Below are 68590 nucleotides of genomic sequence, written 5' to 3'. Positions count from 1 at the left end.
TTCGAGAAGATCAGAATGTCATCCAGGTAAACAAACACAAAGAGACCGATCATATCTCTCAGGACGTCGTTCACCATACTCTGGAATACCGCTGGAGCATTGGTCAGTCCAAACGGCATCACCTGATACTCGAAGTGACCCATCGGGTGTATTGAAACCCGTCAACCACTGCGTCCCCCTCTCTGATCCGGACCAGGTGATACGCATTGCGTGGGTCTAGCTTGGTGAACACCGTAGCACCCTGTAAGGAGTCGAAGGCAGAACTCATCAAGGGCAGGGGATACTTGTTCTTGACCGTGATGTCATTCAACCCCCGATAATCAATACACGGTCGAAGAGAGCCATCCTTCTTACCCACAAAGAAGAATCCTGCCCCCAGGGGTGATGACGAGGGACGAACGAGACCAGCAGCTAGGGACTCCTTGATGTAGGTCTCCAACGCCTCACGTTCAGGTCGGGAGATACTGTATAACCTTCCCTTGGGGTAGACAGCTCCAGGGACCAGGTTGATGGCACAATCATATGGTCGGTGGGGGAGGGAGTGACAGAGCCTTCTGCTTACTGAAAACTTCCCCCAAATCGTGATATGTCTCGGGAACAAGGGACAAATCTGGGGGTTTAGCCTCAATCACCTGACTGGGAACCGAATGGGGGCAGGCAGTCTTGAGACAGTTAGCATGACAATCAAGGCTCCAACTCGTTACCTTGCCCGTCACCCAATCGAACGTGGGATTGTGTTCCTTCAGCCAGGGGTATCCAAGGACCAGAGGAACATGGGAAGACGGCAGAATGAAGAATGAAATCATCTCAGAATGATTCCCGACAACCGCATCTTAACCGGTTCAGTCCTCATCGTGATACGTGCCAGACTACTGCCGTTCAGAGTGGTCGCTTCAATGGCTTCCGGCAATTGCTCCTTGGAAAGCCCCAGCTGTTCCACCAACTTCGGCATCAAGAAAGCTTCCATCGGCACCTGAATCGATAAAGCGTTAAGCGCTAAGCTCTGATTCCTGTTCACAAGGGTAGCCGAAACGGGGTCTGACAGAGGTACTGAGAGGTTGAAACTGGCTCGCTAAAAGTCCTCCCAACTTTAGCGAGCCGGGCAGTTTGACGACCGCCGGGAACAAGTGGAGATGTAATGTCCCGAGCTACCACAGTAGAGGCAGCAGTTGGTCTTACGTCTATGTTGACGCTCCTCCTTGGTTAACCCTGCCGCCCCACTTGCATGGGTTCAGAATCGGGAGAGAGGACCTCTCACTAATCCATTGTGGTGGAGAATGATCGACGTGTTCTGGTCCACCACCCGACCCGACTGGGAACTGAGAAGCTGATCGATTGGACGGACCCCATTGCTTCTCCCCTCCTTCGGCTCTCGGACACGATTATCCACCCGAATAGACAAGGCTACCAAGCTGTCCAGGTCACTAGGCTCGGATAGGAGATCAACTCATCCTTGAGCTGCTCCGACAGACCCTGGTAAAAGGCCGCTTGCAGAGACTCCTCGTTCCACCCACTCTCCACAGCCAACGTCTTGAACTCGATCACGAAGTCGGCCACGCTGCGAGTTCCTTGGCGAAGCGAAAACAGGCGCCTAGCTGCGTCCCTCCCTCGGACGGAATGGTCGAGAGCTTCCTCATCTCGGCCGTGAACCCCTGGTATGAAGCCATGCAGGGATCCTGTCGTTCCCAAACGGCTGAAGCCCACTCCAGCGCTCGACCACGCAGCAACTCAATCACAAAGGCTATCCTAGCCTTGTCTGTGGCATAAGAGTAGGGCTGTAGATCGAACACTAATCCACACTGCATAAGGAAGGAACGGCATCTTCCCAGCTCCCCTCATATTTATCCGGCGTCGGAACCTTGGGCTCACGGATGGACACCGCTTCAGAAGCGGCAGGCGAGATGGGTGAAACCGGTAGTGGATCCTCCACCGGACACTTACGTTGGTTCTGGACCTCCGTCAGACCGGTAGAAAGGTTCCGAACTGACAACGCGATCTCCTGTAGTACCGTGCTATGATGGCCCAACATCTTCTCCTGATGGGTAATAGCATGGCGAACAGAGTCCAGGTCCGCTGGGTTCATACTGGCCGGATCGTTCTGTCACGGTTTACTATGCCAGAACCCAGAAGCAGACCAGGACAAGGTACGTAGAGAGAAAGGTGAGTGTTTATTTAATAGATTCCGAGTGAGGCTGAATAATCCAGGGAACAGAGCGGGTGGCGTGGATGGGTTGTTGAGGGTGCAGTGGTTGGTCGTACTGGCTCGGCAGCCGCGACCATCAGGCAGAGGTTGGGTGAAGGTTCCGGGTGAAAGACTGCAGACAGAACAAAAACGGAGGTCAGTACACAGCAAGTCACAAGGTGCAAAACAACAAAACTAACACTAATGGTTCAGAGGCTGATACGCTGACAAACATACTGTTCATAGCTAACGATCCGGCAGGAACTGGATGTTAGGCCAGAGCCTAAGAAGGGTGATGATCAGGACCAGGTGTGCAGATTGCTGATGGGATGCAGGTGCGGAAAACAAGAGCGCTCCCCGGAGCGTTCCCGAACCCTCGGGAAACTGGAGATTACGAACCGGAACACTAGTCACCAGACAGGACCCGACTCAGACAGCCGGGATCGTTACAAAAGCTTTCAATACATTCTCTATGGGTGTCTGTGGGCTTGCACTTACGCGCTTTCGTCATACATAACGTAACCACGAATGAACGTAACTAAGAAAAGACCAGGTAGCAGCCTCAATCAATTCACTACTACTATCAAAATGGCTAGGCTTCAGTCCAACTCGATTGTGTCTTTGAAAGAAGTTCCTTTTTGTCGCGAACAAATTAAGATAAATTGGCAACGAAACAATTAGGACCTCCCAGACCAAATTTAATAATTCAACAGGTTTCTACTAAAGGCGGAAAGTCCTACACCCGAGGATTTTCCAAAAATTGCTGAACGAAAAAAGACATTGCCACTCACTCAACTGGATGACGAGGGATACAGGCTAGCTGTCCGCCGCCACAACGATGAGGTTAGTGTTGATAATCACAAGTTTACTGGATGTGGATATGGTGTAATAAAGGCAGTTTATTCAGAGGTAAATATATCTGGAATCGCGTTCACGGACCCGTTCGTCAAACTATAAGCTATAAATTAAGCCCCATTGCCTACCATATCAGATAAGAGAAATTGCTGCAGCTACATATATTTTACATCCTGGCCCTACATAGTTCACTATTTGCATCACTTACCAAAATATTAGCGTTTGCTAGCGAAGAGATTTGTTGTGGCAAATGAACTTGGGCTGGGAATTGCCAGGAACCTCACGATAAGATATATGCATCAGCATTGCAGTCTCATGATTCTATACGTATTGCGATTCGATACTGTGATTTTATTGCGCACCATATGTCTGTTGCAGAGGGATCAGAAAGCCATGAGAACGAAGTTTTGATCAGTCATGGAAATAAAAGTGCTGAAAACTAATTGGCTCCCAATGTGAAAAGATTGAGAACAAGCTATGAAGGAACAATAATGGTGTTTTGGTGCAGGTACAGCCAACTAGCGCTAAAATATTGCGATATTGTCAATACAGTATATCGTAAAGTATCACTATGTAACTCGATTTATTTCACCCCAATCCCTCAAATTAACGGTAAATAACTGAATTGTTTGCCCCACATTTAGCTAAGATGATTAGCTAGCCAGCTAAAATGTTTTATTTAGTTAGCAGTCGCATCTACAATAGTTTACTGTCAATAACATGTCTCCAAAAATGACGTGGTGTCTCCAATTGTGTTGACATTTTACAATTGCAATGCGCATCCATGAGTATCCACTTTCTGTAGCTCAGCTGGTAGAGCATGGTGCTTGTAACGCCAAGGTAGTGGGTTCGATCCCCGGGACCACCCATACACAAAAATGTATGCACGCATGACTGTAAGTCGCTTTGGATAAAAAGCGTCTGCTAAATGGCATATTATTATTATTATTATTATTATTATCTGAAGAGAGCCCCCAAACATTGTGTGCAGACATTTTATGCAATAAATGAAGTAGGTTCAATCTAGTAGTTCTGATCTTCTGATTGGTCCTGATGAGTTGGGCGAGGTCACCTCCAGGCTACTGTCACTGTTGCATTGGCTCTGAGTCGGGTTCTCTGTCTTCAAATGTTCAGCCTAAGAGGGGGATTTTTGTGTGTGTGTGTGTGTGTGTTTAACAGTGATGATGAGTGTGTGTGTGTGTGTGTTTAACAGTGATGATGTGTGTGTGTGTGTGTTTGTGTGTGTGTGTGTGTGTGTCCTCAGAGCAAGAACTCGTGAGTTGGAAGAACTGAGAGGCCTATGGCGTGGGTGTTGTCCTTGGCCACCTGCTGACAAGGCTGACAAGATAGGACCCTTTTGTCCATTGTTATTGGATAGGAACAGAACTTATAACCAGCTCCTGACCTAAATAGATCTTAGCACAACATTTTACTCAACATATCATATTCCATATTCACTATAACAAATATATTTACTACGACATTAGCAAGAACCGCCACATCCTCAGCCGGCTAATCCAGTGTGTGTGAAGTTTTGCGGAGTGTTTGAGTTAGCTTTGTGAGGCAAAGATGAAACTGAGGGCTCCACCAACCCTGGTAAGCCAACACTTTTGAGATCAGTCAATAAATGCTTCTGGTATTGACTTATATGCTGCCCCTGTCTTCATGTTGTTGCTGGACATATCTTTTTTTTAAATGTGTGTAGGTCACCTAAATCATCAGAAAAATTGCCCCTCCTGAGAATTTTTTCAGGAGCCGCCACTGTTTGTTACATTACAGCCTTATTTTAAAATGGATTAAATGAATGTTTGTGTCCTCCATCATTCTTAAATGGAAGAAGTTTGGAACCACCAAGACTCTTCCTAGAGCTAGGCGCCAGGCCAAACTGAGCAATCAGGGGAGAAGGGCCTTTGTCAGGGAGGTGACCAAGAACCCGATGGTCACTCTGACAGAGCTCCAGAGTTCCTCTGTGGAGATGGGAGAACCTTCCAGAAGGACAACCATCTCTGCAGCACTCCACCAATCAGGCCTTTATGGTTGGGTGGCCAGACGGAATCCACTCCTCAGTAAAGGCACACGACAGCCCGCTTGAGTTTGCCAAAAGGCACCTAAAGGACTCTCAGACCATGAGAAACAAGATTATCTGGTCTGATGAAACCAAGATTTAGCTCTTTGGCCTGAATGCCAAGCGTCACGTCTGGAGGAATCTGGCACCATCCCTACGGTGAAGCATGGTGGTGGCAGCATCATTCTGTGGGGATGTTTTTCAGCGGCAGGGACTGGGAGACTAGTCAGGATTGAGGGAAAGATGAACGGAGCAAAGTACAGAGATCCTTGATGAAAACCTGCTCCAGAGCACTCAGGACCTCAGACTGGAGCGAAGGTTCACCTTCCAACAGGACAACAACCCTAAGCACACAGCCAAGACAACGCAGGAGTGGCTTCGGGACAAGTCTCTGAATGTCCTTGAGTGGCCCAGCCAGAGCCCGGACTTGAACCCGATCGAACATCTCTGGAGAGACCTGAAAATAGCTGTGCAGCGACACTCCCCATCCAACCTGACAGAGCTTGAGAGGATCTGCAGAGACGAATAGGAGAAACTCCCCAAATACAGGTGTGCCAAGCTTGTAGCGTCATACCCATGAAGATTCGAGGCTATAATCGCTGCCAAAGGTGCTTCAATAAAGTACTGAGTAGGTTCTGAGTACTTATGTAAATGTGATATTTCCGGGTTTTTTTATTATTATTTTTTTCAAACATTTCAAGAAGCCTGTTTTTGCTTTGTCATTATGGGGTATTTTGTGTAGATTGATGGGGGGGAAAAAACTATTTAATCCAATTTATAATAAGGCTGTAACGTAACAAAATGTGGAAAAAGTCAAGGGGTCTGAATACTTTTCGAATACACTGTATGTTGCATGGACTCACTCTGTGTGCAATAATAGTGCTTAACATGATTTTTGAATGGCTACCTCATCACTCTACCCCACATATACAATTATTTGTATGGTCCCTCAGTTGAGCAGTGAATTTCAAATACAGATTCAACCACAAAGACCAGGGAGAAGGGCACCTATTGGTAGATAAGTAAAAAATACAAAATTGGGGGACTATGTACACAAAGTGCTGTAATTTCTAAACGGTTCACCCGGTATGGATGGAAATACCCTCAAATGAAATCTTACAGTCTTCAATTCAACCTTATAGTCATTGTATCATTTCACTCACTGTCGTAGTACTTTTGGAACAAACTGTACATTATTAATCCATTTAACATACAGTGGGGTCCGAAATTGTCACCCTTGATAAAGATGAGCAAAAATGATTGCTCTATGTTCATGTCATTCAACAAATGTTTATGCCTGGAGTTTGCTAAATTGCACTTGGATTGGAACCGGTGCATTGGTCAGATGAAATGAAAATAGAGCTCTTTGGCCATGCACACCAGTGATGGGTTTGGTGTCGAAATTAGAATGCATAATCACAAAAGAACCCCATACCTTCTGTAAAATGTGGTGGTGGATCTTTGATATTATGGGGATATTTTGCTTCCTCTGGTCCTGGGTCCCTTGTTAAGGTCAACGGCATCATGAATTTTACCCAGTACCAGGACATTTTAGCACAAAACCTGGTGAATGTTGTGATTTTTCAGCCACTCCGAACCTATGACCAGAAACACCTGAACCTGTTTCTCATTTGAGTATGGATTCTTGAAAGATTGAATACTAGCATATAGAACAATCTACAGATGATTAATTTTTTTCAATTAATAGGAATTGTAGTTGTAACATGGATCTCTATCAGCCCACCAAAGGGCTCTAGTCTTCCAAGAGTCACATTCTCATATGGGAATGTACTAATTTGCCACTGTGGCACACTCACCAGGCATGTTCTGTATTATTCCAATGTGCCATTGGGGACATGGGTTAAAACCTGGAATGCACACTATTTCACCTTCAGGAAGTGAAGCACGGAATGGAACTCTACCATAGAGTTTAGAACCTACGCCCAGAACTCACCTTCGCACGTAAAGTCAGAGAGAGAGAGCTGCTCAGCTTCACTATCAACTGTCCTGTAATTATTTTATTGTGTAGCTTTGTCTCAGTCCAAGTGAGGAAGGACACAAAAAAGAAGCACAAAAACTCTTAAAATAATGAGTTTTTATTATTACAAAGCACATAATCTATAATACATTTACAGTATATGGCTTATATTTTCATTGTACAATTTACAAAAAAAAGGGACAATACAAAAATATTTAAAGGTATTTTAATAAAAATGTACTGAAGCTGTCTTCTTGAAAAGCTATTTAACAAATGTTTGAATACTCACAACCCAAGTTGTCGTTTCACTGAATGACTTTTGTCAATCATTGCTTGTTGAAAGCAGCACTTACACAATTACACAGGTATCGACACATCACAATTCATAGTGGATATTTCATGAAAAGGTAGATAAATGATATTGTACATAATTCTCTGATACAAAATGTTTCTTTACATTACAAAAATAAAAAATATATTGCTGTTTGGTTGCAATGACATGGCAGGACAGAGCATACTATATTGTCACAGGGAAGTTTTTTTTTCTGCAGTTGGTACAGTTTATGTGAATCACTAGAAAATGTATCACAAAGCTACAGTCTATGAAAGTATAATTCCACAGTTTTCCTGTTTTTAATATAAATGTCTGTTGAAGCAGCCTTATGTTCCCGGTCTTTAACCTAAAGCATTTATGAACACACACACGCACAAATACAGTATAGACATGACATTCAGATACTGGCACACTGACAGACACATACATACACACACACTCTGGCCTAATACTCTTGCCTAATACTCTTGCCTAATACTCTTGCCTAATACTCTTGCCTAATACTCTTGCCTAATACTCTTGCCTAATACTCTTGCCCAATACCTGGCCTCAATACCTTGCCTAATACCTGGCCCAATACTCTTGCCTAATACTCTGTCCTAATACTCTTGCCTAATACCTGGCCTAATACTCTTGCCTAATACTCTTGCCTAATACTCTTGCCTAATACTCTGCCTAATACTCTTGCCTAATACCTTGCCTAATACTCTTGCCTAATACTCTTGCCTAATACTCTTGCCTAATACTCTTGCCTAATACCTGGCCTAATACTCTTGCCTAATACTCTTGCCTAATACTCTTGCCTAATACTCTTGCCTAATACTCTGGCCTAATACTCTTGCCTAATACTCTTGCCTAATACTCTTGCCTAATACTCTTGCCTAATACTCTTGCCTAATACTCTTGCCTAATACTCTTGCCTAATACTCTTGCCTAATACTCTTGCCTAATACTCTTGCCTAATACTCTTGCCTAATACTCTGGCCTAATACTCTTGCCTAATACTCTGGCCTAATACTCTGGCCTAATACTCTGGCCTAATACTTGTGAGCAGTCGTCTGGCACACACACAGTCACTTCATTACAGGGCTCAGTGGGGGCTCGTCCCAACCAGCAGAAAGGCCCACATCCCTCTCTGTAGTCTCCATCTACTGTATATAATATGGCAACTCCTTTAGCTACAGTGCATATATTTCTATACAAACTACAATTCAGGAGACCTAAAAGCTGGTTTTAATACAAAGCTTTACAGAAAAGCTTCACTTCAGTTCATTCAAGTGGTGACAATTAAATCAAATATTGAGTTTGGATATAGTGCTATAGCTCAAACTTATAATGAAAGTTATTTATCAAATAAAAAACATCCTTCCTGTAATCAAGGAATTTGTTTCTGTTCATGAGTTTGTGTCTCGTAGGCACACAGTATGTGTGTGATGGTATTATTAGCCAGTCTCCATGGTGCCCGAAGCCAAGCAGACATTATCACGTTCCACGGCTGTTCCTTTCCTTCTCTCCTTCCTTCTGTCTGTGAAACGACCTTGTCTGCAGATCCAGATAAAGTTAATCTGCAAAGCACCAGGTTTGATATAGAGACCTTGGGTAATTAAAGCAAAATAGGAATTCTCTCCCTACACTCTTCCACATGCACATGTCAGATGAGATGGTGAGAAACATGGGTGTTGCTGGCTGTTCAAACGGCGTGTGTGTGTTGTTTGTTTGTGTGTGTGTGTGTGTCTGAATGCTTCCAACTCTCCTCTTCTTTCCAAAGCGAGTTCTCCATAGTTCATTATTTCTCAGTGCCTTGTAGACATGTCAGTTGTCAGTCCTGCTGCTTTCGCTGGTTGTTTAACATATCCAGTATAGACCAGTAGGTGAAATAAGGGATCTTTAAAACCTAGAGCGGAAGGTAGCTGTACACTAGTGGTCTCTACTATGCCATGGTGAGGTGGTTGCTCCGCTCTCTGATGTCTGCCGTGGGGTTGTTGGGGTTCTTTACTGGGGTCGCTGGTAGAGCTGAACTTCTGCCTTTGGGCTTGAACAGGTCAGAAACTAAAAACACCTGAGGGATAGGAAAGAAGAAGAAAAAAAGTATATATTGTCAATAATAAATGATATAGTAAAAGCAGGTCAGACATGTTAATGATACAGACTGCATAACTTCATTATGCATGTAGTACTATACCATGTTGTATATGCGGTACTATATCATCCTATGTAGTAAGCTATAGTACATACTATGAATTATATGCAGTACAGTACTATGTAGTTGTGGGGGCTCATAGTAAATACTAAGTCCAAGTACTCACTATGCTGTAGGCCACCAGGGCTCCCTGTGCGAAGCCACCCAGGACGTCAGTGGGGTGGTGCTTGTGGTCGGAGACGCGGGACAGGCCGGTGTAGAAGGACATCATGATAAGGGTGAACTGGGTCAGGGGGCGCAGAAGACGGGCTCCATGCCAGGTGAACCTGGACTGCAGGTAGAACTGGGAGAACGGGAGAGTTGGGTAATGAATCAACACAGGGCGACTGCTAGTGTGTGTGTGTGTGTGTATATGTGTGTGCGTTTGTGGGGGGGTTATGTGTGTGTGTGTGTGTGTGTGAGGTTAAGACACATAACAGTAACTCACCACTAAATACAGCATGGTGTACATGGAAAAGGACGCATGGCCAGAGAAGAACGACTTCCTGAAAAGGAGAAATACAATGTTGTTACTATAGTAATTACAAGATTAATGCACAGGTAAGACCAATGTAATGCCTTTCTCCTGGATATTGAACTAAGCATTCACTTTGTATGAAATCAAATATCCGGTACCACTTTAAACTAAACATAACTTATAGGCTACGTTTCTTTATAGAGCATTCATAAAGTCTTCATAAACATTACATAGATGCTTCACAATCACAATGGAGTAATCTCAGAGTAATGTACCTGGCCTCCTGGACTTTGCTCTCGTGCCCATTACACTGGTAGTCTGTGATGTAGCCCAAAGAACAGTTGATGGTGGACCAGTCGGGCTTACACACGTCCAGGAAGTGGGGTCGCATGCGGCCCACCGATACCTTGGCAATGTCTGTGAACGATTGGCTGACCGCGCAGCCGAAGATGAACACGCCCACCTGCTTATAGAGGGCGGAGATGTAGGGGTTCCCTACGAAGGACTTGGAGCCCTCGTTCAGGTAGTAGATCCTGTAGCTCTCACCAATGATGATCTGATGGGGGAAGGAACAAGGAGAGGATACAGTCATGTCATCTACAGTACAAAGATGGCCACTGTGGCAGTCAAATGGTGATTGGTGGACCCGGAGTCTACAGCGGCCATCTTTATAGATGACATGACTATATCTCTTAGAGATGATGATCTGGCAAGAGGGATAAAGGAGAGAATATAGTCATGCAGAACCAGAAATACACATCTCTATATGTACTGTATATATAGGTCAGCAGTCATGTCATCTACAAGGATGGCCACTGAAGTCAAATTGTTACTGTTATACAGTTCCTAATTACTGTCAGAGTAAATATCAGTAATGAATTGTTTCATTGTTGTTATTATGTCTTATTTAAACAAAAATGAACTGCTTATTTATTTCCTTAATGATAGAGTATGATAGAGTATCAGACATCTGGTTTTCCAATATACATTTGGAATTCAGTTAAACACAGCAGTAAAACTGCAGAGACTAATCAGAGAGTATAGAGCGACAATACTAGGAGTAATCAGAGTGTAATATTACAACGATACTGTGAGCTGAGGGGAAAAAATCATTGCATCAAAGAATTTCAAATATGTGACTCTATTTTGGAAGGAAAAGTCAATCAAAAACACTCCAGGCCTAACCCTTGGTTTGCACCATTAACATAAAAAACAAAATGCATTACGTTCAGTGTAGCTATGTGAGGGTGACTGAGTATGTGAGTTGTGGAAGGCACATGCAGAGGTTTTCAGTAAGTGGGTAAATAAACAAACGTATAAAACCGATGATTGACGTGCCGGACATACTTGGGGCCGGGGGACGTGGACTGGACTCCAATAACTCACTACAGCTGCTCAAGCTCAAATGCTTTTCCCTTCCCCACCCTCCTCTAGTCTACCTCCTGGCCACTGATAAATGGGAGAGAGGGAGTGAGTGGGGAGAGAAAGAGAAAGAGCTTGAGAATTATAGAGGGAGGGAGTGAGAAGAAGAGGGAGGGAGAGTGAAGAGAGGGATGGAGAAAGAGAGAGGGAGAGGAGGGAGAGAAGGAGGGAGGGAGGGACGGAGGGGCAGAGAAGAAGTAAGTGAGAGAGGGAGGAGGGAGAGAAGGAGTCAATGGGGAGAGACAAAGAGAGAGGGGGAGAGCAAGAGAGGGGGGAAAAGAGCAAGGGAGAAAAGGAGGGAGAAAATAGAGGGAATGAAAAGGGAGAGAGAAAGGGAGGGAGAAAGAGGGAGCGGGCAACACTTCTGGTTTCAACCAGGAGAAACGCTGAGCTAGGCGACATGTCTGATTTTTTGGTGGCCAGACTCTGCCAGAGCAGACACACATTGGGGCACGTTTGTTTTCCACCGCGCCGGCTCACTCGTTTTCGCAGGGCTCTGATTTCACAAGGGGATGTCTGGGTGTTTTCTTGTTAGCATATCGGTTTCATTGAGAAATTCCTGTCCGAGGCGAAAAACATCTCATTTCGATAAAAACACGTTTGGGGGAAAGTCCTATTGGGAGATTTTAACAAGCTGATAACATATATGTTTTTCTTTTTTCCTTTCTCTCTCTCCACCATGGAGCCCTTTAGAGCCTGGTTGATCCAACCCAGCTGCTTCATGGGAGGGAAAAGAACACATCTGGTTCTCATTGTGTGAGAACTGAGAATATATGAACTATGTGAATGAATGAAACGGCTTTGTAGTAACTTTGTGTAACTGTTACAGTTGTAACCTCAGAGATATTCAAAGGGGGGAAGAGGTTGTCTCGTGGCTTGTCTCATAAACGTCTAGTCGTCACACAAATTATACACTTATAAAAGGTTAACTTGAACACTCCCAGAGTCGTTTTTTTGTTGTTGCAGATATGTATTTTTCCGCAAGGGACAAAGCTTCTATGCTTTTATGCCAGGCAGCTTCTCTCTCCGCTTTATCTGAGGGGCAACTAAGTTTTACATTATTTAATGCTAAGAGTGTTTCAAGAGTTCAAAATAGACAAATGCCAGCCAAAAGCCCCTTGGTCTATGGGAACATGGAATTTAGTGTCACATTCAGAAGAATACATATTGGCCTATTGCTCTTCTCCTGTGCCATCCACCACATTTCCAGCCCTGTGAATTACAGTGTTTGATTGAACAACCATTACGTCAACTATAATTACACAGGTCCAGGGAGATCCTTCTCACCATGCAAACCAACCCAATCACCTCAACCCCTGACTGGGTCTGTTCAGTGAGGTGCAACCTTACAGAACGTTGCAGAAAGAAACATCTTGAATAGGCATGATCACCTATTCTACAGGGCAGAGAAGCATTTCTGTTCTACATAATCTATTTCTATCTGAAAGTCCTGTAACGTTTCACTCCAATGAATGCAACCCTAAGAGCTCTTACTATTTAGGCCTATATAGCATTTGCGAAGTCATCAACAGCTATTGTTTCAGTTCAACCTAGGGTTCAACAAAAAATAAACAATTCATATAGGCCTAGGGTTTCAAGCTTTGGTTGATTTCAAATGTAATCGTCAAGTCAATAATTAATATATTGGACTCACGTCTCCATCTTAACCAAAAATCTAAGTTAAAGAATAGAACTAAATCAAATCAAATCACTTTATTTAAAGTGCATTTCAAGTTTGATTTGATTTGATTTAGTCCTATTCATTAACTTAGATTTTTGGTTGAGATGGAGACGTGAAGCCAACATATCAATTATTAATTTGTAGACAACCTGGAATTAAAGCCAGACTAAGTCAGTGGCACAAAAGATCCATCGCCTTCAAATGTTGATATTTGGTTGCGTTGCACACCAAACATAATTCAATACCACTTTTGCAATATAGTAAATTGCTTATTAACTTGTCGACACGTTAACAAATGACATGTTGGATTCACAGCTCCAACTAAACCAAAAATAAAAGTTAAAGAATAGGATTAAGCCAGTGGCTCAGATACAGCTCCTTTAACTGTTGAGATTTGGCTGCATTGTCAACCCAACACAATTCAATATTACTTTTGTAGTACAGTAAATCTTACAAACTAATGTAACAGTATTTATTCAACCTTAAAATGAGTAACACATCCATTGCCACATTTTGAGGGTTACTGTAACTATCCCTTTCTTATGTAATAGTAGAAAGCGTGCATGATCAAGACAGCATGCAAAGGTCGCAGGTCTGTGGAGATCTTCACAATTACTATAACAATCTGTGCTGAGTATCGAACAGCATGTTATTTTAATGGAATATCAACTGCAATCCAGGTCATTTGGTTGTGCTATTAGATGAAGCACAGTGATAACAAATTCAGTTGTTGTATAATTACAAAATTCCTGACATTGTATTCCCATTTAAACTTTGTTGTGCTTTTAAATGGTTGAAAGCGCAGTGATAAAACATTTAGATGACAACGAAATCAAAAATCAGGCATAATTTTTTTCATTGGAATTTGGTTGTGCTTTTATAAATGGTTAAAAGCATAGTGATAACACATTGGAAATTCAATAAACTTCTGGCTGTCTTTTTGAGTGGGTGAATAAAGGTTGAAATCTCATTGATCAACGTCTCAACCAAATATTACCCACATTTCCATGTTGAAATGTGGTGTGCCCAGTGGGAGGTGACTTGATCCTTGGTATAATTTAGTAGACACACAGTACAGTGAGTGGTGATGGTGCTGCACATTGCAGAAACAGTGAGGTGGAAAGTGAAGTGAACATAGACTGAGTCACAAATCTGTTTGTGCTGTCTTGCCAACTCCTATGGCAACTCATATACAGTTGAAGTCGGAAGTTTACATATACCTTAGCCAAATACATTTAAACTCAGTTTTTCACAATTCCTGACATTTAATCCTAGTCAAAATTCCCTGTCTTAGGTCAGTTAGGATCACCACTTTATTTTAAGAATGTGAAATGTCAGAATAATAGTAGAGAGAATGATTTATTTCTGTTTTTATTTCTTTCATCACATTCCCAGTGGGTCAGAAGTTTACATACACTCAATTAGTATTTGGTAGCATTGCCTTTAAATTGTTTAACTTGGGTCAAACGTTTCGGGTAGCCTTCCACAAGCTTCCCACAATAAGCTGGGTGAATTTTGGTCCATTCTTCTACACATTTTCTATAGGATTGAGGTCAGGGTTTTGTGATGGCCACTCCAATACCTTGACTTTGTTGTCCTTAAGCCATTTTGCCACAACTTTGGAAGCATGCTTGGGGTCCATTTGAAGACCCATTTGCGAGCAAGCTTTAACTTCCTGTATGTTGTCTTGAGATGTTGCTTCAATATATCCACATAATTTTCCTTCCTCATGATGCCATCTATTTTGTGAAGTGCACCACTCCCTCCTGCAGCAAAGCACCCCCACAGCATGATGCTGCCACCCCTGTGCTTCACGGTTGGGATGGTGTTCTTCGGCTTGCAAGGTACCCCCTTTTTCCTCCAAACATAACAATGGTCATTATGGCCAAACAGTTCTATTTTTGTTTCATCAGACCAGTGGACATTTCTCAAAAAAGTACAATATTTGTCCCCATGTGCAGTTGCAAACCGTAGTCTGGCTTTTTTATGGCGGTTTTGGAGCAGTGGCTTCTTTCTTGCTGAGCAGCATTTCAGGTTATGTTGATATAGGACTCGTTTTACTGTGGATATAGATACTTTTGTACCTGTTTCCTCCAGCATCTTCACAAGGTCCTTTGCTGTTGTTCTGGGATTGATTTGCACTTTTCGCACCAAAGTACGTTCATCTCTAGGAGACAGAACGCGTCTCCTTCCTGAGCGGTATGACGGCTGCGTGGTCCCATGGTGTTTATACTTGCGTACTATTGTTTGTACAGATGAACGTGGTACCTTCAGGCGTTTGGAAATTTCTCCCAAGGATGAACCAGACTTGTGGAGGTCTACAATTTATTTTCTGAGGACTTGGCTGATTTCTTTTGATTTTCCCATGATGTCAAGCAAAGAGGCACTGAGTTTGAAGGTAGGCCTTGAAATACATCCACAGGTACACCTCCAATTGACTCAAATGATGTCAATTAGCCTATCAGAAGCTTCTAAAGCCATGACATCATTTTCTGGAATTTTCCAAGCTGTTTAAAGGCACAGTCAACATAGTGTATGTAAACTTCTGACCCACTGGAATTGTGATACAGTGAATTATAAGTGAAATAATCTGTCTGTAAACAATTGTTGGAAAAATGACTTGTGTCATGCACAAAGTAGATGTCCTAACCGACTTGCCAAAACTATAGTTTGTTAACAAGAAATTTGTGGAGTGGTTGAAAAACAAGTTTTAATGACTCCAACCTAAGTGAATGTAAACTTCCGACTTCAACTGTACATATGAGTTAGCAAGACAGCACAAACTGATCTGGGACTCAGGCTAATTAGTGAGGTATAGTGACTTACAGAAAGGATGGTGATAAGAATGCCAGCAGCAGAAAGCACAGCATCGCTTATGGTGTCTCCGTGTTTTGCCGGGTACTTGATGGACTCATCGTTGCAGTAAAAGCCTCGGCGGTAGGGCTGTACAGCACTAGTCTCTATGATCAGGAAAGGCAGGCCGGCTATGTACACAGCAGTCGTGAGGCAGAGAGAGAAGAGAAGGAGAGGGATAGACAAAGAGAGATAGAGAAGAGAGAGAGAGAGAGAGAGAAGAGAGAGGGAGATAGAGAAGAGAGAGAGAGGGGATCAATAAGGGGCTCCAAAAGGAGTGTCCACAGGTACATGGCACAGCGATGGACGGACAGGGAACATGGGGGTCTCACTTTTCACTCCCATCTTTCCAGACTTGTTGTCTCCACTCAGATAGTTCTCAACCTAAAACCAATTACTAGGAAATAGTGGTTTAGGTCTGAATTCAGTATTGATGAGCCGAGTAGGTTTTGAACCAATAGGGTTTGTATACTAGCCTTGGTGCCTGTCTGTTTCTGCTTTCCCACAACTCCTTTGTGGTTGTTATGCCAACATGTTTGGAAAATGTTTATAGACAGACTGAAACCAAGGCTAATCCCATACCACTTCTAGGTTCATGGTTACAATCAATTGAAAGTAGATAATCAACTGCTAAATTTGTGAGGTGGCCTGGGCATATAGCCACATTCAGTGAATCTCTGGATGGAGTGAATCAGAGTCCCGTGGATGCGTTTCCTTTCCCTCCTGCTGCTGAACCATGCAAAAGATTTACAGAGGTGATGGGCACAGTGAGCCCCACAACTACCAGGACAGTGGTGGGCAGCGTACTGTTCTTATAGAACAGGCTGATGCTGCTGTCACTGCAGAACAAGCACCTCCGGTGGGGCGTGATGGGAAACTTGTGCAGAATGACAGCAAGGAGCATCACTGCATGTAATCTGGCATACAAACACACACAACCTGTATTTCTGCAGTTAACCCACACTCAGCTCTGGCAAGCACAAACAAACACAGAAAGACACACTTACCTGGGGCAGCCTGGGCTCAGGAAGGTGACTGTTATGCAGTTCTCATCAGAACAACATTGATAAACGTTCTCTTTTTTTATATTTTATTTTTTTAGTCATTTAGCAGACACTCTTATCCAGAGCGACTTACAGTTAGTGAGTGCATACATTTTCATACTGGCCCCCCGTGGGAAACGAACCCACAACCCTGGCATTGCAAGCGCCATTATCGTATATGAAGATTATGTCTTTGTTAAATGTTTTTCATGAAGAAATTGAATGTTGTTTATGTTAGTATATGTTTTAGTGTAACGTCACGTACAACAGACAGGAAGTGTGTTGTAGACAGGGGAGACTGGTGATTGGCCAGAAGAGGGAGCATCATTGTTTATAAATAGGGGCTAGACTACAGAAAGGGCAGAACGGCCATGGCAATCTGAGGAGCCGTTCTCCGGACACCGCGGGTCTGTACTTATGCTGTAACCTCGTGATTTTAATAAAAGCCTCTAACACGATGCAGCTTGAACGGACTCTTTGTTGACAGCAATAATGGCCACCATTCACCCGATACGACATAATGGCGCCCAACGTGGGGCTGGTCTGCACCTCTTCTTTGTTTCGTAGCCGCCAAGCTAACTCGCTTTGAAGCATGGCCAGATAAGGGTGAGTTTTTCTTACCGCTTCGGAGTTTGTTAGATTGGATACGACTTGTGTACACTGGAGAGATGTACCATTACGACCTTGCCTCGGGTGGCGTTATTGCTGATGACTAGAGTCTGCTAAAATGTTATTCCATTGAAACGGCAGATAATTGGAATTTAGAGCATAAAACGGTAGGAATTAAGTATTGAAGGTGTACAATTAAAACGGATATGCGCATTCATTAGGGCACTGTACCGCTTTAAGACCCCGGGGGGGCCATTTTAGATGTTGGGCCGGCAAATCCGTTTGCACGATAGAATGGGCAGACGGTGGGTTTTTTAAGGGAAAACTCGGATTTAATGGGGTTTATCTGATTGTGATTATGATTCGACTCTCGTCCGACGGGGGGTTTGATTGGGTCTAATTTCTCGGTGTAATGGTCATTAAGCCACGGTAGCAAAAACGGTAGGATAAATATGTTTAAAAGGAATAAGGGCAGTGCAGGATATTTATTTGTATGGTAGGCCGCAGTTAGCTAAAGGCTAAGGCTAATGCTAAATGCTAAATGTGTTTTGTGTCACAGTATACCTAAGGCTAAGGCTAATGATAATGCTAATGCTAAATGCTAATTGTGTTGCGTGCTACATGCTAACGGATATCCTTAGAGACCCCATTGCGATGGATTAAAGTCTCTTAAATTTGTCTCTGTGTATGTAAGTCAGGTTATATGTTTTGTGAGCGCTGTTAAATGTTGTTTGACTATGAGGGGAAAACGGAGGTAAAGCGGGACTGTTATTCTGTCTGTTTGACTAGGAGGGAGTAGAGAATCTCACTTCCACGGTGAAAAAGTGTTTTTGAATGGATGTGCGCATGTGCATGATTTTACGGCGCTAAAACTACGACATGAGGTTATGTGCTAAGACTACAAAACTGCATTGTGGGTAAAGGTCATAGGTCCCATCTGGGGTTACCCTGCAGGGAGACGGAGAAACACACAGACAAAGAGATTTTAACACGAATCTTCTAGTTGTTACATCGGGGCTTGGTTAAAGATGAAACTTGTTTTGTGACCTATTGAATTGATAAATGAGAGAGATATGTTGACGGAGTATAATGAATTAAATTAAATGACGGATTAAAATAAAATAAAAATGTTTTTGAGCGATCTATTTAGTTCTGAGTTTAGTCTTAGAGTGAATAATGTAGAACGAATGAATATTGAATATGGTTGAAATAACTCAGTGATTGCATTAACTGCTGAAATCTTGTCTGTTTCTATGTTTTTTTGAAATATGAGAGGAACATGGAACGAGACGAGAGAGAGAGGAGATACAGGAAGTGCTGACGTGACATCACGTGACGCGGCAGACGATCGGATCAGATATCAGGCTAGTTCACAAAATCATCCCTAACAAAATATGTGATGTTATGACAATTTTACATAGGCTTGGCAAATACTATTTGAATAAAATTTGCATTTTGGAGTCTCTGTGCATCACTGGGCTGGATTACAGTTCGGTTGGAAATCAGGTACTGACATTATTCTGCAATTAAGATACTTGGGTGCATATTAAACAATGGAATTGATAAAAATCAAAGGGTTGTAAGGTTAGAAGGCTTTGTTTTTAAGATTGCTTTGAAGTTGACTAACTTACATTTACTTGCATTTGATGGGTTGTGGTAAGATAGCCAACACTAATTGATAAATTGGTGATATAGGAATAAAAATTGGTTTTAATTATTCATGATTTTTAATTGAGTTGTACAATAAGATTTTTAGGAGTTGTTAGGTTTATATTAATAATTACAGGGGGGAAGCCATAGGCTATACAGTCTAAAATAAAATAATTCACAATAAAGGAATATAAAAGGGTTGATATAGGGGAAAAAATAGTAATCCTTTAACTAAAGTAGTGTTAGAAAAACTAATGGCAGAAGTTAGTACACCTTTCTCACATACGGATTCAGTAAAAAGTACAGCTTAGGGATGTTTATCCTCAGCTTCCAGTGATCATCCAGGAGGGTGATTGTTGCATCAGAGATGAAGACGAATAATAGATAGAGGACAATCAGAAATGACGATAAAGGTGAATCCAAAACTCCAGAAGGAAGAAAATGAGATGTCTGGAAGAGAAGAGTGAGGTTAAAGAAGACGAGGATGATGAAGATGAGAGTAATGATGAAGAGGTCATGGGTGGATATGACTCTGTGATCAGAAGGAAGTTGGCAAGAGAGGAAAGAAGAAGGATACTAGAGATTTGATCTCTGATGAAAGCAAAGATGAAGAAAGCGATGAAGATTTGGAGATTAAAGGTGCTTTATGTTCAAGAGGAGTTTGTCCTACAAGGACTGGCACAGAAGAAATAGAAGGAGATATAGACCGAGGCTTATCAGGCCTGGAGGAAGCGAGGACTTTGGGAGAGGTAAGAGAGCTAGAGGAACAGCTCGAGACGTTGAAGAGACAAGGAGAAAACCTGCTGAGAACATTTTTAATCCCAAGAATTGGAGGAGAAGAAGAATACATTGAGGCCAAGATGCTGAAGAAAAGTAAGAAGATGATGGAAGATGATATTTTGAGGACAGAACTTAGAATATAAGCTGTTGAAGAATCCTGATATGTCAACAACAAAGAACAGGACGAAGAAACTCTGAGAAAACTCAATCATACAACTGGTGGAGAAGAGAAGCTTTGGTTATGAAGAATCAGAGTGAACCAAATCAACAATCACTGTTACAGCTTCAACTGAACAATATCAAATGCAATTGTACCAGCCAAGGGGGGTACCAGATGTTCCATATCCACAGCCAGTTTCTGGACAGACACAGAATTGGAGAGGAAGAGGACGAGAAGAAATAGAAGGAGGAGGAAGATTTCAGCTACACTTCCAGCAACTTTCAGAAGACTGTTATAATTGTGGACAGATTGGGTACTTTACCTGTGATGGAAATGCGTCAGGAGAAAACAACAGAGGAAGATAAAGGAGCAAGTGAAGATCACCTGTTAGTGCCTAGAAGATCCGGAAGGGGGGTGTCAGCTGAGAGCATCGATTAGAGAAGAAGAGAAAATAGCTAACAATTGAAGTAAAAACCGACCATTAGAAGTGATGGTGAATAGTGGAAAAACTTATCTGGGTTCAGCCTAAAGAGGTTAAACATCTCACTAATTGATAACTAATTAGGATAGGGATTTGAGGTAGTAAAACAGTTAATTACTCTTAAGGTACTAATATTAGAAGATACTGTTATTGCAGTGTTGGGAAGAGATGCATTGTTTAAATTGAATTGTACAATAAGATGTACACTAGACGACTGTCTATTAGACAATCTGTCTGAAAAGTTAAAAGGGGTGACTGTTTATTCTGGGTTACATTCTTACACTAAGAGATTTCAGGCTAGGCTAAAAGGTGTTTAGTCGTTTGCCAAGTCTGTGTGTAAAGAAGTCAAAAACAGGTGGGGACTTTCCCAATCACATATTCTAAAAATTGGTGGTAAAGGGATTTTGTGAATAAATCAGTGGAAAAAGTTTAAAGGTTAGGAGGAAACGATTAGATTAAAATAAGTTAGTAGAACTAGGTTGAAGGAACTCTAAGACAGTAAGCTAAGTTTCAAAGTTAGTAGTAAGAGAGAGAGAACAATGGTGAATGACACTTTAGAGTAGGAAGATCAAGGTAATTATAGGTGTATTTTTTATAATCAAAAGTTTGAAAGTCAGGGATTAGAGAAAGGACTGAGAGTGGGGAAAAAGTGACACTAGTGGTGATAGATGGAAGTACAAGCAAAGACAACTTTTCTTTGGGGAAAACTAGAAGTAACTAAGGACATTGACACTTCAGTCTATTAAAACAACAGTGAGAAGCAATTTAACTCTTTCAACATTGATAGTTATTAAAGCCATAAATATATCGCATTTGATTATAAGGGAACCAATAGCTCCAGTGCCAATTTTAGGGTTAGGATGGGGACGTTTCTTCCACATGGAGAGATAATTATGGAGAAGAAGTATACTTATCTAGTGCAAGCATTAGAAATTTGTTCCGGTTAAGAATTATTGGTTAAAAGGCTATGTAATTCATAAAGTAACGCTTATGATGGAAGATTTGAAATCTGTTGAAGTTTCACAGTCACCAAGGGAGTTCAGGAAGAATAGGTTACAGTAGCCACTCCAACAGTAGATAATACACAGAGGATATTGGTAACTTTCGCACTAGAAGTAATTAAGGTTAATACATCAACTACTTTAATGGTAACTTTGGAAGGGATTAATGATACGATGGCAATAAGCAAATGTAGGAAGTATGACACCGACAACAACTTTTCTGAAATTAAAGGGGGTAGCAAGACGAATAGGGTTAAAATAGGAGAGCAGATAGTGGTAGAGACAATATAGATTCATCTGAAATAGTGAAGGATACTATCATGGAGGACAGGATGAGGTCTTTGATTTTAATGACAGACAAGGAGAGGTATCTGATCAGTACCGCTCGTTAGGGGAGAGAGAAACTAAAGGGAGTGGTTTGATTCTTCTGTTGTGAAAATTAGAGATAGATGGGCAGGTTCCAGCAGCTCATTCTGTAAGATCAGTGAGGAATCTTGAGGGTCCATGTCTGTTGAGAATTCCAGCAACAAACATGTTAGAGACGGTCGTTCGACCTTTATCAAGGGTGTGTCAGTATTATGCTTTGTCATGACTGTGGTATCAACAACAATTAGTAACAGATAAAATAATGTCGTTGTCAAAACATTTGTTTAAGCCTAGGGTTAGGTGGTATTGGGTTAAGTGAATTAACTTGTGTAAATTTGTTAGATGTTAAGTAAAATCAGGTAACAGCAAAAACTGAAGCATTTGAGGTGTAACCATTGAGGGCTAAAAGTTTTTGTTCTAATAAAACATATGAGGTAAGGGGTATGTTTATGGGAATATCAGATTGTGATGTTATATGCATGACCTTAAGGGTAGCAATGAGAAATATGTTAATTTTTATGTACCAGGTAGTAGGAACAGCAGGACTTTGATGGTTAAAAGATTAGCTTTTGCCTGACAATGTGACTATGGGGAATTTTAGAGATATTTTGAGGGTTTGTGGTGATAAAGCATATATATTCTTACACTATGGATAGACAGGAGGTTGTTACATGTCAACGTTGAAGCTTCCATATGAGGTTTTTACCATTATAAGAGGGATAGCATCGGACACAGCTAAATCTAGGGTTAAAAGGGTGACATGGCTACATGTCATAGTCTTCAAGCCTATCATTGAAGGATGAATCTAAGGGAGAAGGGGGGACTTTTTCCATGGTATGGTGTAACATTTGGGAAGATCATATTGATAATATTAGGTATACTTTGAGTCCTGATAGTTCAGATAGTTCTATATGCATTGAAGAATATAAGGGATGCATTTGGGAGATCTGAGAAGACTTGGTTGCAAGATCAGTTAGGCCCAGTAGGGGCAGTGATGGGTCAGATTTTAGTTTCAGCTTTGATAACACTGTGTGATGTTTGTAATTTGTTACTGATCTTTGAGAAAGCTATGATATTGAGATAGGTTGGAGAGTGATGCCTGGAGACAACACTCAGATGCCGGTGTTGACTGTTCCTGATCTGGATAAAGATGGACAAGTGGAACTGATGGATAAATATCATTTTTGATTATTTGATCATTAAAAAAAAAAAATCAATATTAGGGTGATGTTGGTATGATTTATGAATCAAAGGGGGGAATGGGTTTATGTGATTCATACATCATTTATATATCATTTCTATATTCTTAGTTGATATTGATGTTCAATTTGAAAGTGTTTGTTTTGCAAAAGATACTGTTTGGTTTTTTCTTTTCTTCCAGAAGCATTTGGGGGAACATGTGGAGATTGAAATACTCAAAACAGGGACAATATGAAAGGACAATATGACTGGAGGAGATGAAACAAGGAGGGTGTGGCCGATTCCATCATCAACAAGTCCATTGGAAGAGGAGACTACGGGGAGATGAAGTGTAGTGGACTACATTCCAGTGTTTGCAATGAAATATAGACATGTGTAATACATAATTTGTGTCATATTCTTAGGGATTAATTTTTGTAGAAGGATATTTGATGTTATTGGATACATGTGAGGATCTTAGATGTTTTTGTTTATTTCGGTGAATGATTAGGGACAGGGATTTAGGCAGGGAGAGGTTCACTGTAAGGTCCAATGGGTTGACCAGCCTTACAATGGATGTTTTTGGATAGGATTTTGTTTGCAGGGGCTTACATGTGTATTTAATTGCATCATACTTTCAAATGCATTTACATGGGTTATGAGTTTATCTGGAGTACCGAAGGTGGTTGCCTGGGGCAGAGGGACCGTGAGAGAATTTTACTGTCTTGATTGATGGATGGAAGGTTGCCGGACAGTTTTTCGCTCTTACACTCCATAGAGATTTGTTCATATTTCATAGTAATGTATTCACACTTCATAAAGATAGTAATTTATTCACACTTCATAAACAGTTATTCATATTTCATAGAAAGGTATTTACACTCTAGAGGAGAATGTTTTTGGTTTAATGTTAAACCTACTCAATAAGATAAATTGTTACTAGTCATAATCCTATTCTGTTTGTTTTCGAGACTGGTCGTCTCGAAGGGGGGAATATCGTATATGAAGATTATGTCTTTGTTAAATGTTTTTCATGAAGAAATGGAATGTTGTTTATGTTAGTATATGTTTTAGTGTAACGTCACGTACAACAGACAGGAAGTGTGTTGTAGACAGGGGAGACTGGTGATTGGCCAGAAGAGGGAGCATCATTGTTTATAAATAGGGGCTAGACTACAGAAAGGGCAGAACGGCCATGGCAATCTGAGGAGCCGTTCTCCGGACACCGCGGGTCTGTACTTATGCTGTAACCTCGTGATTTTAATAAAAGCCTCTAACACGATGCAGCTTGAACGGACTCTTTGTTGACAGCAATAATGGCCACCATTCACCCGATACGACACCATGCTCAACCAACTGAGCTACACGGGGCCTCTTCACACAAACCTCAGCTGATAACATGTTATATTCATGCAATATCATGATACAGTGCTCAGAATTGGCCATGGACCTATAGCATGTTCAGTTTGAGGAAAATATCAAGGGGACATGTAGGCTACAGCAAATAATCTACAGAATATCAATTGAAGTGATACAACCTCTCTTTTTTACTATCAGATAACACTGATGTCCATAATATATCTGCAGTAATAGTCGAATGATAGGGTTTCACAGTATTACTTACCCACCAGTGTTGTGATTGGCTGTCATATTCGCCTATTGATTTCTCCCGCCGGAGCGGCATCTGTTGTCAAAATGGGAACGCTGTTCTGACTTTGTGGCTGTGTGATCTAGTGGAAATAGCTCTGTCATTTCCTGGTTGCTAAAATGTTACACTTTTCAGTTTATGCATTGAATAGTGTAGGGAATCATTGTATCATCTAAATCGCTGAGAAATATTGTTTTTACAGCTGTTTGAAGCTGGTGGACCAAAACTGAAAGTAAAAAACTCAAGCGTGAGTCTCTGCCAATTGAATGCGGGGAAGGGGGAGATTTGTTTTCAATGCAGTTGTCACGAACGTTGAGAGACGGGTCAGACCAAGGTGCAGCGTGAAAAGCGTACATATTTATTCAACTCAATAAACAAACAAAACAAGAATCAGCGTAACGTGAGGTCCTCAGGCTATACACATACAAGCCTAAACACGGAACAAGATCCCACAACTACGGTAGGCAAACAGGCTACTTAAGTATGATCCCCAATCAGAGACAACGAGCGACAGCTGCCTCTGATTGGGAATCACACCCGGCCAAACCTACTAAAGACAACGGTTGGCTTTAGTTGGTTTGGTCAGGGCGTGAGGATCTATGTTAGAATTTCTATGTTTAGGATCTAGATGTGTATTTCTAGGTTTGGCCGGGTGTGATTCCCAATCAGAGGCAGCTGTCGCTCGTTGTCTCTGATTGGGGATCATACTTAAGTAGCCTGTTTGCCTACCGTAGTTGTGGGATCTTGTTCCTCTCCCAACCTCTCTGTCGGGAGAGGTTGTCGGGAGAGGTTGTGTTTTTCTCTAGCTGGAGGTAAGCAGGAGGTAAGCTTCTCATATGGTGTTGAGTAAAGCTTAACCATGTATTAGATCGTAGGTAGGTAGTTAGCTGTAGTTAGGTATCGTACTTATTATAGGTTAATATTGTTGTTATTGTAGGTTTCCGTAGGTAATTGTAGGTTAGTATCGAAGCACGAGGCTAGCTAGCTCGTGGAGGTAAGCAGGAGGTAAGCTTCTCATATGGTGTTGAGTAAAGCTTAACCATGTATTAGATCGTAGGTAGGTAGTTAGCTGTAGTTAGGTATCGTATTTATTATAGGTTAGTATTGTTGTTATTGTAGGTTTCCGTAGGTAATTGTAGGTTAGTATCGAAGCACGAGGCTAGCTAGCTAGCGGGTAGCTACTGGTAACGATTAGCAACGCTGGAGAGCTGTTTCCAATGTTAATGTGCTGCTAGCCAACGTTTAATTTTTTGCTGCGTTATGCGTTATGAAAGGAACTAGACACGGACATGAATTATCTGTTTAGTGTGCTAACACACTCTTGGCAGTTTGTTGTAACCAAGTATTGGTGCTAAATTGTGTGTTAATGGATGCTAGCTTGCTAGTTAGCTACGGCGTCATAGCTAGGCATCGTGGGTTGTTGTGGGTAGTTACTGTGTCTTGGCAGTGTCTTCGGCCGTGCCGGCTGTAGCACGAAGCGAGCTAACTAGCTGTTTTTCGAACAGAGTCAGAGTCAACACAGTAGCCATTGTGTGCCGGGTGTAGCACGAATCTAGCTAGCTAGCCGTTCTTCAAACAAAGTCAACACAGTGGCCATTGCTAGCTACCCAACACGACCAGTTAACTGTACTGTAGTAGCTAACTACAATATACTTGTCCTAGCTAGCCAACGTTTAATCATTGCTGCGTCATGAAAGGAACTTGACACAGACACGAATGATCTGTTTAGTGTGTTATCACACTAATGGTGGTTTGTTGTGACCAAGTGTTGGTGCTAAACGGTGTGTTATTGTTATTGGATGCTAGCTTGCTAGTTAGCTATGGTGTCATAGTTAGCTAGCTGAATAAAGTGGGTTGAGTCTATTCCTTTAAACATTGAACCGCTGTGGTTCACAACAATTCTGATTTCTAAAGGTGGAAGTTGGGAGAGTTTTTGTTCGGGTGGTTCAGTGAAACAATTTTAGTTTCTGAGGTAGAAGTTTTTGGTGAGGGAGGCCCTGCTCTCTCCTCTCCCAGATGCTTAGCTCATTTCATTCCGATCTCCTCTGCATTTTTGTAGCCATTTGCTACAGCCTGTCAACTATGCCTCTGCCTATCCCTGTTCTCTCCTCTCTGCACAGGCTACACAAACGCACCACACCGCGTGGCTGCTGCCTCTCTAACCTGGTGGTCCCTGCACGCACCACCCACGTGGAGTTCCAGGTCGCAGGCAGCCTCTGGAACTGCCGTTCTGCTGCCAACAAAGCTGACTTCATCCCAGCCTATGCCAACCTCCAGTCCCTCGACTTCCTGGCGCTGACGGAAACATGGATCACCACTGAAAACACTGCTACTCCTACTGCTCTCTCCTCGTCTGACCATGTGTTCTCGCATACCCCGAGAGCATCTGGTCAGAGGGGGTGGTGGTACAGGAATCCTCATCTCTCCCAAGTGGACATTCTCAGTTTTTCCCCTAACCCATCTGTCTATCTCCTCATTTGAATTCCATGCTGTCACAGTCACTAGCCCATTTAAGCTTAATATCCTTGTCATCTATCGCCCTCCAGGTTCCCTTGGAGAGTTCATCAATGAGCTTGACGCCTTGATAAGTTCCTTCCCTGAGGATGGCTCACCCCTCACAGTTTTGGGGGATTTCAACCTCCCTATGTCCACATTTGACTCATTTCTCTCTGCCTCCTTCTTTCCACTCCTCTCCTCTTTTGACCTCACCCTCTCACCGTCCCCCCTACTCACAAGGCAGGCAATACGCTTGACCTCATCTTCACTAGATGCTGCTCCTCTACTAATCTCACTGCAACTCCCCTCCATGTCTCCGACCACTACTTTGTTTCCTTTTCTCTCGCTCTCCTCCCACACTACTCACTCTGCCCCTACACAGATGGTAATGCGCCGCCGCAACCTTCGTCTCTCTCTCCCACTACTCTCTCCTCTTCCATCCTATCATCTCTTCCCTCTGCTCAATCCTTCTCCCTCCAATCTCCTGATTCTGCCTCCTCAACCCTCCTCTCCTCCCCTTTCTGCATCCTTTGACTCTCTGTGTCCCCTATCCTCCCGGCCGGCTCGGTCCTCCCCTCCAGCTCCGTGGCTTGATGACTCATTGCGAGCTCACAGAACAGAGCTCCGGGCAGCGGAGCGGAAATGGAAGAAAACTAAACTCCCTGCCGACCTGGCATCTTTTCACTCCCTCCTCTCTACATTTTCTTCATCTGTTTCTGCTGCTAAGGCCACCTTCTACCACTCTAAATTCCAAGCATCTGCCTCTAACCCTAGGAAGCTCTTTGCCACATTTTCCTCCCTCCTGAATCCTCCCCCCCCCCTCTCTCTCTGTGGATGACTTCGTCAACCACTTTGAAAAGAAGGTTGACGACATCCGATCCTCGTTTGTTAAGTCTAATGACACTGCTGGTCCTGCTCACACTGCCCTACCCTATGCTTTGACTTCTTTCTCCCCTCTCTCTCCAGATAAAATCCTGCGACTTGTGACTGCAGGCCGCCCAACAACCTGCCCGCTTGACCCCATCCCCTCCTCCCTTCTCCAGACCATCTCCGGTGACCTTCTCCCCTACCTCACCTCGCTGATCAACTCATCCTTGACCGCTGGCCATGTCCCTTCCGTCTTCAAGAGAGCGAGAGTTGCTCCCCTTCTCAAAAAACCAACACTCGACCCCACTGATGTCAACAACTACAGACCAGTATCCCTTCTTTCTTTTCTTTCCAAAACTATTGAGCGTGCCGTCTTTAGCCAACTCTCTTGCTATCTCTCTCAGAATGACCTTCTTGATCCAAACCAATCAGGTTTCAGGACTGGTCATTCAACTGAGACTGCTCTTCTCTGTGTCACGGAGACTCTCCGCACTGCTAAAGCTAACTCTCTCTCCTCTGCTCTTGTCCTTCTAGACCTGTCTGCTGCCTTTGATACTGTGAACCATCAGATCCTCCTCTCCACCCTCTCCGAGCTGGGCATCTCCGGCGCGGCTCACTCCCTGGATTGCGTCCTACCTGACCGGTCGCTCCTACCAAGTGGCGTGGCGAGAAGCTGTCTCCGCACCACGTGCTCTCACCACTGGTGTCCCCCAGGGCTCAGTTCTAGGCCCTCTCCTTTTCTCCCTATACACCAAGTCACTTGGCTCTGTCATATCCTCACATGGCCTTTCCTATCATTGCTACGCTGACGATACACAACTAATCTTCTCCTTTCCCCTTTCTGATAACCAGGTGGCGAATCGCATCTCTGCATGTCTGGCAGACATATCAGTATGGATGACGGATCACCACCTCAAGCTGAACCCTGGCAAGACAGAGCTGCTCTTCCTCCCGGGGAAGGACTGCCCGTTCCGTGATCTCGCCATCACGGTTGACAACTCCGCTGTGTCCTCCTCCCAGAGTGCGAAGAGCCTAGGCGTGACCCTGGACAACACCCTGTCGTTCTCCGCCAACATCAAGGCGGTGACCCGCTCCTGCAGGTTCATGCTCTACAACATTCGGAGAGTACGACCCTGCCTTACACAGGAAGCGGCACAGGTCCTAATCCAGGCACTTGTCATCTCCCGTCTGGACTACTGCAACTCGCTGTTGGCTGGCCTCCCTGCCTGTGCCATTAAACCCCTACAACTCATCCAGAATGCCGCAGCCCGTCTGGTGTTCAACCTTCCCAAGTTCTCTCACGTCACCCCCCTCCTCCGCACACTCCACTGGCTTCCAGTTGAAGCTCGCATCCGCTACAAGACCATGGTGCTTGCCTATGGAGCAGTGAGGGGAACGGCACCTCTGTACCTTCAGGCTCTGATCAGTCCCTACACCCAAACGAGGGCATTGCGTTCATCCACCTCTGGCCTGCTGGCTCCCTTCCTCTGCGGAAGCATAGCTCCCGCTCAGCCCAGTCAAAACTGTTCGCTGCTCTGGCACCCCAATGGTGGAACAAGCTCCCTCACGACGCCAGGACAGCGGAGTCACTCACCACCTTCCGGAGACATTTGAAACCCCACCTCTTTAAGGAATACCTGGGATAGGATAAAGTAATCCTTCTAACCCCCCAAATTGTAAAGTGGTTATCCCACTGGCTATAGGGTGAACGCACCAATTTGTGAGTCGCTCTGGCTAAGAGCGTCTGCTAAATGACGTTAATGTGCCCTTGAGCAAGGCACTTAACCCTAATTGCTCCTGTAAGTCGCTCTGGATAAGAGCGTCTGCTAAATGACTAAAATGTAAATGTAAATGTTTAGGCTTGTATGTGTATAGCCTGAGGACCTCAGGGCGTGACAGCAGTCTAGTGCTAGAGAATTGCAAGATATTTCACATCGATTTAAATGGTACAATTATTCCCTACACTGTTCAGTGCTTGTGTTCTCACATAAACTGAAATTGAGCAAACAGTGTAGAATTTAACTACAGGATATGACAGAGCCATTTCCACTAGATAACACAGCGACAAAGTCAGAACAGCTTTCCCATTTTGACCACAGATGCCACCCTGGCGGGAGAAATCAATAGGCAAATATCACAATCAATCACAACACTGGCAGGTAAGTAATACTGTGAAACACTATCATTCCACTATTACTGTAGATATATTATGGACATTTTCTGAAATCACAATGCAAGAAAAAATCCTTTACAGGGAAAATTCAGTCTTTTTTTTCATTAGTCCACTGTTGATACAGTTCCAAAATGTTTTGCCTGTAAGCAGTCAAGTTTTCAAGATATTGGACTTTCAAGAAGCAAAGTGTCACTGGCCACATCATCATGATGATGCAAAATGACTTGACTGCTGACACCCAAACATTTTGGGACTGTATCAACAGTGTACTAATGAAAACAATACCAAAATATAGTTTTTTGGGTGGATTTTCCCTTTTATGACAGCAACTCCCGAAAAAATTTGAATAAACAATATGAAATTCACTGACTTGGCAGCCAAGAAAGGGACAAATCTGTCATTGTTAGAATCTGTATCGTCCATCATACTATGAATAACCAACATCAAACGGAGGCAGCTAGTACTAAAAGGGCTGAATGGTATCCATCGCAGATAACTGATGTGGAAAAACATGGCAACAGCCTTTCAAGTGCACTTTAAAGGCTGAGACTTAGATGTGCCTGAAGGGTGTTTTTGCCTTGTATGAATACAAAGAAAGACAAACATTTGTCTCTCTCTCTCTCTCTCTCTCTCTCTCTCTCTCTCTCTCTCTCTCTCTCTCTCTCTCTCTCTCTCTCTCTCTCTCTCTCTCTCTCTCTCTCTCTCATCCATTCATCCCTCCCCCCTTTTCTCTCTGGGTGAGGGTTGGGAGGAAGCGGTCAAACTGTGGGTGCAAGCCTGGGTCCTGGGTCCTGCAGAGCTGAGGCAGGGGGTTTGATGTCTTCAAAGCCAAATGTCAACACACACCTTAGTATGTTTGGCTCCCCTCGCCCTGCTCCCCTGCTCCAAGCTGCCTGGGCTTTGAAAGCCCAGCTGGGAGCGGCTCATGTTACAGCCCAGTCTCTCTGCCTGATGGGAACCCCAGACCTAACCACTCCTCCACTGGCCTCCCTCCCTCTCATCCAAGATTCAACAGTATTCACATTATTACTGTTACTGTTTTTACTATTACTATTCAAGCCATTTGAAGTTGGGGGTTTTCAGCGGTGTTAGAGCTCTAGTAGAGAGAAAACACACTTTAAGGACCACCTGATCTTAACTGTGTGATCTGTCAGGCTTTTTCATTGCCCTTATGATGGGAGGGAATCAACAGGCATTCCTCTCACACAGTGCTTGGCTTGGCAGCTTTAGGGCTGCTGCTTGCTGATGTAGGGAAATGGAAAGAAAAGAGGGCCCTGGCCACTGGGCTCAACACTGCTATGAATGTGAAAAGCATTAACCCCGGTGTCTTGACCTCACTAACCGCCTATATACACATTAACAGATCGAAGACTCAGGCGGTCCGGAGAGTACAAAGGAGAGGAAGTTAAATACAAGTAAAGGGTGTCTCACTCTCTCTCTCTCTGAGCTCATTAAAAAACCGAAACGCCACGGTCGGGACCTGACCCCTAACAGGTGACAGAAACAAACATGGAGTGAGTAAATTAAGACATTACCAAGTCTGCTTTTCCCATGATTCAGCTGTGTTGTCTTGCCCCCGAGGCCCCCAAACACACCCCATGCCACCAGACAGTGCAGCATTCTTCAAGGCATCTTGGGATTTCCCATCTTCCTCCCTTCCCTTCCCGCTTCGCACAAGCGAGGGGAAAACTAGTGACCCGCTAGTTGCCAACAACAACATCAGCCGAGAGGCATACGTCTAATGCATTAGCTACACTGACGCAAAGAAAACAGAAAGCACTCCCTAATTCAAAATGGCATGAGTGAGCATGTAGGATTTTCTTTTACCAATATCAAAATGGTGGTTTATTTCCTATTTGGCTTTTCTATCATCATAGCGATCCCTTTAAAGCCCAAGTAAGGTAAAACCAAATATCTTCCTCGAAGTGATGAGTTAGTACTCAAACACCTGTCTGCTTTGCTTTCTCTCATGGAAAAATTGGAAGCAAGAAACATTTACCTTGAGCTTATTGGATTATAAGAATTCTTAAGCATGCCCATATGACTAATTACAGAGTTTCAGTTTGGAGCTTCAATTCCACTATAGAAACTACAATCAATGTTTGGACAGGCAAATAGAAGCTTGCATTGAATTAATTAAATTCCACCATATTTTGCGGCATTTCTCATAACACCAGTTGCTGTAGCTAAAATAAACAGATACACATTTTCCACTTGCTGCCATTGCTCTCCCACTGCCCATGGCAGGCAGTAGCCCCCACACAAACTACTCCCTGTCTGTCTGTCTGGTCGTGGTGCGGTTGCCAAACCCTGTTCCTATGCTCTGACTGCTGGGAGAGAGGAGATGAGGGGAAAAGATTACATTTGCATTTAATGGTGGTTTGCCAAAAATATTTGTGAAATGCTTAAAGAATCTGAGCTCCATGTTACCGATTTAAATAAAACATTAAAAAGCCAAAATAGAAATCTCTGTAAAAGTGTTTGTTCCCATTTGTCTCATTGAACAGTTAGTGATGTTGAACAGTCACGATATAGCTGATTAAGCCCCCTTGAGCTTTCTGATGAGCTACAGCCAGCAGCAAATGGGGACATTATAAGGTGATTAGACAAAGTAAAACCCCATCTGCAACGACTTACTGTTCAACCATCCCCATTTAGCTATACACTTAACCCAGGGTTCAGCCTTGCACTGGGCCAGTGTTGGCCAAAACACTACTGATTCAGTTCAATCTACAGGGAATAAAGCTAAAGTTTGGTTACACTTTATAATAGCCAAGTACCTCAACTCCACAATGCTTTCATCCATGTATTTGAGCGCAGACTAGAGTTTTTTAAATTAACTTCTGACTCCTTTGAGTTGCTATGCAGTCGATACTTCAAAAATGTTAATTCTTAAATCCTTTCCGTGTACCTATGTTTGTCCTCTGTTGTTGTGTGCCTTTCTTTGTTTGCTGAAATCCATACTTTTCAATAAAACGTTAATCAAATACAACTACAGACTGTTTCCTCATTGCTGTTGCTCTAAGATGTGCCAATTGAATCTCAACAAGGAAACAGTCAGTGGTTGTATTTGATTTCCTTTTTTGTATGGATGACAGGCCGTCATTGTAAATAAGAATGTGTTCTTAATTGACTCGCCTGGATAAAAAAGGTTCATTAAAAAAATAGCGACTCGAAGGTCTAAAAAACTCTAGCCTGCACTCAACTCTGTGGATGAAATCATTGTGGAGTTGAGGCACTTGGCTAGCTTTATAACAAATTTTAATGAATAACCCATAATAAATACTTACAAATGCTTTATAAATTATACTTATTAATTAATAGGATTATAAAGTGTTACCTAAAGTCCTGCCTGTTTAAACTAATGCTATTTTGGCTATGATAGTCTTAAGGTATTCAAGCACTGAGAGCAGGCCTGGACTCTGGCCTGGTCCTATAGTGTCCGTATGTGCTGTAGCCAACTCTTTTATCGGTATGACAATAATATGACAACGATAGAAGTGTTGGTTACAGCACATACAGTATGGGACCAGGCCACAGCCTTATTGAGATCTAAATATAAAAATCTGGATAGGCTACTGAGAGTTGGGTCCATAATCATAAATTGTCTCAGAGTAGGAGTGCTGATCTAGGATCAGGTTCCTCCTGTCCATATAATCTTATTCATTATGACCTAAAAGGCAAAACGGATCTTATATCAGCACTTCTACTCTGAGACACCTTGTGAATACGGGCCCTGATTGTAAGCTAAGAGGAAAGTCCTTCTGGTCTGGAGATGCTGGAACTCCAGTCAGAGTCACAGTGAGAATGGAATCTGGCTTGGCCAGTAATTGCCAGTGTGCTTCCACCATTTCCTCCTTGCGGTCACTCCCCTCAAACCACATCTTTAGACAGCTAAACACTGTTGGTTTGTTGACAGGCGTTTTCTGTGGACAGGTACAAACACAGAGTGGGCAAAATTTACCCTCCTCCTCATAAGAAAAAAGATATGCAGTACCAGTCAAGTTTGGACACACCTACTCATTAAAGGGTTTTTCTTTATTTTTACTATTTTCTACATTGTAGAGTAATAGTGAAGACATCAAAACTATGAAATAACACATATGGAATCATGTAGTAACCAAAAAAAGTGTTAAATCAAAATATATTATGTTTGAGATTCTTCAAAGTAGCCACCCTTTGCCTTGATGACAGCTTTGCACACTCTTGGCATTCTCTCAACCAGCTTCATGGGGTAGTCACCTGGAATTCATTTCAATTAACAGGTGTGCCTTGTTAAAAGTTAATTTGTGGAATTTCTTTCCTTCTTAATGCGTTTGAACCAATCAGTTGTGCTGTGACAAGGTAGGGGTGGTATACAGAAGATAGCCCTATATAGTAAAAGACCAAGTCCATATTATGCCAAGAACAGCTCAAATAAGCAAAGAGAAATGACAGTCCATCATTACTTTAAGACATGAAGGTCAGTCAATACGGAACATTTCAAGAACTTTGAAAGTTTCTTCAAGTGCAGTCGCAAAACCCATCAAGCGCTATGATGAAACTGGCTCTCATGAGGACCGCCACAGGAAAGGAAGACCAAGAGTTACCTCTGCTGCAGAGGATAAGTTCATTAGAGTTAACTGCACCTCAGATTGCAGCCCAAATAAATGCTTCACAGAGTTCAAGTAACAGACACATCTCAACATCAACTGTTCAGAGGAGACTGTGTGAATCAGGCCTTCATGGTCGAATTGCTGCAAAGAAACCACTACTAAAGGACACAAATAATAAGAAGAGACCTGCTTGGGCCAAGAAACACGAGCAATGGACATTAGACCGGTGGAAATCTGTCCTTTGGTCTGATGATCCAAATTTGAGATTTCTGGTTCCAACCGCCGTGTCTTTGTGAGACGCAGAGTAGGTGAACAGATGATCTCCGCATGTGTGGTTCCCACCGTGAAGCATGGAGGAGGAGGTGTGAGTGTGTGGGGGTGCTTTGCTGGTGACACTGTCAGTGATTTATTTAGAATTCAAGGGACACTTAACCAGCATGGCTACCACAGCATTCTGCAGACATACGCCATCCCATCTGGTTTGCGCTTAGTGGGACTATCATTTGTTTTTCAACAGGACAATGACCCAAAACACACCTCCAGGCTGTGTAAGGGCTATTTGACCAAGGAGAGTGATGGAGTGCTACATCAGATGACCTGGCCTCCACAATCACCCGACCTCAACCCAATTGAGATGGTTTGGGAGGAATCGGACCGCAGAGTGAAGGAAAAGCAGTCAACAAGTGCTCAGCATATGTGGGAACTCCTTCAAGACTGTTGGAAAAGCATTCCAGGTGAAGCTAGTTGAGAGAATGCCAAGAGTGTGCAAAGCTGTCATCGATGCAAAGGGTGGCTATTTGAAGAATCTCAAATATAAAATATATTTTGATTTGTTTAACACTTTTTTGGTTACTACATGATTCCATATGTGTTATTTCATAGCTTTGATGTCTTCACTATTATTCTACAAGGTAGAAAATAGTAAAAATGAAGAAAAACCCTTGAATGAGTAGGTGTGTCCAAACTTTTGACTGGTACTGTATATTTCTGCATTTGCAAGGCAATAGAGAGACGGAGAAGTTTGTTGACAGAACCTCTACTGACCTGTGATAACATTATCAGAGACTATTTTAAACAAACAGTTGTGGGGTAAGAAGTGGCCATAGATGTCCCATGGGACACAGTCAACTCAGTTATTGACCCCGTAGAACTTGAATACATACGTCTTCAACCCAGACTAATAAATTCCACCTCTTTTCCACCTCCATGTATTATAAATTTCAACAGGTCAAAGGATTAATAATTTCAAACTGTCAAGGGATAAAAAAATGACTGGTCTCTGAAATGCATATCAAATCACATTTTATTTGTCACATACACAGTTTACAGAAGGTATAAAAGGTGCAGCAAAATGCTTGTGTACTAGCTCCCTCTACATTGCAGTACAATAATCAATATAAATAATAACACTATACTGTATATCATAACACTATATATTGTAGTCGTTATGTCAAGTCACCAGCAGACCACAGACTATTAGGCCTTGGACCAGAATACTTATTAGGGTCTTTGAGTATGAAGTCTTTCTTGGAATGACTTATTAACTCCCCTTTGAAACTATTTGACAGTTCACCGACCTAGTGTTTTTGAATCTGGTGAGGTATCACTCACTCCAAGCTCAGTGAGTGAGTGAGTGAGTGAGAGAGATGGCACTCAGTACATTAGCTGAACATATGGCTGACCTTCTCACAACTTTCCTTTAATTACACACACCACACTCACACATACACACACTGAAATATAATATGCCAGATGTCACTTCAAAACAACTCCTGGCTTGATCGTGAGACATTACGGAAAATATTAAAACATGCCAAATGAGTGCAACATAAATGGGCGGACACCAAAGAAATATAGCCCTCTTGGAGCAATTGATCAATTGGCTTTTCCCCTTTGCCAGCAGAATATATTGTTGTACTGTTGGTGTGGTATTAAAAATCGACTAAGGGGAAATGGAAAAAGGAGTCAACCGAAAATGACAATAAAAAGAAGAAAACAAAGAAATGTAAAAGGAAATTAAACAAACCTTTGAATCATCTTTATGTTGACTGACATTGCTCTGATATTGGATTGCTTGGATTAATGATTATTATTAGACTGACATTTGCATGAGCAGTTTCTGCCCTTGACATAATGATAGGATAAACACTCTAGCTAGTCTATGATGACAATAAATAAACCAAAATGTCATATAACATTATGGCGCTGTGTTAATCAACATGAATACAATAATCAATAAAAACACAATACAACAAACATTAATTTGCATAACCAGATTTTATGCTAATGTTAAAACGGTGGCCTATTTACATTAGAAAAATGAACTGCAATGTCAGACAATGTAACCTAATAATATAGCCTAATTTATTGTCATATCTATAGAATGAAAAGTCCAGAAACACTCACCTAAAAACAAGCAGAAGAGATCCACACCGACCAGGAACTTTCTCCTGCTGTTGTCTTTACTGTTGTTGTTATTCACGGTAGAACTTCGTCCGTTCCTTGTCTCTGGTGCCATTGTCTTCTCATATATTAAACAACGTTGCATTTATAGGCCCCTGAATGATTTTCCAAATATACAAGTAAAGAGTGGCGAAGTTGCAGCTGCAGCCCCGTTAACTTCTCGTAAATTGAACTAGAAAGCGAAGCGGAGTGAGTTCTATAGTTAGTTTACCATCAGCTGAGAGATTATTCTGAATAGTTTTCTATATATTGGGCTGATACATTCAATTGAGATGTTACGATTTTTCTGACAGAACGTTGCCTTTAAGTTAACTGCAAGGGTTTATTTCGTTCCCGTTTATTCTGCTCCCCCGGTGACTTTCGTGGTTGACTGTTGAGCAATTTCTAAGTAACTTCTAATAATCCTTGAGGAGCACGGAAGATTAGTTGCGCTCCCACCTCCCGTGTCCGCCTCCTAAAGACCCTCCTCCCCCTATAGATACAAGCATGAAATTTGGTAGAGATGCTCTTTGGGATGTTTTAATTGATATTAGAAGGGATGGCCAACAATTGGGGCATGGCACCCCTATTCTTTTATTTATTTTTACATAATCCAATATGGCTACCAATAAGGAATCAGATTTTGGAAAGGTGATATTACTATTTAATTTTTGTTGCCATATATAATAAACAATCTTGTGTATTTGTGAGTAGTAGACCAGCCTTTAACAATATGCCATTATATTTCATAAGCAACCAGCCTAAAGTGGCAGAAATGTCCTGGAAACACCAGAAATCAAACTGTAGGCTAAACCACTCAAATTTTGTTGAACTACTACATGAATTACCCCAACAAATGTCTTTAAAAGATGAAAAACACCATGTTATCAAGTTTACAAATTTTCCACACACCCTAGGAGTTACATTATGTAGCTCATTTATTGAGAACATGTGTAATTTACAATTTATGTAATATCACCTTGATATGAACCATTACACAGCGGATTAAAGCATCACATTTGATAGAGATGCTCTTTAAAATGTATTAATTTATATTAGAAGGGGTGCCCAAAAATTGGGGCATGGCAAATTTTTTTTACATTATCCAAAATGGCCACAATACTGAATCAGATTTTGGAAAGGTGATATTACTGTTGAATTTTTGTTGCCATACATAATAAATATATAGTGTATTTGTGGTAGTGCACCAGTCTTCAACAATATGCCATGATATTTCATAAGCAACCTGCCTAAAGTGGCAGAAATGGCCTGCCTGAAGTGGCAGAAATGGCCGGGAAACACCAGAAATCTACCTGTAAACCACTCGAATGACCTTAAAAACATCAAGCTTAAAAATTGCCAACACACCCTAGGAGTTACATTATGTAGCTAATTTATGGAGACCACGGGCAACAACAGTCAACATATAATATTCATTCTAGCTAGCTACCCAGCTAACAAGAGGAAGTCCTGAGGGAAAATGTTAAGGGACCAACAGGGAACTTTGCGAACATCCGCTAGGATGTCCCCTATTAGCTGGGTAGCTAACTGGGAAATTCCAACCATTTTCTAAACACCAATACTAGCCTACATCACATAGCTAGCTATCTAGCTAGCAACTAACCAAACATTCACCCAATGGAAAATGTTGCTAGTTCTAACCTGTGGTTGTAATATGAGTGAAATAAGCTTTTAATACACAAAGTAGATCAACCAGTTGGGCTAGCTGGCAATCTAATCAATCATTTGCGGAGATCACAGAACATCACAATCTTGGCCAAAACCCTGTGATGGCTTTCAACAAACCACTGTTTGCTCTTGCAAAGTTTGTGCAGCAAAGCTTTCCTAAGGCTTATGGAGAGCAAATGTTTGTGGTTATGTTTGGTGGACTGCACATAGAGATGGGCCTAAGGCACACAATAGGAGAACTTGTGGATGGCTCAGGTTGGACAGCTGCGTTGTGTGATGCTGGGGTGTCAACGTCAGAGACAGCAGACTCATTCTTGAAGGCAGCACACTTGACTAAAACCAGGGAAGTCATCAAGTTACTTTGCCTGCATTTTCAAAACTCCTGAAAGATGCTTGGCTGTTGGAGTCTACTGCACTTCTTTTGAAACATGGAATGTTTAGAGTTTCAAGTTTTAATGTCGCATGCACAAGGACAGTGAAATGCCCTTCTTGCAAGCTATAAACCCAACAATGCAATAATCAATAACAATGTAATACAAAAATAACATAAGGTAGAACAAAAATACACAAGAAAATGTAAAAAAAAATACGAAGAACACGAGAAAGTAAGTAAGCATGCCTTCGGAAAGTATTCCCCTTGACTTATTCCACATTTTGTTGTGTTACAGCCTGAATTTTAAATGGATTAAATATATATTTTTATTACCCATCTACACACAATACCCCATAATGAAAACATGTTTTTAGAATTTTTTGAGTACATAAATATCTAGTTTACATACACTACAGTCAAATGTTTAGACACACCCACTCATTCAAGGGTTTTTCTTTATTTTTACAATGTTTTACATTGTAGAATAATAGTGAAGACATCAAAACTATGAAATAACACATATGGAATCATGTAGTAACCAAGAAAGTGTTAAACAAATCAAAATATATTTTATATTTGAGATTCTTCAAATAGCCACCCTTTGCATTGATGACAGCTTTGCATACTCTTGGCATTCTCTCAACTAGCTTCACCTGGAATGCTTTTCCAACAGTCTTGAAGGAGTTCCCACATATACTGAGCACTTGTTGGCTGCTTTTCCTTCACTCTGCGGTCTGAATCATCCCAAACCATCTCAATTGGGTTGAGGTCGGGGGATTGTGGAGGCCAGGTCATCTGATGCAGCACTTCATCACTCTCCTTCTTGGTCAAATAGCCCTTACACAGCCTGGAGGTGTGTTGGGTCATTGTCCTGCAGAAAAAAAATGATAGTCCCACTAAACCCAAACCAGACGGGATGGCGTATCGATGTAGAATGCTGTGGTAGCCATGCTGGTTAAGTGTCACAGACAGTGTCACCAGCAAAGCACCCCCACACCATAACACCTCCTCCTCCATGCTTTATGGTGGGAAATACACATGCAGAGATCATCCGTTCACCCACACCGCATCTCACAAACACACGGTAGTTGGAACCAAAAATCTCAAATTTGGACTCCAGACCAAAGGACACATTTCCACGGGTCTAATGTCCATTGCTCGTGTTTCTTGGCCCAAGCAGGTCTCTTCTTCTTATTGGTGTCCTTTAGTAGTGGTTTCTTTGTATCAATTCGACCATGAAGGCCTGATTCACACATTCCCCTCTGAACAGTTGATGTTGAGATGTGTCTGTTACTTGAACTCTGTGAAGCATTTATTTGGGCTGCAATTTCTGAGGCTGGTAACTCTAATGAACTTATCCTCTGCAGCAGAGGTAACTCTGGGTCTTCCATTCCTGTCGCGGTCCTCAGAGCCAGTTTCATCATAGCGTTTGATGTTTTTTTGCGACTGCACTTGAAGAAACTTTCTTGAAATGTTCCGTATTGACTGACATTCATGTCTTAAAGTAATGATGGACTGTCGTTTCTCTTTGCTATCTTTTGTATACAACCCCTACCTTGTCACAACACAACTGATTGGCTCAAACACATTGAGAAGGAAAGAAATTCCACAAAATAACTTTGAAGAAGGCACACCTGTTAATTGAAATGCATTCCAGGTGACTACCTCATGAAGCTGGTTGAGAAAATGCCAAGAGTGTGCAAAGCTGTCATCAAGGCAAAGGGTGGCTATTTTAAGAATCTGAAATATAACATATATTATGATTTGTTTAACACTTCTTTGGTTACTACATGATTCCATATGTGTTATTTCATAGTTTTGATGTCTACACTATTATTCTACAATGTAGAAAATAGTAAAAATAAAGAAAAACCCTTGAATGAGGAGGTGTGTCCAAACTTTTGACTGGTACTGTAAGTATTCACACCCCTGAGTCAATACATGTTAGAATCACCATTTGCAGCGATTACAGCTTTCTGTGAGTCTTTCTGGTAAGTCTCTAAGAGCTTTGCACACCTGAACTTTTAAAATTCTTCAAGCTTCGTCAAGTTGGTTGTTGATCATTGCTAGACAGCCATTTTCAAGTCTTGCTATAGATTATCAAGCCGATTTAACTCAAAACTGTAACTAGGCCACTCAGGAACAATAGATGTCGTCTTGGTAAGCAACTCCAGTGTATATTTGGCCTTGTGTTTTAGGTTATTGTCCTGCTGAAAGCTGAATTGAACCAGGTTTTCCTCTATGATTTTGCCTGTGCTTAGGTTAATTCTGTTTATTTTTATCCTAAAAAACTCCCTTGACCTTGCTTGTTACAGGAGGGGGTCACAGTTCCGGAGCGACCCACTATGTGTCCCCTTCCGACAACCTTAGGCACCTCCACACTCACAGTCGGGACTAGTCATCATCCTATTGGTGTCACCTGTGTCTATCGGTTCACCTGTGTATTTATGCCCTAACTTCCCTGTGTTCCCTTGCTCAGTTTTCTCTGCTAGTTTCTCTATGTCCAGCAGTACTACTCAGTGTCTGATCGGAGATCTATGTACTGGTACTTGAGAAGTGTTCTCCCTGTTTCGTTATTTGTTTCAGTCTTAGTGTCAGGAGGTGATGTGTACGCGGCGAGTGAAGTCAGACGCAGGACACAGAGAATCAGGTTGACTACTTTACTGAATGTAACGCACAAAACAAACGTCTCGAACACTGGAGGGAAAAACGCCATATGCGTAATCTGGAGAAGTAGCTAGGTCGACCATCAACTAGACATACAACAATAACACACAAAACCCAAACGTGAAAAAAGGGAAATTATAGGCTAAACAATCAAAACTAATAGGCAACAGGTGTACTAATCTAGACAAAACAAGACAAACACCGAAAACATCGATCGGCAGTAGCTAGTACTCCGGGGACGACGAACGCCGAAGCCTGCCCGAGCAAGGAGGAGGAGCAGCCTCGGCAGAATCCGTGACAGTACCCCCCTTGACGCGCGGCTCCAGCCGGGGACGGCCAGGAGGACGCGGAGCAGGGCGAGTGGGATGACTCCGGTGGAACTCTGTCAAGAGGGAGGGATCTAAGATGTCCCTCCTAGGCACCCAGCACCGTTCCTCCGGACCGTACCCCTCCCACTCCACGAGATACTGCAGACCCCCATCCGACGTCTCGAATCCACGATGGACCGGACTGAGTACGCCGGAGCCCCCTCGATGTCCAGTGGGGGCGGAGGAGCCTCTCGTATCTCATTCTCCTGGAGTGGACCAGCTACCACCGGCCTGAGGAGAGACACATGGAACGAGGGGTTAATGCGATAATCATTGGGCAGTTGTAACCTGTAACATACCTCGTTCAATCTCCTCAGGACTTTAAATGGCCCCACAAACCGCCGACCCAGCTTCCGGCAGGGCAGGCGAAGGGGTAGGTTTCGAGTCGAGAGCCAGACTCGATCTCCAGGTGCATACACTGGACCCTCACTGCGGTGGCGATCGGCGCTCGCCTTATGCCTACGGATAGCCCGCTGCAGATGGACATGCGCAGCGTTCCATGTTTCCTCCGAGCGCCGAAACCATTCATCCACCGCAGGAGCCTCGATCTGGCTCTGATGCCAGGGTGCCAGAACCGGCTGATACCCCAACACACACTGAAAAGGAGTCAGATTAGTGGAGGAGTGGCGAAGTGAGTTCTGGGCAATCTCTGCCCAGGGGATATACCCCTGACCACTCCTCCTGCCGGTCCTGGCAATAGGACCTCAGAAACCTACCCACATCCTGGTTTACTCTCTGCACCTGCCCATTACTCTCAGGGTGGAAACCCGAGGTAAGGCTAACCGAGACCCCCAAGCGTTCCATAAACGCCCTCCAGACTCTAGAGGTGAACTGGGGACCCTGATCAGACACTATATTCTCAGGTACCCCGTAGTGCCGGAAGACGTGTGTAAACAGGGCCTCAGCAGTTTGTAGCGCAGTAGGGAGACCCGGCATTGGAATGAGACGGCAGGCCTTAGAAAACCGATCCACAACGACCAAAATTGTGGTATTCCCCTGGGAGGGGGGAAGGTCCGTGACAAAGTCCACCGATAGGTGAGACCACGGCTGTTGTGGAACTGGTAGGGGTTGTAACTTCCCCCTGGGCAGGTGTCTAGGTGCCTTTCACTGAGCGCACACCGAGCAGGAGGAGACATAAACCCTCACGTCCTTTACCAATGTTGGCCACCAGTACTTCTCACTAAGGCAGTGCACTGTCCGGCCAATACCAGGATGACCAGAGGAGGGTGACGTGTGAGCCCAATAAATCAGTCGATCATGGATCTCGAGCGGCACGTACTTCCGCCCCTCCGGACACTCTGGAGGAGTAGGGTCGGTACGTAACGCCCGCTCGATCTCCGCATCGACCTCCCACACCACCGGTGCCACCAGACAAGACTCCGGAAGTATGGTAGTGGGCTCAATGGACCTCTCCTCTGTGTCATATCGCCGGGACAGGGCGTCTGCCTTAACGTTCTGTGACCCTGGTATATATAGGTGAGCTTAAAGACAAACCGGGCCAGAAACATGGCCCACCTAGCCTGACGAGGGTTCAGTCTCCTAGCTGCCCGGATGTACTCCAGGTTACGATGGTCAGTCAGAATGAGAAAAGGGTGTTGAGCCCCCTCAAGCCAATGCCTCCACACCTTTAGGGCTTGAACAACAGCTAGCAGCTCCCTGTCCCCCACGTCATAATTACGTTCCGCCCGGGCTGAGCTTCTTAGAGTAAAAGGCACAGGAACGGAGTTAGGAGGCGTGCCCGAGCGTTGACACAGTACAGCCCCAATTCCCGCCTCTGACGCGTCCACCTCCACTTGGAACGCCAAAGAGGGGTCCGGATGTGCCAGCACCGGAACCGAGGTGAACAGGTCCTTCAGATGTCTAAACGCCCTGTCCGCCTCAGCCGACCACTGCAAACGCACCGGGCCCCCCTTTAGCAGGGAGGTGATGGGAGCTGCTACCTGTCCTAAACCCCAGATAAACCTCCAGTAGTAATTGGCAAAACCCAAAAACCGCTGCACCTCCTTAACCGTGGTGGGAGTCTGCCAATTATGCACGGCTGAAACGCGGTCAATCTCCATCTCCACCCCTGACGCGGACAACCGATGTCCCAGGAAGGAGATGGACTCCTGGAAAAACAGGCATTTCTCCGCCTTCACATACAAGTCATGCTCCAACAGCCTACCCAACACCCGACGCACCAGGGCCACATGCTCGGCTCGTGTAGCAGAGTATATTAGAATGTCGTCAATATACACCACTACACCCTGCCCATGCAAATCCCGGAAAATCTCGTCCACAAATGATTGGAAGACTGAAGGAGCATTCATTAACCCGTATGGCATGACGAGATACTCATAGTGACCCGAGGTGGTACTAAATGCTGTTTTCCATTCATCTCCTTCCCTAATGCGCACCAGGTTGTAAGCGCTCCTGAGATCCAATTTTGTGAAGAATCGCGCTCCGTGTAATGACTCCGTCATACTCGCAATCAGAGGGAGAGGATAACTGTATTTAATAGTAATCTGATTGAGACTACGGTAATCAATACACGGGCGCAAACCTCCATCTTTCTTCTTCACAAAAAAGAAACTTGAGGACGCAGGAGAAGTGGAGGGCTGTATGTATCCCTGTCCCAGAGATTCGGCGATGTATGTCTCCATAGCCGCCGTCTCCTCTTGAGACAGAGGATACACATGACTACGCGGAAGTGCAGCGCCTGCCTGGAGGTCTATCGCACAATCCCCCTGTCTATGAGGTGGTAATTGAGTCGCCCTCTTCTTACTGAAGACGAGTGCCAAATCATTATACTCAGGAGGAATGTGCAGTGCGGGCACTTGGTTCAGACTTTCCACCGTTGTCGCCCCTACGGAAACACCTATACACCGCCCGACACACTGATCAGACAACTCCCTGAGAGCCCTCTGTTGCCACGAAATGTTGGGGTCATGAGATATTAACCAAGGAAGCCCCAGCACCACGGGAAACGCAGGAGATTCGATCAGATACAACTGTATAATTTCCTCATGACCCCCCTGCGTCTTCATCTTAAGGGCGCCGTGACCTCCCTAATCAATCCTGACCCCAAAGGACGGCTGTCTAGGGCATGGATAGGGAAAGGCACATCTACTGGTATGAGGGGAATCCCTAACTTATAACAGAAATTATTACGATCAATAAAATTCCAAGTTGCGCCTGAATCGACTAGTGCCTTATGCTGGGAATGAGATGAAACCTGGGGAAACTCAACTTGGATACACAAGTGGACAACAGAGAGCTCTGGGTGAGTTGGGTGCTTACTCACCTGGAATGACTCATCAGTGCGTGACCTGCTGCCTCGATCCCTAGGAGACCCTCCCCAGCACCGAACCGCAGTGTGTCCTCTACGGCCACAGTTGGTGCAGGGGACGGCCTCTCTCCGGGTCTCTCTCCTCCTCTCTCTAGCACCAGCACCCCCGAGCTCCATAGGGCTCGGCTCGGAGGTGCTGGGGGATGGAATGGACGGCCCCAGCTCCGGACGTTCGCGGGTAGCCAGCAGGGTATCCAGACGGATCAACATGTCCACCAACTGATCGAAGCTTAAGTTGGTGTCTCTGCAGGCCAACTCTCGGCGAACGTCCTCCCGTAGGCTGCACCTATAGTGGTCGATGAGGGCCCTCTCATTCCATCCCGCATTGGCCGACAGAGTCCGGAAATCCAGTGCGAAATCTTGCGCGCTCCTCTTCCCCTGTCTGAGGTGGAACAGACGCTCCCCCGCCGCTTTCCCCTCTGGGGGATGATCGAAAACCGCCCTGAAGCGGCAGGAGAACTCCGCATAACTGATGGTGGCGGCGTCTATTCCCCTCCATTCGGCATTGGCCCACTCCAATGCCTTGCCGGACAGACAGGAGATGAGGGCGGAAACGCTCTCGTATCCCGAGGGCGCCGGGTGAATGGTTGCCAGGTAGAGTTCTACTTGAAGCAGGAAACCCTGACACCCGGCTGCGGTGCCATCATAAGCCCTCGGGAGCGAGAGCCAAATCCCACTGGACTCCGGAGATGGAACGATGGGTCTGGCTGATGGTGGTAGTATTGTAGGAGGAGGTGTGGGCAAACCTCCTCTTTCCCATCGGCTCAAAGTGTCCATTACATCCTGCATGGCGGTGCTGAGTCTTCGGATCATGGCGTCTTGGCTGCTGACACGCTCCTCCAATGACTCCGTCGGTACCGCTGATCCTGCTGACTCCATGGTGGGTGTGTTATTCTGTCAGGAGGTGATGTGTACGCGGCGAGTGAAGTCAGACGCAGGACACAGAGAATCAGGTTGACTACTTTACTGAATGTAACGCACAAAACAAACGTCTCCAACAATGGAGGGAAAAACACCATATGCGTAATCTGGAGAAGTAGCTAGGCCGAACATCAACTAGACATACAACAATAACACACAAAACCCAAACGTGAAACAAGGGAAATTATAGGCTAAACAATCAAAACTAATAGGCAACAGGTGTACTAATCTAGACAAAACAAGACAAACACCGAAAACATCGATCGGCAGTAGCTAGTACTCCGGGGACGACGAACGCCGAAGCCTGCCCGAGCAAGGAGGAGGAGCAGCCTCGGCAGAATCCGTGACACTTAGGTAGTATTTCGTATTTTGGCTGTCAGCCAGTTTTTTGGAGACTTATTTGCTCCGCCTTTCCTTTATCGTGATAAGTCCATTATTTTGTATTTTGGCTTCGGGACCACCAGTAAAGATCCTTGTTTCACCATCTCTGCCTACTGCCTACTGTATATCCTGCACCGCACCTGGGTCTCACCTCACCCCAACCCTTACACTTGCCATTGACAAGCATACCCATACCATAATGCAGCCACTACCATGCTTGAAAATATGAAGAGTGGTACTCAGTGATGTGTTGTGTTGGATTTGCCCCAAACATAACGCTTTGTATTCAGGACATTAAGTTCATTTCTTAGCCAATTGTTTTGCAGTTTTACTTTAGTGCCTTATTGCAAACATGATGCATGTTTTGGAATATTTGTATTCTGTACAGGCTTCCTTCTTTTCCCTCTGTCATTTATGTTAGTATTGTGGAGTAACTAGAATGTTGTTGATCCATCCTCAGTTTTTTTCTATCACAGCCATTAATTAAAATGTAAAGTCACCATTGGCCTCATGGCGAAATCCATGGTTTCCTTCTTCTCCGGCAACTGAGTTAGGAATGGTGCCTGTATCTTTGTAGTGACTAGGTGTATTGTAACCAATAGGTTCCCTTCTTTGTGGTCTTTGTGGTTGAATCTGTGTTTGAAGTGCACTGCTTGTCACGATCGTCATACACAGAGGACCAAGGCGCAGCGTGGAATGCGAACATACTTTTAATTTGAATGATCACACGAACAAAACAACAAAACGATACGTGACGCCCTTGGCAATAGACACTAACCAAACACGGAACAAGATCCCACAAACACTGTGGAAAAACAGGCTACCTAATATGGTTCCCAATCAGAGACAACAAGCAACAGCTGATTCACGTTGCCTCTGATTGAGAACCACACCGCCAACATAGAAACAAATGAACTAGATAAACAACCTAGCACACAAAACACATAGAAACAACCCACCCTGGCTCAACATAACAGAGTCCCAGAGCCAGGGCGTGACAGTACCCCCCCAAAGGCGCGGACTGCGACCGCGCCAAACATAAACCGAACAGGGGAGGGCCGGGTGGGCATTCCTCCTCGGAGGCGGTTCCGGCTCCGGGCTTGACCCCCACCCTCCAACAAACCCCCCATAGCGCCCCTGGTCTGGTCTGGCCCTGCTGGCTGGATCTGGACTGGACATCGGTGGAGCGGATCGCTCAGGCTCCGATGTGGAGCAGCTAACCGGTACCTGACCAGGCACCGGTGACCCAGGCACGGGCTGTGCCGGACTGACTCCCTGTTTCGTTATTTGTTTCAGTCTTAGTGTCAGGAGGTGATGTGTACGCGGCGAGTGAAGTCAGACGCAGGACACAGAGAATCAGGTTGACTACTTTACTGAATGTAACGCACAAAACAAACGTCTCGAACACTGGAGGGAAAAACGCCATATGCGTAATCTGGAGAAGTAGCTAGGTCGACCATCAACTAGACATACAACAATAACACACAAAACCCAAACGTGAAAAAAGGGAAATTATAGGCTAAACAATCAAAACTAATAGGCAACAGGTGTACTAATCTAGACAAAACAAGACAAACACCGAAAACATCGATCGGCAGTAGCTAGTACTCCGGGGACGACGAACGACGAAGCCTGCCCGAGCAAGGAGGAGGAGCAGCCTCGGCAGAATCCGTGACAGTACCCCCCTTGACGCGCGGCTCCAGCCGTGCGCCGACCCCGGCCTCGGGGACGGCCAGGAGGACGCGGAGCAGGGCGAGTGGGATGACTCCGGTGGAACTCTGTCAAGAGGGAGGGATCTAAGATGTCCCTCCTAGGCACCCAGCACCGTTCCTCCGGACCGTACCCCTCCCACTACACGAGATACTGCAGACCCCCCATCCGACGTCTCGAATCCACGATGGACCGGACTGAGTACGCCGGAGCCCCCTCGATGTCCAGTGGGGGCGGAGGAGCCTCTCGTATCTCATTCTCCTGGAGTGGACCAGCTACCACCGGCCTGAGGAGAGACACATGGAACGAGGGGTTAATGCGATAATCATTGGGCAGTTGTAACCTGTAACATACCTCGTTCAATCTCCTCAGGACTTTAAATGGCCCCACAAACCGCCGACCCAGCTTCCGGCAGGGCAGGCGAAGGGATAGGTTTCGAGTCGAGAGCCAGACTCGATCTCCAGGTGCATACACTGGACCCTCACTGCGGTGGCGATCGGCGCTCGCCTTATGCCTAGGGATAGCCCGCCGCAGATGGACATGCGCAGCGTTCCATGTTTCCTCCGAGCGCCGAAACCATTCATCCACCGCAGGAGCCTCGATCTGGCTCTGATGCCAGGGTGCCAGAACCGGCTGATACCCCAACACACACTGAAAAGGAGTCAGATTAGTGGAGGAGTGGCGAAGTGAGTTCTGGGCAATCTCTGCCCAGGGGATATACCCCGACCACTCCTCCTGCCGGTCCTGGCAATAGGACCTCAGAAACCTACCCACATCCTGGTTTACTCTCTCCACCTGCCCATTACTCTCAGGGTGGAAACCCGAGGTAAGGCTAACCGAGACCCCCAAGCGTTCCATAAACGCCCTCCAGACTCTAGAGGTGAACTGGGGACCCTGATCAGACACTATATCCTCAGGTACCCCGTAGTGCCGGAAGACGTGTGTAAACAGGGCCTCAGCAGTTTGTAGCGCAGTAGGGAGACCCGGCATTGGAATGAGACGGCAGGCCTTAGAAAACCGATCCACAACGACCAAAATTGTGGTATTCCCCTGGGAGGGGGGAAGGTCCGTGACAAAGTCCACCGATAGGTGAGACCACGGCTGTTGTGGAACTGGTAGGGGTTGTAACTTCCCCCTGGGCAGGTGTCTAGGTGCCTTTCACTGAGCGCACACCGAGCAGGAGGAGACATAAACCCTCACGTCCTTTGCCAATGTTGGCCACCAGTACTTCTCACTAAGGCAGTGCACTGTCCGGCCAATACCAGGATGACCAGAGGAGGGTGACGTGTGAGCCCAATAAATCAGTCGATCATGGATCTCGAGCGGCACGTACTTCCGCCCCTCCGGACACTCTGGAGGAGTAGGGTCGGTACGTAACGCCCGCTCGATCTCCGCATCGACCTCCCACACCACCGGTGCCACCAGACAAGACTCCGGAAGTATGGTAGTGGGCACAATGGACCTCTCCTCTGTGTCATATCGCCGGGACAGGGCGTCTGCCTTAACGTTCTGTGACCCTGGTATATATAGGTGAGCTTAAAGACAAACCGGGCCAGAAACATGGCCCACCTAGCCTGACGAGGGTTCAGTCTCCTAGCTGCCCGGATGTACTCCAGGTTACGATGGTCAGTCAGAATGAGAAAAGGGTGTTGAGCCCCCTCAAGCCAATGCCTCCACACCTTTAGGGCTTGAACAACAGCTAGCAGCTCCCTGTCCCCCACGTCATAATTACGTTCCGCCGGGCTGAGCTTCTTAGAGTAAAAGGCACAGGAACGGAGTTAGGAGGCGTGCCCGAGCGTTGACACAGTACAGCCCCAATTCCCGCCTCTGACGCGTCCACCTCCACTTGGAACGCCAAAGAGGGGTCCGGATGTGCCAGCACCGGAACCGAGGTGAACAGGTCCTTCAGATGTCTAAACGCCCTGTCCGCCTCAGCCGACCACTGCAAACGCACCGGGCCCCCCTTTAGCAGGGAGGTGATGGGAGCTGCTACCTGTCCAAAACCCCAGATAAACCTCCAGTAGTAATTGGCAAAACCCAAAAACCGCTGCACCTCCTTAACCGTGGTGGGAGTCTGCCAATTACGCACGGCTGAAACGCGGTCAATCTCCATCTCCACCCCTGACGCGGACAACCGATGTCCCAGGAAGGAGATGGACTCCTGGAAAAAACAGGCATTTCTCCGCCTTCACATACAAGTCATGCTCCAACAGCCTACCCAACACCCGACGCACCAGGGCCACATGCTCGGCTCGTGTAGCAGAGTATATTAGAATGTCGTCAATATACACCACTACACCCTGCCCATGCAAATCCCGGAAAATCTCGTCCACAAATGATTGGAAGACTGAAGGAGCATTCATTAACCCGTATGGCATGACGAGATACTCATAGTGACCCGAGGTGGTACTAAATGCTGTTTTCCATTCATCTCCTTCCCTAATGCGCACCAGGTTGTAAGCGCTCCTGAGATCCAATTTTGTGAAGAATCGCGCTCCGTGTAATGACTCCGTCATACTCGCAATCAGAGGGAGAGGATAACTGTATTTAATAGTAATCTGATTGAGACTACGGTAATCAATACACGGGCGCAAACCTCCATCTTTCTTCTTCACAAAAAAGAAACTTGAGGACGCAGGAGAAGTGGAGGGCTGTATGTATCCCTGTCCCAGAGATTCGGCGATGTATGTCTCCATAGCCGCCGTCTCCTCTTGAGACAGAGGATACACATGACTACGCGGGAAGTGCAGCGCCTGCCTGGAGGTCTATCGCACAATCCCCCTGTCTATGAGGTGGTAATTGAGTCGCCCTCTTCTTACTGAAGACGAGTGCCAAATCATTATACTCAGGAGGAATGTGCAGTGCGGGCACTTGGTTCAGACTTTCCACCGTTGTCGCCCCTACGGAAACACCTATACACCGCCCGACACACTGATCAGACAACTCCCTGAGAGCCCTCTGTTGCCACGAAATGTTGGGGTCATGAGATATTAACCAAGGAAGCCCCAACACCACGGGAAACGCAGGAGATTCGATCAGATACAACTGTATAATTTCCTCATGACCCCCCTGCGTCTTCATCTTAAGGGCGCCGTGACCTCCCTAATCAATCCTGACCCCAAAGGACGGCTGTCTAGGGCATGGATAGGGAAAGGCACATCTACTGGTATGAGGGGAATCACTAACTTATAACAGAAATTATTACGATCAATAAAATTCCAAGTTGCGCCTGAATCGACTAGCGCCTTATGCTGGGAATGAGATGAAACCTGGGGAAACTCAACTTGGATACACAAGTGGACAACAGAGAGCTCTGGGTGAGTTGGGTGCTTACTCACCTGGAATGACTCATCAGTGCGTGACCTGCTGCCTCGATCCCTAGGAGACCCTCCCCAGCACCGAACCGCAGTGTGTCCTCTACGGCCACAGTTGGTGCAGGGGACGGCCTCTCTCCGGGTCTCTCTCCTCCTCTCTCTAGCACCAGCACCCCCGAGCTCCATAGGGCTCGGCTCGGAGGTGCTGGGGGATGGAATGGACGGCCCCAGCTCCGGACGTCCGCGGGTAGCCAGCAGGGTATCCAGACGGATCAACATGTCCACCAACTGATCGAAGCTTAAGTTGGTGTCTCTGCAGGCCAACTCTCGGCGAACGTCCTCCCGTAGGCTGCACCTATAGTGGTCGATGAGGGCCCTCTCATTCCATCCCGCATTGGCCGACAGAGTCCGGAAATCCAGTGCGAAATCTTGCGCGCTCCTCTTCCCCTGTCTGAGGTGGAACAGACGCTCCCCCGCCGCTTTCCCCTCTGGGGGATGATCGAAAACCGCCCTGAAGCGGCAGGAGAACTCCGCATAACTGATGGTGGCGGCGTCTATTCCCCCTCCATTCGGCATTGGCCCACTCCAATGCCTTGCCGGACAGACAGGAGATGAGGGCGGAAACGCTCTCGTATCCCGAGGGCGCCGGGTGAATGGTTGCCAGGTAGAGTTCTACTTGAAGCAGGAAACCCTGACACCCGGCTGCGGTGCCATCATAAGCCCTCGGGAGCGAGAGCCAAATCCCACTGGACTCCGGAGATGGAACGATGGGTCTGGCTGATGGTGGTGGTATTGTAGGAGGAGGTGTGGGCAAACCTCCTCTTTCCCATCGGCTCAAAGTGTCCATTACATCCTGCATGGCGGTGCTGAGTCTTCGGATCATGGCGTCTTGGCTGCTGACACGCTCCTCCAATGACTCCGTCGGTACCGCTGATCCTGCTGACTCCATGGTGGGTGTGTTATTCTGTCAGGAGGTGATGTGTACGCGGCGAGTGAAGTCAGACGCAGGACACAGAGAATCAGGTTGACTACTTTACTGAATGTAACGCACAAAACAAACGTCTCCAACAATGGAGGGAAAAACACCATATGCGTAATCTGGAGAAGTAGCTAGGCCGAACATCAACTAGACATACAACAATAACACACAAAACCCAAACGTGAAACAAGGGAAATTATAGGCTAAACAATCAAAACTAATAGGCAACAGGTGTACTAATCTAGACAAAACAAGACAAACACCGAAAACATCGATCGGCAGTAGCTAGTACTCCGGGGACGACGAACGCCGAAGCCTGCCCGAGCAAGGAGGAGGAGCAGCTTCGGCAGAATCCGTGACACTTAGGTAGTATTTCGTATTTTGGCTGTCAGCCAGTTTTTTGGAGACTTATTTGCTCCGCCTTTCCTTTATCGTGATAAGTCCATTATTTTGTATTTTGGCTTCGGGACCACCAGTAAAGATCCTTGTTTCACCATCTCTGCCTACTGCCTACTGTATATCCTGCACCGCACCTGGGTCACACCTCACCCCAACCCTTACACTTGCCATTGACAAGCATACCCATACCATAATGCAGCCACTACCATGCTTGAAAATATGAAGAGTGGTACTCAGTGATGTGTTGTGTTGGATTTGCCCCAAACATAACGCTTTGTATTCAGGACATTAAGTTCATTTCTTAGCCAATTGTTTTGCAGTTTTACTTTAGTGCCTTATTGCAAACATGATGCATGTTTTGGAATATTTGTATTCTGTACAGGCTTCCTTCTTTTCCCTCTGTCATTTATGTTAGTATTGTGGAGTAACTAGAATGTTGTTGATCCATCCTCAGTTTTTTTCTATCACAGCCATTAATTAAAATGTAAAGTCACCATTGGCCTCATGGCGAAATCCATGGTTTCCCTTCTTCTCCGGCAACTGAGTTAGGAATGGTGCCTGTATCTTTGTAGTGACTAGGTGTATTGTAACCAATAGGTTCCCTTCTTTGTGGTCTTTGTGGTTGAATCTGTGTTTGAAGTGCACTGCTTGTCACGATCGTCATACACAGAGGACCAAGGCGCAGCGTGGAATGCGAACATACTTTTAATTTGAATGATCACACGAACAAAACAACAAAACGATACGTGACGTCCTTGGCAATAGACACTAACCAAACACGGAACAAGATCCCACAAACACTGTGGAAAAACAGGCTACCTAATATGGTTCCCAATCAGAGACAACAAGCAACAGCTGATTCACGTTGCCTCTGATTGAGAACCACACCGGCCAACATAGAAACAAATGAACTAGATAAACAACCTAGCACACAAAACACATAGAAACAACCCACCCTGGCTCAACATAACAGAGTCCCAGAGCCAGGGCGTGACAGTACCCCCCCAAAGGCGCGGACTGCGACCGCGCCAAACATAAACCGAACAGGGGAGGGCCGGGTGGGCATTCCTCCTCGGAGGCGGTTCCGGCTCCGGGCTTGACCCCCACCCTCCAACAAACCCCCCATAGCGCCCCTGGTCTGGTCCTGCTGGCTGGATCTGGACTGGACATCGGTGGAGCGGATCGCTCAGGCTCCGATGTGGAGCAGCTAACCGGTACCTGACCAGGCACCGGTGACCCAGGCACGGGCTGTGCCGGACTGACGACGCGCACCACAGGCTTGGTGCGGGGAGCAGGAACAGGCCGGACCGGGCTGACGACGCGCACCATTGGCTTGGTGCGGGGAGCAGGGACGGGCCGAACCGGGCTGACGAAGCGCACCACTGGCTTGGTGCGGGGAGCAGGAACAGGCCGGACCGGGCTGACGACGCGCACCACAGGCTTGGTGCGGGGAGCAGGGACGGGCCGAACCGGGCTGACGAAGCGCACCACTGGCTTGGTGCGGGGAGCAGGGACGGGCCAAACCGGGCTGACGACGCGCACCACAGGCTTGGTGCGGGGAGCAGGGACGGGCCGAACCGGGCTGACGAGCGCACCACTGGCTTGGTGCGGGGAGCAGGGACGGACCAAAACGGGCTGACGACGCGCACCACTGCCTTGGTGCGGGGAGCAGGAACAGGCCGGACCGGGCTGGCGACGCGCACCACTGGCTTGGTGCGAGGGGCAGGAACATGCCGGACCGGGCTGGCGACGCGCACCACAGGCTCAGTGCGAGGGACAGGAACAAGCCGGACCGTACTGGGGACACACACCACTGGCCCTACGCGGGGATCAGGAACGGGCCGGACCGGACTGGCAACACACCCCAGTACCTCTCGCCGTGCCTCTACATTCTCCTTCCCCCTGGTGACCAGTGACTCCCGTAACCTGGCGGCCTCCTTTGCCAACCCGCTGAACCACTCTATCCCGGCCTCCTGCTGCCCCGTCGTCCACGGCGTGAGCCCCCCCCTAAAAAATGTCTGGCCGTCTCTCCTCCCCGTGGGCCAGGCCTCCATGCCTCTCACCAGACTCTCGCTCCTCTGCTCCCAAGTCCAGCCTCTCTCCTCCTCACGCTGCTTGACCCAGTCGAAGTGGACATCCATCAGAGTCACCTCTGGCGTTGGCTCCTGGACACGCTGCTTGGTCCAGTTATGGTGGGATCTTCTGTCACGATCGTCATACACAGAGGACCAAGGCGCAGCGTGGAATGCGAACATACTTTTAATTTGAATGATCACACGAACAAAACAACAAAACGATACGTGACGTCCTTGGCAATAGACACTAACCAAACACGGAACAAGATCCCACAAACACTGTGGAAAAACAGGCTACCTAAGTATGGTTCCCAATCAGAGACAACAAGCAACAGCTGATTCACATTGCCTCTGATTGAGAACCACACCGGCCAACATAGAAACAAATGAACTAGATAAACAACCTAGCACACAAAACACATAGAAACAACCCACCCTGGCTCAACATAACAGACTCCCAGAGCCAGGGCGTGACACAGATAATTGTATGTGTAGGGTACAGAGATGAGGTTGTCCATGCAAATTATTATTTGACTTGTTAAGCACATTTTTACTCCTGAAGTTATTTAGGCTTCCCATAACAAAGGAGTTGAATACTTATTGAATCAAGACATTTCAGCTTTTCATTTTTCATTGATAAAAATAAAAACATCATTCCACGTTGACATTATGGGGTATTGTGTGTAGGTCAGTGACACACAATCTCAATTTAATCCATATTAAATTCAGGCTGTGTCACACCCTGATCTGTTTCACCTGTCTTTGTGATTGTCTCCACCCACTTGCAGGTGTCGCCCATCTTCCCCATTATCCCCAGTGTATTTATACCTGTGTTCTCTGTTTGTCTGTTGCCAGTCCCCTTGCTCCTGTCTTTCTCAAGTTCCTTTTTTCCCGGTTTTAACCATTCTGCCTGCCCTGACCCTGAGCCTGTCTGCCATTCTGTACCTTGTCACACCACCCTGGATTATTGACATCAGCCTGCCCTGACCCTGAGACTGCCTGCCGTTCTGTACCTTTTGGACTCTGATCTGGATTACTGACCTCTGCCTGCCCTCGACCTGTCGTTTGCCTGCCCCCTGTTTTTGTAAGAAACTTTTGTTACTTTGACACTGTCTGCATCTGGGTCTTCTCCTGAAACGTGATAGGCTGTAACGCAACAAAATGTGGAAAAAGTCAAGGAGTGTGAATACAGGGTCAGTCAGCTCCAGTACCATATTTACAATGTGCAGGGATACTGGATTGACAGAGGTAGATACAGTATGTATAGGGGTAAGGTGACTAGGCTTCAGAATATATGATAAACAGAGTAGCAGCAAAAGCGTATATGATGATTGTATGCAAGTGGGTGTGCATGAGTTTAGAGTCTGTAAATGTATGTGCATATTATATGTGTGTGAGCAAATGATGAAGTGAGTGTTTGTGTGTGTGTTGAAATGTCAGTGTGGGCCGTGTGAGTGTGCATAAAGAGTGCAAAAACAAAAATAAAATACAACGGTCAAGTCAGATAGTCCCTGTAGCCATTTTGTTAGCTATTTAATTAGTAGTCTTATGCTTTGGGGATCGAAGCTGTTCGGGAGCCTGTTGGTGTCAGATTTGATGCACAGGTACCGCTTGCCATGCGGAAGCAGACAGAACAGTCTATGGCTTGGGTGGCTGGAGTCTTTAACAATTTTCCAGGTCTTCCTTTCACACCGCCTGATATAGAGGTCCTGGATGGCAGGGATCTCGGCCCCAGTGATGTACTGGGCTGTCCGCACCACCCTCTGTAGCGCCATGCGATCGAGGGCGATGCTATTGCCATACGAAGTGGTGATGCAGCCAGTCAAGATACTCTCAACGGTACAGCTGTAGAACGTTTTGAGGATTTGAGGGCCCATGTCAATGCTTTTCAACCTCCTGTCAAGCCTTCTTCACGACTGTGCGCGTGTGGACCATTTTAAGTCCTTAGTGATTTGGACACCAAGGAACTTGACGCTCTCGACCAGCTCCACTGCTGCCCCGTTGATGTGGATGGGGGCGTACTCGCCCCCCCTCCCCGTTTCCTGTAGTCCACGATCAGCTCCTTGGTCTTACTGACGTTGAGGGAGAGGTTGTTGTTCTGGCACCACACTGTCTCTTCATCGCTGGTGGTCAGGCCTACCACCGTTGTGTTGTCAGCAAACTTAGTCATGCGTGGCCAAGCAGTCATGGGTGAACAGAGAGTACAGGAGGGGACTAAGCACACACCCCTGTGGGGCCCCCGTGTTGAGGGTCAGCATGGCGGATGTAATGTTTCCTACCCTCACCACCTGGGATTGGCCCTTCAGGAAGCCCAGGATCCAGTTGCAGATGGAGGTGTTCAGTCCCAGTGTCCTAAGCTTGATGACGAACTTGGAGGGGACAATGGTGTTGAACGCTGGCTGAGCTGTAGTCAATGAACAGCATTCTCACATACAGTGGGGAAAAAAAGTATTTAGTCAGCCACCAATTGTGCAAGTTCTCCCACTTAAAAAGATGAGAGAGGCCTGTAATTTTCATCATAGGTACACGTCAACTATGACAGACAAAATGAGAAAAAAAATCCAGAAAATCACATTGTAGGATTTTTAATGAATTTATTTGCAAATTATGGTGGAAAATAAGTATTTGGTCAATAACAAAAGATTCTCAATACTTTGTTATATACCCTTTGTTGGCAATGACACAGGTCAAACGTTTTCTGTAAGTCTTCAGAAGGTTTTCACACACTGTTGCTGGTATTTTGGCCCATTCCTCCATGCAGATCTCCTCTAGAGCAGTGATGTTTTGGGGCTGTCGCTGGGCAACACGGACTTTCAACTCCCTCCAAAGATTTTCTATGGGGTTGAGATCTGGAGACTGGCTAGGCCACTCCAGGCTTCTTACGACGCCACTCCTTCGTTGCCCGGGCGGTGTGTTTGGGATCATTGTCATGCTGAAAGACCCAGCCACATTTCATCTTCAATGCCCTTGCTGATGGAAGGAGGTTTTCACTCAAAATCTCACGATACATGGCCCCATTCATTCTTTCCTTTACACGGATCAGTCGTCCTGGTCCCTTTGCAGAAAAACAGCCCCAAAGCATGATGTTTCCACCCCCATGCTTCACAGTAGGTATGGTGTTGAGCATATGGGCGGCGCACAATTGGCCCAGCGTCGTCCAGGGTAGGGGAGGGAATGGCCGGCAGGGATGTAGCTCAGTTGATAGAGCATGGCATTTGCAATGCCAGGGTTGTGGGTTCGATTCCCACGGGGGGCCAGTATAAAAAAAAATGTATTCACTAACTGTAAGTCGCTCTGGATAAGAGCGTCTGCTAAATGACAAAAATGTAAATGTAAAAATGTGTTCTTTGGATGCAACTCTGCATTCTTTGTCCTCCAAAAAACGACGAGTTGAGTTTTTACCAAAAAGTTATATTTTGGTTTCATCTGACCATATGACATTCTCCCAATCCTCTTCTGGATCATCCAAATGCACTCTAGCAAACTTCAGACGGGCCTGGACATGTACTGGCTTAAGCAGGGGGACACGTCTGGCACTGCAGGATTTGAGTCCCTGGCGGCGTAGTGTGTTACTGATGGTAGGCTTTGGTACTTTGGTCCCAGCTCTCTGCAGGTCATTCACTAGGTCCCCCCGTGTGGTTCTGGGATTTTTGCTCACCGTTCTTGTGATCATTTTGACCCCACGGGGTGAGATTTTGCGTGGAGCCCCAGATCGAGGGAGATTATCAGTGGTCTTGTATGTCTTCCATTTCCTAATAATTGCTCCCACAGTTGATTTCTTCAAACCAAGCTGCTTACCTATTGCAGATTCAGTCTTCCCAGCCTGGTGCAGGTCTACAATTTTGTTTCTGGTGTCCTTTGACAGCTCTGTGGTCTTGGCCATAGTGGAGTTTGGAGTGTGACTGTTTGAGGTTGTGGACAGGTGTCTTTTATACTGATAACAAGTTCAAATAGGTGCCATTAATACAGGTAACGAGTGGAGGACAGAGGAGCCTCTTAAAGAAGAAGTTACAGGTCTGTGAGAGCCAGAAATCTTGCTTGTTTGTAGGTGACCAAATACTTATTTTCCACCATAATTTGCAAATAAATTCATTAAAAATCCTACAATGTGATTTTCTGGATTTTTTTTCCTCAATTTGTCTGTCATAGTTGACGTGTACCTATGATGAAAATTACAGGCCTCTCTCATCTTTTTAAGTGGGAGAACTTGCACAATTGGTGGCTGACTAAATACTTTTTTTCCCCCACTGTAGGTATTCCTCTTATCTAGGTGGGTGAGGGCAGTGTGGAGTGCAATTGAGATTGCGTTGTCTATGGATCTGTTGGGGCGGTATGCAAATTGTAGTGGGTCTAGGGTGTCTGGGATGATGGAGTTGATGTGTGCCATAACCAGCCTCTCAAAGCACTTCATGATTACAGATGTGAGTGCTAGAGTGTCATTGTGGCATGAAGCCTTAGAGTTCTTGGGAACAGGAAACATGTGGGTATTACAGACTCTGAGAGGTTGAATATGCCTGCCAGCTGTTCTGCACATACTCTGAGAACGTGCATCGGGCCCCCAGGCCTTGCGGGTGTTGACCTGATTAAAGACCTTACTCAAGTCTGCCTCGGAGCGCGAGATCACCCAGTCCTCTGGATCGGTGGTGGCCCTCACACCTGGCATGATGTTGTTATTGTCGAAGCATGCATAAAATGCTGATCACAGCTGGGTCTTCCTTTGTAATCGGTAATGGACTGTAGCCGCTGCTACATGAGGGGGTCATCAGAGCCTGTGTAATATGATTCAACCTTATTCCTATATTGTCCTTTTGCTCATTTGATGACTCTATGGAGGTCATAGCAGGACTTCTTGTACTTGTTCCTGTCCTCGGCCATAGCCTCAGGGTTGTCTGCGATAGCCCTGTGTGCGTTAGCCCTGTCAATCAATCAATCAATCAATTTTATTTTATATAGCCCTTCTTACATCAGCTAATATCTCGAAGTGCTGTACAGAAACCCAGCCTAAAACCCCAAACAGCTAGTAATGCAGGTGTAGAAGCACGGTGGCTAGGAAAAACTCCCTAGAAAGGCGAAAACCTAGGAAGAAACCTAGAGAGGAACCAGGCTATGAGGGGTGGCCAGTCCTCTTCTGGCTGTGCCGGGTGAAGATTATAACAGAACCATGCCAAGATGTTCAAAAATGTTCATAAGTGACATGCATGGTCAAATAATAATCAGGAATAAATCTCAGTTGGCTTTTCATAGCCGATCATTAAGAGTTGAAAACAGCAGGTCTGGGACAGGTAGGGGTTCCATAACCGCAGGCAGAACAGTTGAAACTGGAATAGCAGCAAGGCCAGGCGGACTGGGGACAGCAAGGAGTCACCACGGCCGGTAGTCCCGACGTATGGTCCTAGGGCTCAGGTCTCTCAGTTGGCTTTTCATAGCCGATCATTAAGAGTTGAAAACAGCAGGTCTGGGACAGGTAGGGGTTTCGTAACCGCAGGCAGAACAGTTGAAACTGGAATAGCAGCAAGGCCAGGCGGACTGGGGACAGCAAGGTGTCATCATGCCCGGTAGTCCTGACGTATGGTCCTAGGGCTCAGGTTCTCAGAGAGAAAGAGAGAACGAGAGAATTAGAGAGAGCATACTTAAATTCACACAGGACACTGGATAAGACAGGAGAAGTACTCCAGGTATAACCAACTAACCCCAGCCCCCCGACACATAAACTACTGCAGCATAAATACTGGAGGCTGAGACAGGAGCGGTCCGGAGACACTGTGGCCCCATCCGAAGAAACCCCCGGACAGGGCCAAACAGGAAGGATATAACCCCACCCACTCTGCCAAAGCACAGCCCCCGCACCACTAGAGGGATATCCTCAACCACCAACTTACAATCCTGAGACAAGGCCGAGTATAGCCCACAGAGGTCTCCACCACAGCACAAACCAAGGGGGGGCGCCAACCCAGACAGGAAGATCACGTCAGTAACTCAACCCACTCAAGTGACGCACCCCTCCCAGGGACGGCATGAAAGAGCACCAGCAAGCCAGTGACTCAGCCCCTGCAACAGGGTTAGAGGCAGAGAACTCCAGTGGAGAGGGGAACCGGCCTGGCAGAGACAGCAAGGGCTGTTCGTTGCTCCAGAGCCTTTCCGTTCACCTTCACACTCCTGGGCCAGACTACACTCAATCATATGACCTACTGAAGAGATAAGTCTTCAGTAAAGACTTAAAGGTTGAGACCGAGTCTGCGTCTCTCACATGGGTAGGCAGACTGTTCCATAAAAATGGAGATCTATAGGAGAAAGCCCTGCCTCCCGCTGTTTGCTTAGAAATTCTAGGGACAATTAGGAGGCCTGCGTCTTGTGACCGTAGCGTACGTATTGGTATGTACGGCAGGACCAACTCGGAAAGATAGGTAGGAGCAAGCCCATGTAACGCTTTATAGGTTAACAGTAAAACCTTGAAATCAGCCCTTGCCTTAACAGGAAGCCAGTGTAGGGAAGCTAGCACTGGAGTAATATGATCAAATTTCTTGGTTCTAGTCAGGATTCTAGCAGCCGTATTTAGCACTAACTGAAGTTTATTTAGTGCTTTATCCGGGTAGCCGGAAAATAGAGCATTGCAGTAGTCTAACCTAGAAGTAACAAATGCATGGATTAATTTTTCTGCATCATTTTTGGACAGAAAATTTCTGATTTTTGCAATGTTACGTAGATGGAAAAAAAGCTGTCCTTGAAACAGTCTTGATATGTTCGTCAAAAGAGAGATCAGGGTCAAGAGTAACGCCGAGGTCCTTCACAGTTTTATTTGAGACGACTTTACAACCATCAAGATGAATTGTCAGATTTAACAGAAGATCTCTTTGTTTCTTGGGACCTAGAACAAGCATCTCTGTTTTGTCCGAGTTTAAAAGTAAAAAGTTTTCAGCCATCCACTTCCTTATGTCTGAAACACAGGCTTCTAGCGAGGGCAATTTTGGGGCTTCACCATGTTTCATTGAAATGTACAGCTGTGTGTCATCCGCATAGCAGTGAAAGTTAACATTATGTTTTCGAATAACATCCCCAAGAGGTAAAATATATAGTGAAAACAATAGTGGTCCTAAAACGGAACCTTGAGGAACACCGAAATGTACAGTTGATTTGTCGGAGGACAGACCATTCACAGAGACAAACTGATATCTTTCCGACAGGTAAGATCTAAACCAGGCCAGAACTTGTCCGTGTAGACCAATTTGGGTTTCCAGTCTCTCCAAAAGAATGTGGTGATCGATGGTGTCAAAGGCAGCACTAAGGTCTAGTAGCACGAGGACAGATGCAGAGCCTCGGTCTGACGCCATTAAAAGGTCATTTACCACCTTCACAAGTGCAGTCTCAGTGCTATGATGGGGTCTAAAACCAGACTGAAGCATTTCGTATACATTGTTTGTCTTCAGAAAGGCAGTGAGTTGCTGCGCAACAGCTTTTTCTAAAATTTTTGAGAGGAATGGAAGATTCGATATAGGCCGATAGTTTTTTATATTTTCCGGGTCAAGGTTTGGCTTTTTCAAGAGAGGCTTTATCACTGCCACTTTTAGTGAGTTTGGTACACATCCGGTGGATAGAGAGCTGTTTATTATGTTCAACATAGGAGGGCCAAGCACAGGAAGCAGCTCCTTCAGCAGTTTAGTAGGAATAGGATCCAGTATGCAGCTTGAAGGTTTAGAGGCCATGATTATTTTCATCATTGTGTCAAGAGATATAGTACTAAAACACTTAAGTGTCTCTCCCGATCCCAGGCCCTCGCAGAGTCTGTGCAGATCCAGGACAGCTAAGCCCTGGAGGAATACGCAGATTCAAAGAGGAGTCCGTAATTTGCTTTCTAATGGTCATGATCTTTTCCTCAAAGAAGTTCATGAATTTATTACTGCTGAAGTGAAAGCCATCCTCTCTTGGGGAATGCTGCTTTTTAGTTAGCTTTGCAACAGTATCAAAAAGAAATTTTGGATTATTCTTATTTTCCTCGATTAAGTTGGAAAAGTAGGATGATCGAGCAGCAGTGAGGGCTCTTCGGTACTGCACGGTACTGTCTTTCCAAGCTAGTCGGAAGACTTCCAGTTTGGTGTGGCGCTATTTCCGTTCCAATTTCCTGGAAGCTTGCTTCAAAGCTCGGGTATTTTCTGTATACCAGGGAGCTAGTTTCTTATGACAAATGTTTTTCGTTTTTAGGGGTGCAACTGCATCTAGGGTATTGCGCAAGGTTAAATTGAGTTCCTCAGTTAAGTGGTTAACTGATTTTTGTCCTCTGATGTCCTTGGGTAGGCAGAAGGAGTCTGGAAGGGCATCAAGGAATTTTTGTGTTGTCTGAGAATTTATAGCACGACTTTTGATGCTCCTTGGTTGGGGTCTGAGCAGATTATTTGTTGCGATTGCAAACGTAATAAAATGGTGGTCCGATAGTCCAGGATTTTGTGGAAAAACATTAAGATCTACAACATTTATTCCATGGGACAAAACTAGGTCCAGAGTATGACTGTGGCAGTGAGTAGGTCCAGAGACATGTTGGACAAAACCCACTGAGTCGATGATGGCTCCGAAAGACTTTTGGAGTGGGTCTGTGGACTTCTCCATGTGAATATTAAAATCACCAAAAATTAGAATATGATCTGCTATGACTACAAGGTCTGATAGGAATTCAGGAAACTCAGAGAGGAACGCTGTATATGGCCCAGGAGGCCTGTAAACAGTAGCTGTCCTTAGTTTAGTACCAACCCCGGTGTTAATCCAGGGCTTTTAATTTGGGAATCAGCAAACCTTCACTCTGGGGACAACGTCGCCGATGCAGACATGATTCTGAGGTATCCAACTTTCTAGTTCTGGATTATTGTTCTTGAATTTGAGAGACTTGTGATGATTTTTGTCCGTGGACACAGACCTAGAGATTTTGGACTTTATGTTAAAACATAAGAGGCTTTGGCACCCTGGTTCTTTTCACTGGACAGAACAAACGACATAAGGTGGATTCCTATACACATCCGAGACATGAAAGCTCTAGCAGCTAACATCAGAGAAGATCATCAGACAAGTTATCATGCATGCCACTTGACCAAGCCCATTAGCAAAATGATGAGCTGGTAAAAGTTACAGGGGGAGTGATTGGTCTAACAGAGAACCTCACTGCCTTCCGGAGATGGATGGGAGCAGGACCTGAGCAGGCCAAACTACTGGTTGATTTTGAATCCCAGCATTCGAATGTAGAGTCCCCTTCAACACAAAATCTTTAACATGAGCAAAATACATCACACCAGCAAACATTAAAAAAACAAGTGGCCAGCTTGTGCAACACAATCCCAAGCATGGGGAATTGTGCAAGCAAAGGTGTCTAGGCACTTCTCAAACAATTTAAGAAAATGCAGCTGCGCTGCTGCCAGCAACGGTTTGGGTCTCACAGTGCATCCCTTTCAGATGGTTAAGCATTGCACCTGTACTACCATTACTGTACCTCGATTCCACCTCTCAAAGCTTGCATTTCCTTCTCATTTAACTTCTCAAAGTATTGCCATACAGGACTTTGCTGCTATCGCTTGGCTTTCTCTGCCATTTTTCCTAAGTTAATGATTCCTTTTATTTTTATTTTATTTATTTATTTCACCTTTATTTAACCAGGTAAGCCAGTTGAGAACAAGTTCTCATTTACAACTGCGACCTGGCCAAGATAAAGCAAAGCAGTGCGATAAAAACAACAACACAGAGTTACATATGGGGTAAAGAAAACATAAGGTCATAAAATACAACAGAAAATATATATACAGTGTGTGACTCCTTGCACGTCGACTCTCGGTGTCTACTCCCATTTCTGAGTGTCAAGATTTCATTCCGCAAGGAATCGACTCCTAAGATTCAGTATTTTTGTAATGGAGGAGACTGATTATTTGCCTACTTCCGAGAACACAAACAATCATCTGTCATAGGGAGCTAGCGAGGGACGAAGAGAGAGGGGAGGGGCACAGTATAGGCAGGTCATCCACCAGGCAGACAGAGTCAGAATCGTGCACTGTATCTCGCAATGGAATGCTCTATCTTGCCATTTTTGGGCTTGCAATGTCTCGCAACTTCAGTAAAGTTATCTATCATCAATGAATAGGCTAGGATATTCTACACGCAACAGCCCGAAGACTGAACACACACTCACATCATTAGCGAAGAGCAAGAGCAGGAGAGCCAACGTGAGGACGAGAGAGCAGTGGGCAGGCAGAAAGAATGTCTTTCTAATCTGTATCTCGCAATGTCTTGTCTTGCATGCCTTTTAACAAGACACACCTGTTAATTGAAATGCATTCCAGGTGACTACCTCATGAAACTAGTTGAGAGAATACCAAGAGTGTGCAAAGCTGTCATCAAGGCAAAGGGTGGCTACTTTGAAGAATCTAATATATAAAATATATTTTGATTTGTTCAACACTTTTTTTGGTTACTACATGATTCCATATGTGTTATTTCATAGTTTTTATGTCTTCACTATTATTCTACAATGTAGAGAATAGTAAAAATAAAGAAAAACCCTTGAATGAGTAGGTGTGTCCAAACTTTTAACTGGTACTGTATATGTGAAATTAGTTGCGGTATAGTTTAGGTTCAGTTTCAAGGCAATTATTGGGGTGATTATCAACTGGGCAAGAGACCTTCAACTATCATGAGAAGGAAGGGAGCAGGCCCTACTGTCGGGAGAAGGAGGGGCAACGGAGGAAAACCATTCAAAAAATGACATGCCCACCTAAAACTGGTTATAACTCCAGTTCTGTTTGTGATATTAAGATTCTAACAACGACAATGTGTTATATAGACTTATGTAGGAAAAGCATTACTTTACAAATGGCAGAGTAATATTTTTTTTAAATTCATGAGCAGTCCAAATGACTGCTTTAGAGTTTTCTTGTGTTAAGATAAATAATGTACCACTGCTTTAAAATGCTAAAGCATTGATTGTACACTTTTTAGCCACCTTTACATTGCGAGCAAGTTCCGAGATGGAAATCTGGACTAGTTTTTGTCTCATGAGAGAAACCCATGTCCTCCAGTCCTTTCAAATAACGAAATGCTTAACCTGCAAACCCAAAAATCTGATCTGCTTGGCCTGATCACTTTAGATTCCTACCCACCTTTGTCCTCTTCTTTCGATGCCAAAATCATTGATGGAGCGGTCATTGTCAATTCCTTGCCTACCCACCAAGTTTCCACATTTGGCAAATATGGCAGTAGTCTTCCTGCCCTGGGTAGAGCACCAACTGAAAAACTGCAATATAATCGATATTGTGTGGGACACATACAAAGAAGATAGTCTAAAAGACTCAATGAGAAAGAAGCAAGGAAAAGGCATCCGAAAATAACGTTGAAGAGACAACCAAGCTTTCATTCAAGTTCTTTGACTTTCTCAGAAATCCTAATAACAAACAGGAGCTTTTCGAAATGTTGACACAGAAGGTGTGTGCTAATGAATTTGAAGATGGAAAAGAGATCTATGCTGCAATTGATGAGTCTGTGGTTTCAAAGGGCTCTTTGACATCAATGCCGGAATGTGACAACGAAGAGGCAGACACAAGAGTATGCCTTCATCTTAAAGGTGCCATTCAAAAGGGTGCACAAACCATTATAATTCGAACAGTGGATACAGACATCATTGTCCTCCTTGCTGGTCTGTTCATCCATCTTACCAAGGATTATTTACATTTACATTTTAGTCATTTAGCAGACGCTCTTATCCAGAGCGACTTACAGTTAGTGAGTGCATACATTTTCATACTGGCCCCCGTGGGAAACGAACTCACAACCCTGGCGTTGCAAGCGCCATGCTCTACCAACTGAGCTACATGGGGCCATCAACCATAAAGCTGTGGGTTGCTTTTGGTATGGGTAAAAACTACCAGTTTTGCATCAACATCATCTACGAGAAGCTTTGAATGCACAAGAGTTTGACTTTGTCAGGCTTCCACGCATTCACAGGTTGTGATACAACCTCACAGTTACATAGAAAGGGCAAAAAGACAGCTTAGAGTGCATGGAAGTCATTTCCAGAGGAAACTGATGCCTTTGTTTCCATGACAGCTGAACCATTTCAACCCCTTGATCTGGGTTCGTCCACTTACACATTGCTTGAGCGATACACCTATGTTCTCTATGACAAGACAACCAGCCTAGATTGTGTTAATGGTCTAAGGAATTATCTCTTCTTCAAGAGGTCATTCTTGATGGAGAACATCTCCCCCAACACAGGCGTACTGCTGCAGCATTCAAACCGAGCAGTGTAAACAAGCATTTGGTCACCTTCACCAGAAAGATTTGGATGGGCAAAAATAGTTGATTCCTGGACACTCTTACCAGAGGCTGACAAAGTGAGGTGTTGCTGCAAAAGTGAGCCCCTTTGTTCTCGGAAGTGTCAATGCCAGGATGCTGGATTGTCATGCATTGCATTATTTACATTTACATTTTTAGTCATTTAGCAGACACTCTTATCCAGAGCGACTTACAGTTAGTGAGTGCATACATTTTTCATACTGGCCCCCTGTGGGAATCGAACCCACAACCCTGGCGTTGCAAGCGCCATGCTCTACCAACTGATGGCACGTGAACGAGGGTCCTAAGTCTTTCATTTTCTTTACTAATCAGAACGTAAGGAATACATTTGATGTATTTTTGTTTTGTAGAAAATGTATGAGGGCCGCAAGTCTTTCATTTTCTTCACTAATCAGAACATAAGGAATACATTTGATGTATTTTTTTATATGTAGAAAATGTACCTGTTGCATAAGGAAGCTGTTTTAAATATGACTATGGATTCATTACCATCTCCATTGGTGGCCATTTTGAATTCCGCTTCCTGGTTAATTTTGAGCACCCCTTTTAGG

At 45.0% G+C, this 68590-nt stretch overlaps 1 protein-coding gene across 1 annotated transcript; it reads right to left on the bottom strand.

Annotated features, from left to right (window-relative positions):
* Window positions 1–8624: 8624 nt before the first annotated feature.
* Window positions 8625–37921, bottom strand: LOC121581077 (phospholipid phosphatase 3). The gene is made up of 6 exons (XM_041896450.1): window positions 37482–37921; window positions 16001–16158; window positions 10347–10627; window positions 10042–10099; window positions 9721–9897; window positions 8625–9473 (listed from the first exon to the last, which is right to left on the bottom strand). Exons 1-6 carry the CDS (start codon window positions 37621–37623, stop codon window positions 9345–9347), a joined length of 945 nt encoding a protein of 314 aa, XP_041752384.1. The 5' UTR covers window positions 37624–37921; the 3' UTR covers window positions 8625–9344.
* Window positions 37922–68590: the final 30669 nt, after the last annotated feature.

This window comes from Coregonus clupeaformis, chromosome 14 (genome assembly GCF_020615455.1).
Source record: "Coregonus clupeaformis isolate EN_2021a chromosome 14, ASM2061545v1, whole genome shotgun sequence".
Taxonomy (NCBI): Eukaryota; Metazoa; Chordata; class Actinopteri; order Salmoniformes; family Salmonidae; genus Coregonus; species Coregonus clupeaformis.
The sequence above is the reverse complement of the archived record's forward strand: the minus strand, read 5'-3'. Positions and strand labels throughout refer to the sequence as shown.

Coding starts and splice junctions, on each gene's coding strand:
- LOC121581077 (XM_041896450.1), bottom strand. CDS start 37,623: ATGCAACGTTGTTTAATATATGAGAAGACAATGGCACCAGAGACAAGG. Junction 16,159..37,481: donor TCTCTTCTGCTTGTTTTTAG/GTGAGTGTTTCT, acceptor CTGTGTACATAG/CCGGCCTGCCTTTCCTGATC. Junction 10,100..10,346: donor AGCAAAGTCCAGGAGGCCAG/GTACATTACTCT, acceptor TCTCCTTTTCAG/GAAGTCGTTCTTCTCTGGCC.